Source organism: Gymnoscopelus braueri (genome assembly GCF_963280865.1).
Source record: "Gymnoscopelus braueri genome assembly, chromosome: 20".
NCBI lineage: Eukaryota > Metazoa > Chordata > Actinopteri > Myctophiformes > Myctophidae > Gymnoscopelus > Gymnoscopelus braueri.
In genome coordinates, this window is record NC_137622.1 from 42,391,597 (window position 1) to 42,463,685 (window position 72,089).

General features: G+C 41.5%; 4 protein-coding genes across 4 annotated transcripts; 2 read left to right on the forward strand and 2 right to left on the reverse strand.

The window, feature by feature from the left end:
• Positions 1-14,555: 14,555 nt before the first annotated feature.
• Positions 14,556-38,457, forward strand: LOC308075716 (solute carrier family 22 member 4-like; the record flags this gene model as incomplete). Its single annotated transcript, XM_080415663.1, has 11 exons — positions 14,556-14,848; positions 16,471-16,573; positions 17,573-17,577; positions 17,980-18,134; positions 19,749-19,920; positions 21,934-22,075; positions 31,601-31,704; positions 32,250-32,464; positions 35,642-35,824; positions 37,395-37,530; positions 38,289-38,457. The coding sequence occupies 11 exons, from the start codon at positions 14,556-14,558 to the stop codon at positions 38,455-38,457; spliced, it is 1,677 nt and encodes a 558-aa protein (XP_080271789.1).
• On the forward strand, positions 23,682-28,262 carry LOC308075870 (bifunctional glutamate/proline--tRNA ligase-like; the record flags this gene model as incomplete). The annotated part of the gene is made up of 1 exon (XM_080415851.1): positions 23,682-28,262. One exon carries the CDS (start codon positions 23,682-23,684, stop codon positions 28,260-28,262), a length of 4,581 nt encoding a protein of 1,526 aa, XP_080271977.1.
• Positions 38,458-53,110: 14,653 nt separating the features above from the next.
• On the reverse strand, positions 53,111-54,848 carry LOC308075885 (toll-like receptor 13). Its single transcript, XM_080415866.1, has 2 exons — positions 54,815-54,848; positions 53,111-53,781 (listed from the first exon to the last, which is right to left on the reverse strand). Exons 1-2 carry the CDS (start codon positions 54,820-54,822, stop codon positions 53,565-53,567), a joined length of 225 nt encoding a protein of 74 aa, XP_080271992.1. The 5' UTR covers positions 54,823-54,848; the 3' UTR covers positions 53,111-53,564.
• A 7,158-nt stretch (positions 54,849-62,006) lies between these two features.
• On the reverse strand, positions 62,007-65,009 carry LOC308075506 (toll-like receptor 13). Its single transcript, XM_080415415.1, has 3 exons — positions 64,221-65,009; positions 63,876-63,993; positions 62,007-62,377 (listed from the first exon to the last, which is right to left on the reverse strand). The coding sequence occupies exons 1-3, from the start codon at positions 64,609-64,611 to the stop codon at positions 62,158-62,160; spliced, it is 729 nt and encodes a 242-aa protein (XP_080271541.1). The 5' UTR covers positions 64,612-65,009; the 3' UTR covers positions 62,007-62,157.
• Between the last annotated feature and the right edge of the window lie 7,080 nt (positions 65,010-72,089).

The window sequence follows — 72,089 nt, forward strand, 5'->3', positions numbered from 1 at the left end:
GAAGGGAATCGATCAAGGCACCGCCAAAATACATAAATTGTCGACAAAATCAACTGTATATTTAGTCGACTAAAACTAGACAAAAAAACGAAACATTTCTGATGACTGAAACATGACAACGCTGTTGGACACCAAGGGGCCTTGGATGCTGTAAGCCATTGGTTCTCAAAGTGGGGTCCGGGGACCCCCAGGGGTACTTGAGGGGGTCCCCAGCAAAATGTGTTAATATAGCATCACAATAATTATGACCTCTTATACTTTGGCTATTCAAAAATAGCAGATATACAAGCTCATAGCGCGGCACCGAGTGCCGCGCTATGAGCTTGTAGATCTGCTATTTTTGAAAAATCTTGAAAATGTGTGCAAATCTTTGAATATAATATTTTTTAAAGCGAACATTTGTAACTCAAATCTTTGCTTCTGGGGGGTCCCTGGAACAACATATTTTTATATGGGGGTCCGCAGCCAAATACATATCATTTTGGGGGTCCTTGACATGACAAAGTTTGAGAACCACTGCTGTAAGCTCAGGATTTGCCAATGATGGAGACAGTAAATCAGTCATACACTGGTATGCAGGAACCTGCAGGTTGTACCTTGTTACTTTCAGGGAGAAAACCTTGTATCTCCATATTTCTTTATTTTTTGTTTTTCATTATTATTGTTATTATTATTAATCTTATTATTATTGTTGTAAATGAATGGCCTACTTCGTGTACAAGCTGTGTGTTGTACAAAAAAATAGCCTATCTTGTGATGTGACGTGTCCTGAGCTTTTAGATCGGCTATTTTCACTACTTTTGTGTTGATGCTTTGTAAGATGAAGTTCATATACTGTAACCCATTCAATCTGGGAAACGCATCCGTGTCATTTTAGATTTGAGCCATAACCATTATTTTATACTTGGGCTATTGAAAAATAGCAGATCTACAAGCTCATAGCGCTATGAGCTTGTAGATCCGGGGGTCCCTGGAATTAAATATTTTACAAAATGTTCGCTTTAAAAAAATATATGTTCAAAGATTTGCACACATTTTCACGATTTTTCAAAAGAAATTACAGATCTACTAGTTCATAGCGTGGCACTTGTATATCTGCTATTTTTCAATAGCCAAAGAAATCCAAAATGACATGGATGCGTTCCCGGTCTTAAAGGGTTAAGAAAACGTTGTTCAAAAGTTACGTTAAATAATGGAGATACAAGGTTTCTGCCCAAAGGACTCTAGTAGGACCGTAGGCTCTGCGGGCTAGTTTAAAACACATAGGAATCGTTCAATCAGTAAAAGTCAATGTTAATCATTTCTGGCCTGAAAACGTGTTGATTTTGACATTTCCTTGAAGGCTCTGTGGCAGAAAAGGGTAAAGGATGGTTCATGGTGTTTGACTGAAGCTTCTGAGGTAAGTGAACCTCCATTGACATGTTTATTGTCCTCTTTGGGGTCTTAAACCAGTGCTTCTCAAACATGTTCATGTGAAGGACCACCCGAATTAACCCATTAAGACCTGAGGCAGATTCTACAAAATGTGTTCTAAATCCTAACAGTTTTTTAGTTGCTATCAGTGGTGGAAGAAGTACTCAGATATTTTACTTAAATAAAAGTAGCAATACCACAATATAAAAATACTCTGTTACAAGTAAGGCCTGTGTTCAAAATGTTACTTGAGTAAAAGTATACTTAAAGTAGGCTACCACAAGTAATAGTACTAAAATGTTTGAAAATAGCCGATCTACAAGCCTATGTATAAAATAGGGCTGTGGTTAATGTATGTTTTATAATGTGATAATGTGTATCTACAAAGTAACTTGTAACTTTAAACTAAAGTTTTCAAATAATTGTAGTGGAGTAAAAGTGCAATATTTGCCTCTGAGATGTAGTGGAGTAGAAGAAAAAGTACTGAAAATTGGAAATACTCCAGCAAAGTAAAAATGACTAAGTACAGAACTTGAGTACATGTACTTAGTTACTTTACACCACTGCTTGCTAAATCAGGGGTGCTCAAACGTTTTCATGTCAAGGACCCTCAACATTATATGTATTTGGCCCGTCAGGAATTCTGAATATCTAAAGTGAGTTGTGTGTGACTGTATTTCATTTAGAGAACTCAAAATTGTGTATGTCCTTGTCGCTAACCGCAGTGACACAGTTAGTGTGTAGTTATGTTGGGAAATGTATTCTTAAATGACCCGTACCTTTGACCTGTAACCTATAGGGACCTAGAGCTACTACCATGTGTTGTTGTCAATACAAGAAGTAAGCTAAATATGGTTAAACACGGTTGGTGCACATTTTATGAACATGTAAGAATAACTTGTGGAGCGTCCAGGATGGCTTCCTTCAGAAAGAGGGCGTGGCAGATGGACAAGGGCTGTTACCCATTGCATTGCTACATTGAAATTGTAAGTAAGTGGTGTAAAGTAACTAAGTACATTTACTCAATACTTGAGGTATTTTTTTACTTTACTGGAGTATTTCCTAATTTTACTTCTACCCCACTACATCTCAGAGGTAAATATTGTACTTTTACTACACGCTAAAATCGCTAAAATCTAAAATGACACAGATGCTTCCCCAGTATTCATCTGTGGACCCCCCATCTGAAAAGATTTTGTGCCAGGGACCCCCATACAAGATTTGCATTGTTAAAATGTTTTTATAAAGTATTCCCAATTTTTCAAATTGATTTCAAGATTATTTTTTTAAATGGATCTACGCATTGTGAGCTACTGAGCTTTGTAACATTTTCAAATCACCTATTAAGTATATAGGTTATGATTTTGATGCTATATTAACCCTTGTGAAAATAGCAGCTCTACAAGAGCTTGTAGATCGGCTATTTTTCAAAATGTTTGCGTCTTTCTTATATTATTTGAGAATTTGGCCAATGTTTGACCAGTTTGTATAGTGTAGTTTGGTGATTAGTTTTGATGCAGTAATGGTATTTTTTCCATTCATAATTTATTTTAATTTTTAGGTATTAGAAAGGTCTTTAAAGTCTTTAAATTGACATCTGAGAACCCACTGCCCGAGTATTTGGAGAGTAATATTATATAACTAATACAATTTGGGGGTGGTTGTATTTGGTCTTCCTACTCTTCTAATGAGACATTTTGTGTGTGTGTGTGTGTGTGTGTGTGTGTGTGTGTGTGTGTGTGTGTGTGTGTGTGTGTGTGTGTGTGTGTGTGTGTGTGTGTGTGTGTGTGTGTGTGTGTGTGTGTGTGTGTGTGTGTGTGTGTGTGTGTGTGTGTGTGTGTGCGTGCGTGCGTGCGTGCGTGCGTGCGCTTGCGTGTGAGTGAATGTGTGCCCCGCAATGGGTGCACCCCCGCATTCCTAAACCCCCCCACTCCTACACCCCCCCATTCCGAAACCCCCCCCCCCCCCCACTCTGAATTTTTTTTTCGGAGTGGGGGGGTTTTGAAAACTTGGAGTAAACCCTGCCATTCCGAAAAATAGATATAAATCCTATCTATCTAACTTTTTTTTTTGTGGGGGGTGCATATGGGGAACCCCCCCGCAAAAAAAAAAAAAAAAAAAAAAGTTAAAAAGGTTTTTAATTTTTAATTTTTTTTAATTTTAATTTTTTATTAAAAAATCATTTGTGGACTGAAGTTGGTTTGCTTCCACAATCCATAATGATGCATTGGACAGACAGCTAAAACAACTCACTCACATGATTCACTTGAGCTGAGCCCTGATTCAATCAGATCTACATCCTCTTCTTGCATGAAATTCTTGGACGTCGGCCAGCCAGAGGCGGGCCCCGGACTGGGATGCGAGTCAAAAAATATTTAAAAATAATAATAATAATAATATTTTTTTATTATAATTTTTTTGTGGGGGCCCCCTGAGGTTGGGGGCCCGTTTCAATTGAAACGGGTGAAACATAGGAAAGGCCGCCACTCTATCTATCAGTCATGAATTAATTTTCTCCCCCATACTGACTCGCCGACGTAGTCGATCCTTCATGGCACCAACGTCAATTTCCGATCCATCGACCATATCTGCAGTCTTCTGGCGCGGCTGTTCTAAATCTATCTATCAAACTATCTATCTCCAGCAATGTACCGCTCAGCAACATGTTGTTCAACAAATAGCAGATCTACAAGCTCACAACAACTGTTATTGTGAGCTTGTAGATCTGCTATTTTCAAATAGCGTATGTATAAAATATGTCTGAATTGGTTAGTGATTCATATATATCTGCGATGTGTAGGATTATTATAATTATAATTATTATTATATTACAATTAAAGTAAGCGCATCGGTTAGTGTGATTGAGTGCGCTTCCACGGCCTGGGTCTGTCTGTCTGTCTGTCTGTCTGTCTGTCTGTCTGTCTGTCTGTCTGTCTGTCTATCTATCTATCTATCTATCTATCTATCTATCTGTCTATCTATGTATCTATCTATCTATCTATGTATCTTGTAGATCGATCTGTCTACAAGCTCGGTTATTGTGAGCTTGTAGATCTGCTATTTTCAAATAGCGTATGTATAAAATAGGTCTGAAGTGGTTAGTGTATGGTTCATAATATAATAATTTATATCAGACAGACAGACACACAGACAGACAGACAGACTGGTTCAGTCCATTAATGTTGTATTCAGAATTAAAAAAATATATATTATTATTATTATTATTACCCATATTATTATTATTACTACAACTACTATTACGCTATTGTTATTATTATTATGCTATTATTATTATTATTATTATTATTACTACTACTATTACGCTATTATTATTATTATTATTATTACATTAATGTTGATGTTCTGTCACAGCTCACTGTTGCGCGCACGTTGATTGACGGGTCAGTAATCACGTAGGCCTACTCAGAGACGCTCTGCTCAGGTTTTTCAGATGTTTTCTCGTTAATTAACATCTCACATGAATAGTATATGCATCAGTGGTGGAAAAATTACTCAAATGTTTTACTAAAGTAAAAGTACCAATACTGCAATGTAGAAATAGGCCTACTCTGTAACATGTAAAAGTCCAGAATTCAAATTTGAGTAAAAGTATCCTACAAAGCCCAAGTATTGGTATCAAAATGTACTTAAAATACCAAAAGTAAAAGTACTCGTTATGCAGAAGGTCCCATTTCACAAGTTTTCAAATGTATAAAAATCCTTTGAATAGCAGATCTACAAGCTCACACAATACAATTATTTATTTGATTTATTTGACGCAGAGAGATGGAGAGAGAGAGAGAGAGAGAGAGAGAGAGAGAGAGAGAGCGCGCGAGATTTGTGAAGCTGTTGCATTTGACCAATGAAATGAATGAACCTCTGGATACCTCCGTTTGAAGATCGCGCAAGAATGAACAGCTAAACTGTAGATAGATAGATAGATAGATAGATTTAAATTGTAGGCTGTGTGGAAATAACTGCAGTGTGTATTTATGTAGTAACGGTAACAGCCAGAATAGGTGGACACCAAAACATTCTGGGCACTAGGGCTAACTGGGCACCTTGGACGAGTGGGCATTAGGGACATGTGGACACTTGGAAGAGTGGGCACTTAGGGTGGGTAAGAGTGGGCGGTAGGGAAATCTTGGAACCATGAAGACTGGGCACCGGGAAAAATGGTGTTAATAATCAATGTTAATAAAGAATACAATCTCCCTGGTGCCAAGATGTCCCTAGTGCCCACATATGCTGAATCCAATTAATACATCAGCAGAGATGAGAATTACGTAATTACGTCCGTCCGACAGACAGACAGACAGACAGACAGGCAGGCAGGCAGGCAGGCAGGCAGGCAGGCAGGCAGGCAGGCAGGCAGGCAGGCAGGCAGGCAGGCAGGCAGACAGACAGACAGACAGACAGACAGACAGACAGACAGACAGACAGACCCAGGCCGTGGGAGCCACTTGAGGAAGAAGTTATATGGCTGCTTATATCTAACCTTTATATTATACCATCCCTTATAATACTTCTACAATACATTATGATATGTGTCAGCTTGTAAGAGCCTAACAGCTATTGTTTTGGTACAGCCTATCTTGTTATGGTTCAGTTTGTCCTTCAGGCTGCTACAGTATAACTATGATCTCTGCCTTGTGCTCGGGGCAGAACTACCGTACCACTGACATGAGTGTTAATGTACTTCTGACCATGATATCATGTACATAAAGCATAACCACCTCCACCTAGAATATTGTCTCGACTCCTATGTGCCTTAATGATTGCTGATTGATCAGAATTCCACGACAGTTCTTGGCGTCACGAACAGGATTCCTAACCCGTTTGGCAGATCCTCCAACAAACAGAGAAGGAGTCCGCAGTGCTGCAAATTAAGGTAAGGCTTGGCCTTCCCTCCTCTCTCTGTTTTGGTTGGAGTCTGTACACGGTATGGAATCATTTATTTAAATTACACTGTCATTATGGAGGAATTCTAAACTTTTCCAAATTTGTATTGATAGAGGAGTCAAACAATAGTCTAAGGAGTAATTGTGTGTTGCTAATTATTGTTTTAAATGTGTGTTGTTGTTTTATAAATGTTAATCGTTTCATGAGTAAGAGAGTATTGTAGTAAGAAGAACACGTTTTGATTTGTTTAAAGGAAGTGTGAAGCTAAAGCTATAAGAGTAAGAGGATATGTAGGAGCCAAGTGTGCACTAAAGTGGGTTATTGGTATGTGATTGATGAAGGCACCGCATTGGCACCTAGGTGGTGGGAGTGTCGCTGTGAGTGGCCTCAGTGTCTACAAAGTAGTGGCTCTCACCTAAGAAAGGAAAACCGGTGCGCTTCCTCTGGATGCCTTCTTAATTTAGGCAGTGGGTGCTCAGCTATGTAAATAAGTCAAAAGAAAACCACCTAAGTGGAAAAAAGCGGCACTCCAAAATAAAAATTGCAAGACAGTGGCTCTCACCTGCTCACTCTAAGGATGATTTGATCTTGGAGGTGGGGTGAGCTGGGAGAGATATATTTTTGTTGACCGCATTTCTTGTATTATTGTTAATTGCTCACTGTTTAAGTTATTTGGTGCACATATTTATTACATATTTATTTGTTGTAAATTGTAATAATTTGGTGACACAGCACAGTAAATACTTTTAAACTTGAGCATTTGTTTGGTACTGAGTTTTTACATTTTTAATGCGCGTCATACAGTTTTTAAATCTCCCAGGCTTAGCCTGCCGGCTGATTATTCATTGGGACTATTATCAGCCGCAACAGGATATCTATTATTAATATTCTTATCATTATTTCTAATCATTGTTAAATTGTTATAGTAATAATAAGCGAGGACCCGGGATCTTGAGAGTATACAAGGTTCACTAAATTCAGGATTGTATCCCTAAGGCTAAATGATACACTTTAGTACAGGTAACAAAAGTGTTAGGACCTGAAAAATATTTAGACTAAAAGTACCCAGTAAGCAGGACAATCAGTGAAGCCTGCGTAAATAGAAAAATTTGATTACATGCTTGTGAGAAATAGTTCTAGAGTCTACGTAATAATGTACAAGGAATAAATTAGAGCCTACGTACCCAAAATGTAAGTGTAGTAAATAGTGTGTTCTACAATACTCCACTGAATTTCATACTTTTAGCATCTTTCATGTTGAATTGATAAAATGCTGCCTTTAATTGTTGTTAAATGGATGTGCTTATAGCAGAGTGACAAATACAGAGAAGGAGAGACTAGAGCAGAGCAAGATATAGAGTGAGGAATACAGTTTATCAATTAACAGATAGTTGTAGAGAATATTCTTTCAGTAATTGTTGTCGTTGTTATTATTAATGTGGCTCCCAGGTTTAAGATATATTTAGTATATCTTTCAATAGGTATAGTATGTGGCTCCCAAGTTTAAGGTAGATTTAGTATATCTTTCAATAGGTAGAGTCTGTGTGGTTCCTTATTGAAGTGTGTACCTAAATATAGTGAGCAGGTGTAAGATCCTATGGACTTCTTGGGGGTATCCTTTGTGGATCCCTGAATCCTTTGTGGATCCCTATATTGAAGTATGTACCTAAATGTGGTAGAGTCTATGTGGTTCCTAATTGAAGTATGTACCTAAATAGGTGTGCAGGTTAGAGCTGTGAGTACTGAAATATAGGTGTGAGATTCTGTGTGAACTACCTGAAACAGGTTAGCTTTTATGTGACTGCCTGAAATTACTGAAATATAGGTGTGAGATTCTGTGTGAACTACCTGAAACAGGTTAGCTTTTATGTGACTGCCTGAAATTACTGAAATATAGGTGGGAGATTCTGTGTGAACTACCTGAAACAGGTTAGCTTTTATGTGACTGCCTGAAGTACTGAAATATAGGTGTGAGATTCTGTGTGAACTACCTGAAGTACTGAAATATAGGTGTGAGATTCTGTGTGAACTACCTGAAACAGGTTAGATGCTGTGTGACTACCTGAAAGATTCTGTGTGAATCATTATAGGAAATTCTGTGTGAATCTATGAGAGTGAGTATAGTGAAATGAGTAAATGAGTAAATCCCTGAGAGTGAATGTACATTTTGTGATGAATTGTGTGAATGCCCCACTACTGCAGAGTTTCTGTGTAGGTCCCAGTGAATGTGAGTGGCTCTGTTTGGATGAATATGTGTATGTGTGAAGTTGAAATAGATACAGTAATTTTGTTAATTTTTGTTCTCGATTATAAGACTCTGTGTGGTTTATACAATTCTCCATGTCGTGGTGCACCATGACATGTGAGGCAGTGATGTTTGAATGAAAGAGAGCGAGAGAGAGAGAGAGAAATTGATGATGAGAGAGATCAAGTGCTACATGGCAATATTTACATTCAAGCTAATGAAGCTATTTGAAATTAATTTAATTGAGAGACAGAGAGAGAGGGGTGATTAGTTTTACCATTGTAGTTCTGTTGAGACTACGACTTTTCAGTAATCATTACTGTTAAATAGACGTTTTGTTGTTGATTTTATGATTTTCAGAAATACTCAATGAAGAAGAGTTGTTAAATATTAAACAAGTGTGATCTTATCTTAAAGGTTTAATGACATTCACTTTTACACCACATTCAAAGTCTTTGTCCTGGTCCTTCAAAAGTGTACAAAAAGTTTTAAGTGAAAATTCCATTCCAGTGATCCATGGCAGGTGTTTTTCTCTCACATTTCTAAAGCCTTTTCAACTGCAATGAAAAAAGAAATCTTTGCCTGCGGGTGTCGCTGGTGAGGGATTTTGCCTGTCAATCATCGCCTCTGCTCCGCCCCCCCCAAAGGAAAGGATAGGGGAGGGGAGGGGCGAGGAGGAGAGTGGGCGGGATTAATCGACTGTGACCTCACTGTCGAAGGGCCAAGCTCAGATTACTTTTCAGCCTAATTATTCAGAAAACCCCAGACCACAGAAAATCCACTGAATGTTCTATGTTCAGGTTTTTTGGGTGTAATTGAGGTCATAAAACCCCAAATAAAACATTGAAAATAAAAAAAGTGAAAATGAATGTCATCGCACCTTTAAGCATTGTTTAAGTGAATAGTTATTATTGAATAAGTGTTTGAAGTAGGCTTAAGACTTATATTTGAAGTAAGATAAATTGTTAATCATTATAGTAATTGTCTGATAGTGATCTAATCTTAAGTATTGGTTGAAGTAAATAGTTATCATTGAATAAGTGTTTGAAATAATCTTGTAGTTTGAAGTAAGAGTTAATTGAATCTGTCGTATTAAACAATGAAATATTTAGTTTCAACATGGCCAACAAGGCTGGTTAGGACCCAAAACTTTCCCAGTGGTCAACTAGTGAGACAGAGGGATATGGAGCTTTTGTGCAGGAAGAGATAAGAGACCCTGTAGAAAACCTGTAGTTTTAAGTCAGGTAGACAATGCCAGAAAATACAAGATACACTATAATATATATTTTGATGCACCAAGCATGCCAAGTTTGAAGTAAATCAGTGACAGTGTGGGAAGTATTTTCCACTACATTATTTTTATATACATATAGAGACGAGCAATGACATAGTTAGTTGTTGATAAGTAAGCCTTGCCGAGCTATGAGGCCCATACGGTAGGAGCTTATCTCCTGTTTCCATAGTGTGAGCCAGTTTTGATGTACAAGTACACAGCCTGGACATGATGCTAGTATGTCACAGGGACTTACCCCAAAACCCTTGATGCTGAGTGCCAAGTAGGGAGGCATTGGGTCCCATTTCAGAGTTTATTTTTGTTGAAATATGAAGCTTTTCAAAAAAAAAAAAACTACTAAATTAGTGACCAATATTCTTAATAATTTTGTTGTGAGCTTGTAGATCAGCTAACTTCTCTATAAAATAAATAAATAAACACATAAATAAGTACTGTGACCAAAACAGGCGATATCCTTTATACTTGTATCGGCTTGAAGATCTGCTATTTTTGTTAAATTTTATGACCAGTCTGCAATATGTTGTAACTATGATTTGTATGCCCAAAATTACACACTAAGTTGAAAGTGACAAGTTATGCACAATAACTGCAACAAGCAATTATTAGTATGTCAAATATTCTGATTAATCCCAAGTATGGTTCAACTATATTGTGTAATTATATTTGAATATAGTGTGCACGAGTAACATTTTATTTTCTTAGATGTACCACAACAATTGATATCATTTAGAATGAGAAATACATATTATGTATAGTGCACAATAGTTAGATTTGTAACATATAGTATCCAAATAACTTTAAGTAACATTTCTACACAAATGAAAAATGTTCCACCCCACACATCCAACTACGTCACATACTTACATTATAAGTGTAATTATTTTACAGTCTATCATTACAATATATATATGTATTTAAAAAAAAAAAAAATCTCAGACTTTAAAATTTGTGTTTGTTTCACATTCGAGGACTGCAACAATGTGTGGCAGAGGGTCATTTCTATCTATGATGTGAAAGACCACGATAAAATGCATTTTGATCGACATGCTGAGGCAGAGGGGCACCAACATTGCAAACTGCAGTGTTCACGAGACTCAATTCTGATGACACCTATGGCGACCAGAGAGCAAGCCTTGGGGAGCGAAGCTTGATTTTTCACAAACTTTTATCTGTTACAGACACACTGGAACTACTATGCCATGGTGAAGGACACATTATCTAAGCAAGCAGTGGACTATATGAAGCAAGGTTGACTTACTGCTAATCGTTGTTGTTGGGTCTATCGCTCTGGGCAGGACACAACACAACATCATTTTTACAAATAACATACACTAGAGAGGAGACAAACATGATACTTATTAGATATTAGATTAATTTAAAACAAATGTCTTTCTGTTTTGACAAACAAACAATTAGTTGCACTAATATATTATAGAGTAAACCTGATTTTGACTCGCATAGATTAAAGCTTCAAAAGATCACATAATAATAATTTTTCACCATTAGTAAATAATATTACATCTGATGTATAGTGACATCATAGACTAAAATAATTATAATAGCTTAATCAGAGAAAACAACCAAATTGACGTGATAAACTGTTGTAATGTGTAGTGTTAAATAGAATGCCACAATCAAACTATATATATTTTCAAATTCATCACATTATGCAGGCCGAATGTCAAGTTAGTTAACTGAACGGAAACATGTTGTGTACTTTAATCAAGACAATTTTTAAATAAGTGCTGGTACTCCAATATAAGAATACATGATAATAAATTGGAGAGATATGTCAATGAATAACACCATTAATTTAAAATATTCCGATATATATATATATTTGTTTTAAGCCACTCAATCACACTAACCGATGCGCTTACTTTAATTAATATAATAATAATAATTATAATAATCCTACACTTCGCAGGTATAAATTATTATATTACGAACCATAACCACTTCAGACCTATTTTATACATACACTATTTGAAAATAGCAGATCTACAAGCTCACATTAACCGTTGTTGTGAGCTTGTAGATCTGCTATTTGTTGAACAAGGTGTTGCTGATCACCGCTTTGGGAGCTTACATTTGGGGCTGTTATTACTGGATAGTGGATTATTTATGGGGGGGGGGGGGGCAGCTGTAGGCAAGCGGTACATATATTGCTGGAGACAGACAGACAGACAGACAGACAGACAGATCGATCTACAAGATACATAGATAGATAGATACATACACAGATAGACAGATAGATAGATAGACAGACAGACAGACAGACAGACAGACCCAGGCCGTGCATGGAAGCGCACTCAATCACACTAACCGATGCGCTTACTTTAATTGTATAATAATCCTACACTTCGCAGATATAAATTATTATATTATGAATCACTAACCAATTCAGACATATTTTATACATACGCTATTTGAAAATAGCAGATCTACAAGCTCACAATAACAGTTGTTGTGAGCTTGTAGATCTGCTATTTGTTGAACAACATGTTGCTGAGCGGTACATTGCTGGAGATAGATAGTTTGATAGATAGATAGATAGATAGATATTTAGATAGATTTATAGATAGATAGACAGACAGACAGACAGACAGACACGCCTTTTTTTCGGTTTAAATTTTTTTTGTGAAACCGCTCCATTAGCGGCGCTAAGGTGGAGCTTGGAGCTTTGGGGTCCATAGCTAAAACCCCAAAAAATGTTAGCCTACAGTGGGTTGTATATATGTACAGTACACGTTGTGTATTATTATGTTACAGCATGCACTTGCGTGCGTAGTTACGCACGTGGAAACATCCGGCTTGATATCGATACAGAAAATAAATTATAATAAATTATAACTAATTCATGACTGATACCAAATGAAAATATAAACTTGACAGACCATATAAACATTAAAATTATAAGAATTCAAGTACAATTGCCAGAGATCTGGCCTAATGAAATCTCAACTGTTCTGTCTGAATGTGCAAAATATGCGATATACAATTATTATGAGTGACCCCTTGGGCCAGGGGGGGTCCCTTTGGGGGGGGGTCCCGGGGGGGGTCCCGCGGGTGGGGGGGGGGCAGATGAACAGCCGCGCCAGAAGACTGCATATATGGTCGATGGATCGGAAATTGACGTTGGTGCCATGAAGGATCGACTACGTCGGCGAGTCAGTATGGGGGAGAAAATTAATTCATGACTGATAGATAGAGTGGCGGCCTTTCCTATGTTTCACCCGTTTCAATTGAAACGGGCCCCCAACCTCAGGGGGCCCCCACAAAAAAAATATAATAAAAAATAAAAAAATATTATTATTATTATTATTTTTAAATATTTTTTGACTCGCATCCCAGTCCGGGGCCCGCCTCTGGCTGGCCGACGTCCAAGAATTTCATGCAAGAAGAGGATGTAGATCTGATTGAATCAGGGCTCAGCTCAAGTGAATCATGTGAGTGAGTTGTTATAGCTGTCTGTCCATGGTGGAAGTGCAGATAGCCTAATTAATTTAGTTCGAAAATGCATCATTATGGATTGTGGAAGCAAACCAACTTCAGTCCACAAATTATCTTTTAATAAAAAAAATAAAAAAAAATAAACTTTTTTTTTTTTTTTTGCGGGGGGGTGCCCCATATGCACCCCAACACAAAAAAAAAAAAGTTAGATAGATAGGATTTATATCTATTTTTCGGAATGGCAGGGTTTACTCCAAGTTTTCAAAACCCCCCCACTCCGAAAAAATAATTCGGAGTGGGGGGGTGTAGGAGTGGGGCGGGGGGGGGGTTCGGAATGGGGGGGTTTAGGAATGCGGGCGTGCACCCCTCGGCAATAGACTACGAGATACGAGATATGTAGCTCATTGCTATAGAGCAACGTTTGAGAGTATGCAAATGGGTCCATTTGGTACCATTTGTATACTCTCAGAGTTACAGACCTCTAAGGGTCCATTTAGAACCCCATCAAGGATCCCTGGACCCCACTTTGAGAACCATTGCTATAGAGTGTTTGTTCAGTACCTATAGGGGTCTCCCCCTCTCCAGCTCTTTATTAAACATGATCGTTTTAAACAGCTTGTCAATAACACTTTGAAATCTGTCTGTAAACTATCCGTTTTGTTAATTTAGTGTTATATATGTTTGCTGTAATCGGGGCGTCATTGGAAAGGGGAGTTCGCTCTCAATTGGCCTTCCCTGAATAAATAATAAACTAGTCCATACCCGGGGATGTTGTTAACACGTGCTTAGAGCTAACAGAGTACATCCCATAGCCTGGGGGACCGTAACCGCAGCAGACCCCGTGGCCGCGCATGCGCAGTAACGGTGAAAACTGCAAAAACTGCGGCCACAGAGTTTCCAAAAAAAGGCAAATAAACAGCTTGAATTTGGGAAAAGTGGAAAAACGGTAACAGGCTTCTGTTTGAAAGTATGGAATGCATAATATCAAGAAGAATGACAGACACGCTTGTCAGGTTCAGGCTCTGTATTGAACTAAATGAATGAATGAATAGAACAAGCCCCACACATCCAGGCTAATATGCTCTCAGTGATACAAGCTGATAACTAATCACATCTATATGCTAAACCCAGTAACAGCTTCCTCACGGTCTGCATAATGCTAATGGTCAATGCCCGTGTACCAGTTGAGGAGAACCAATGCGTGACAGAGAGTGTGACTGACTTTCCTTCATTACTTGTAGGATTATAATGATGGACTACGAGGATGCCGTGTCCTTCCTGGGCCACTGGGGGGCGTTTGAGAAGACGGTGTTCGTCCTGCTCAGCCTGTGTGTCATCAGTAACGGCTACCTGGGGATAGCCATGGTGTTCCTGGCGGACATCCCTCCTCACCGCTGTCGCCTCCCTGCCCTGGACTCCCCCTCCTCCAACGCCTCCTCCTCCTCCTCCTCCTCCTCCTCTCCCTCCTTCAGCCTGGACCTCAACCACTCCATCCCCCTGGAGGAGGTGAAAGGGGAGCTCATCCTCAGCCGCTGCTCCAGGTAAAAAGTCATACGTTTCAGTTCATGGTAGGTTAAGGTTTCTGAGGTGTCCACAACCCTTCTTCTGAGACACTGTGGCCCCTTTTCCACCAAAATAACTGGTTCTAGAACTGGTTCTGTTCTAGATTCTTGGAACCTTGGTGCTTTCATGGAACCGGCCGCAAACCGGCTTGCGTTTCCACCAGTTTTAAGCACCAGTTTTGGCGACCTAGCTGAATGGTTAGAGAGCCCCCACCTGTGGAGCAGGAGTCCCCAATTGCCCCAGATTCGATTCCAGGCCAGGCCAACAAGTGTTCATTTCACAGGGGGAAATTCAATTGGCCACGGCAGATACAGTTTCACTTTTCTTTTCTGTTTTAACACATCAACTGCCAGGTATTAATTGATTAATTCATCTGCCACCGCCAGCGTTTTTACCTTTATGTTGATGACCCACGGAACCCACGATGTGGACACGGATGTAAATAAAAGCATTCTGGGGGGAGGAGGAGGGTCTCTTCTATCTACCGGATAAAACAAATTGTAACCGCGATCTTCCGTTCTTTCGTTATCGGCAGTTGAATATAGTTTGTTTTCACCAAAAACGCAGTCTGGGAAAAGAAACCGTAGTTACATACGTAACTATCGTTTTATAAATCTGATAACATTGCAGAGGACCGGGTGAATCTTTTAAAAATGACGTCATTTCCGGGTGTATCCTCCTCTGGAAGTCAAAGCAGCATTCATAGGTTGGCGAATAGCGCCCTCTAGCGTAACCACTGAAAACACCATGATGATGTAATATTACGTCAATGGCAGTCAATATGTTAAGGCCATTGCCATTGTTTATATCGCATCTTCGTCTTCCAACCTGTAGAATAGGGACACACCCACTTTTGTTCCCAGTTCCGAACCAGCTTTTAGGGTTCTGAACCGCTCTGAACTGGTTCAACATTAGGCGGGAAAAAAGAACCGAACCGGTTCAACCCCGGTGGAGAAGGGGCCAGAGTGAGTAGACAAAAATGGTGCAGTAATTAGTGAGGAGTGAGGACCAACAGGCTCTATGCACAGCAGCCATAATTGGAAAGAAATTGGGCCTCTTCCTTACTTCCTTCACAGGTGTTACCAGTGATTCTAATGAAGGTTCTGTTTCATTTAGTGTAGCACAGTGGTTTTATAACGTGTTTAATACATGTAATAATATATATATAATAATAAATAAATTATGTTTGTTTTTTATTACTTTATATGTTTGGTTGTTAAGTGAGGTGAGATTAACATATAAACAATATTATGCTGTTGTTACAAATTTTTTAATGTGTTTTTAAATGTGGAAATTAAAAAAATTCAAGGACCCCCATAACTCTGAGAGTGTACAAATGGACCCGTAAGGTTCCATTTCTACACACTCAGATTTACACACCCGTAAGGGGGCATTTGGAACCCCCTCAAGGAACCTCGAGAAACCATTACTTTTGAGTTCGTTCCCGTTCACCAAAAAGACCCAATCACTTCCAATAAATGAATTCAAATTATTTTTTTTGTGTAAATTAAGGCCCTACTTCATCACAACGCGTTGCATCGCGACACTTTGTGTTTTTTAAATAATAAAAAAGTAACGGTTTCTTGTGTTTATGTTCCAGGTACAAACAAATAGCAGGTGGTTTCTATAGCAACCAGACAGAGGGCTGTGTTGACGGCTGGGTGTTTGGATCAGAGAGATACTCCTCCACCATCGTCACTGAGGTCAGAGGTCAAGCAGTGGTGGACACTAACTTACTGAGTACTGTACTTAAAGCAGTGGTTCAAGTCAAGGACCCCCAAATTGGTCTTTATTTGGCCGCAGACCCCCATCTGAAAATGTTTTGTGCCAGAGACCAAAACAAAAATCAAAATGATTCAACGTTTATTTATTTTTCAAACATTTTCAAAAATAACTCATTACAAGCTTTTAGATCTGCTGTTTTTGAATAGCCAACATATAAATGGATAAAGTGGTTAAAATAATTGTGACGGTATGTTACTACTTTTGATGGGGACCCCCTGGAACCCCCCCCCGCCCCCCCCAAGGACCCCTGGGACCCCACTTTGAGAGCCACTGACTTTAAGGAGTAGTTCACCCAAAAAAAGGACTTATTTTCTATCACTTACACACCCCATGAAGCCTTGATTTAGTTTTTGGCGCATTCCAACTTGAGTATTTGTATTTTTGGAAACTTATGACTTTCACTCTTCTAGGATGGGGAAAATTATATTATGAATTAATCTCTGAAGCCCTATTTCTACAAGCTTGTAGATCTGCTAGTTTCACTACTGTTGATATTAAAATGTTTTGAGAAAATCTTAGATTTTTTTGGGGGGGGGGATGTCTACATTTCAATATAGTCATTCACTGATTAGCTTTGATGTAACGTGTGTGTGTGTGTGTGTGTGTGTGTGTGTGTGTGTGTGTGTGTGTGTGTGTGTGTGTGTGTGTGTGTGTGTGTGTGTGTGTGTGTGTGTGTGTGTGTGTGTGTGTGTGTGTGTGTGTGTGTGTGTGTGTGTGTGTGTGTGTGTGTGTGTGTAGTGGTCTCTGGTGTGTGCCGACGGCTGGAAGGCACCGTTCACGATGACCGTCTTCTTCCTGGGAATTCTGGGTGGATCGTGTGTTTCTGGATACATCTCTGACCGGTAACCTGTCTGTCTGTCTATTGTAGTTACAGGGACATACAGTGTGATGTGTCTCTTTTTGTGAGTGTACTGTAGGTATGGTAGGTAGGCGTGTCATCTTCTGTATGTCCATATTAGGTATGGTAGGTGTGTCATCTTCTGTGTCTCCATATATAGGTATGGTAGGAGTGTAATCATCTGTGTGTCCATATATAGGTATGGTAGGCATGTCATCTTCTTTGTGTCCAAATATAGGTATGGTAGGCGTGTCATCTTCTTTGTGTCCATATATAGGTATGGTAGGCATGTCATCTTCTTTGTGTCCAAATATAGGTATGGTAGGCGTGTCATCTTTGTGTCCATATATAGTTTGTGTCCATATATAGGTATGGTAGGCGTGTCATCATCTGTGTGTCCATATATAGGTATGGTAGGAGTGTCATCATCTGTGTGTCCATATATAGGTATGGTAGGCGTGTCATCATCTGTGTGTCCATATATAGGTATGGAAGGCGTGTCATATTCTTCGTCTCCATGGCGATCCAGACAGTGTTCAGTGTGCTCCAGACGTTCTCCAGCAGCTGGGAGATGTTCTGTGTGCTGTACTTCATCGTCGCCATGGGAGGCATCGCCAAGTACTGCTGTGGCTTCATACTGGGTAATATACTGCAAGTGTTCATTTTGATTTAGCTTAGTCATGGTCTTTTGAATAAAATGTCATTTAGTTTTAGTCATATTTTTGAACAAAAATGTATTTTGGCGGTGCCGTCGTAATGCCTGATTTTACACTTGGTTGCATGTATATATTTACAAGTATATGTATATCTACATTTCAAAAGATTTTTATACAATTTATACATTTGAAAACATGTGAATGGGTCATTCTGCACAATGAGTACTTTCTACTTTTGGTACTTAAAGTACATTTTGATACCAATGCCTCTTACTTGTAACAGAGTATTTCTACATTGCAGTATTGATACTTTTACTAAAGGTAGGGTATGTGTTATTTATTCTTTTTTTGGTTAAAAAGGTTAAAGTACTATATTCTGATAGTAATCATTGCTACAGCGTTTGTTGGGTCACAGGGGTCTCTCCAGCTCTTTAGTAAACAGAATATAAATACATTTTCAGGTAGGTGACAACATTTAAGCCAATCAGGAGAGAACACTGAAAATGCATTTTCTGATTAACTCATTCCCTGCCTAGGACGTAAAGCGTCCTTGGGTTTATGAAAGGCGCTATATAAATTCAAGCTATTATTATTATTAGGACGTAAAAAACATAATTATTTCCAATTACCAATTCTGCCTAGGACGTAAAAAACGTAATTTTGAAAAATATTTTTTTAAAACAAGATCTCACGTTCCTTCATCTCTCGCAGTGACACATTTCATTGTAGCACACCCGGATACAGAAATACGTCAAATCGAAGATTTTCGGTTCCGTCCGCTTCCTGTTTAGGTCCCCCTCTAAAACGGTATTTTCTCTGCTTTGCGTTTCTCCGCCGTGGAATGCTGTTTAGCGACGCTGTTTTGAAACTGCTACTACTGCAAAATGGAATGTCGCCGATTGAAAAAAAATACCCTTGCACGGCGTGCGAGAACCTATTTGACCAGGAGCACGTGCAGGCACATGCATAGATTTAAAACTACTTTAAATTCACACTTCAACAAAGTTTACAAAGGCTCCCGACTCATGCCAGGTACATTAACATAGGAATTAGCCTAGATGCATATCAATTGTCCATTGTGTTACCTATAGTGTAGGTGTTAAGCGACGTGCGCGTCACATCATTAAAATGCAGTGCAAGCACATCCCAAATGAGCATAGCAACACTGGCAAGGTGAAAAAAGTAAGTGAGTTTTCCGTCCACATGGTGATACATGGTGTTTTTACACTGGGCTGGAGGAGAGAGACTCCGGAATGTTTGTTGTCTGAGCGGCGTGCACGACTCGCCTGTGTGTTTAGAAACGATTGCACTTGCGATCATAATGAAAAAAAAGTGTGAATTTTTTAAAGTTATAAAAAACACTAAATCGCTGGCAGTGGGCAAACAGCCAGAAATAAGTCTGGCAGGGAATGAGTTAATAAAGAGCTGGAGAGACATGGGAGACTCCTTTTACTGAACAAACACTCTATAGCAATGAGTACTATCAGAATATAGAGCTATTTAACACTTATTTTAACCAAAGTAAATCACTTACCCTACCTAAGTAAAAACATTTAGTACTTTTTCGACCACTGAATAAAAGTGCCAAGTCTTGCCTAGGTTTTGAGCTGCTGTCAAGCAAAGCGAGGATCTTATTCGGGGCGATTGGAATGCCTTACTGCTACGCTCTGGGCTACACCATCCTGCCTCTGTTTGCCTTTTACATCAGGAGCTGGAGATGGCTGCTGCTGGCTCTGTCCCTGCCTGGCCTGCTCTACATACCTCTGTGGTGGTAAGCATGACAATCAATTGATTTGTTTTTAAACATTTGAATCTGTGTCAAAAGATATTTGAAAACCAAAAAAAAAAAAGGGTATTTATTCATTTTAAACTATTTAATATATATATATATATATATATATATATATATATATATATATATATATATATATATATATATATATATATATATATATATATATATATATATATATATATATATATATATATTGATCAATATATCGATCGATATAGATAGATAGATAGATCGACTGACTATGGACTCAATACAGTATGTGGGGTTAGGTCTCAGGCACAGGTCACCCTTGAGTCCAGGGATAATAAGACATTTATATGTGTTCATTACAACAGTTTTCTCAGTTTGACTGTTTACTATTTACCCAAACTGTTACGGTCTCCACACAGTACTACAATAAACCAATGGCTCGAAGTGGAGACCCCAACATAAAATGGACACCAAACAATTTGCAAAGATTTAAATGTTCTTTATTACTTCCCACAGTGGAAATAAGGAAACAAACAATATGAGAAATACTTTACCAAACTGAATGAATGAACCAAAAGGAGGCCTGGAGATGCCGGCAAACTAAATAGAATGGAGGGGGGACCAGGCCACCCCCTATAGGGACGCCGAAGCTGCTCCCCCCTCCCTACCTAACAAAATAGCACTACTAAACTAAAAAGTAAACGAAAACAGGGAACTGCCGGCCATCTCCAGGCCAAACTAAAGTTAACAAACTAACTTAAAGAAAAGGCTTTTAGCCAGAACAAAGTAGGGGTGTAGGAACTGAGTTGTTGCTGGGTCTGTGTCTCCAGAGGGACTGAAGCTGGCTGGCTTTATAGTGCCTTGATTGGGGCGGCGGCAGCAATTACAGATCAACTGCAGGTGTGCCAGCCTGAGTGAGAGGAAGAGAGTAAGGGTTAGTGATTGAGTCAATGATAGTGAATGATGCATGTCATGGCCACACGCAACACAAACTAATACGCATTTGGCTGCAGACTCACATACAAGATTTGTGTTGTTAAAATGGTTCAAACATATTAAACATTGTTCACATTTTGTAGATTTTTTTAATCGTCAAAAAATCTTCAAAATGTCTCAACGAGTTGTGAGCTTGTAGATCGGCTATGTTCAAATAGCTGATATATAGGGTTAAAATGGGGAAATGATTTTGATGCTATAATAAAAAAGATCTAAATTGCTGGGGACCCCCTGGAACCCCCTCAAGGACCAGTAAGGTACAGCAGCAGCGGCAACACAATTTGTTTTTGGCATAGAGCACAGAAGTCCTGACGTCACTGCCAGTAGAAGGCGCTTTCCATAGGTTCGTGGCTTTACTTTTTGTGTTGATATCCTCATTGGGGAATCTTAGATCGCTTCATATAAGAACTGTGTTCCAAAAATAAAAACACCACCCTGGCGTTTTTACTCATATGGATATGAAGCATCGACTGAAGGTGTAAATGTACACATTTACCCAAAGAGTAACACAATATAGACACTAGAAACGAGTCAAACAACCCAAAGACTACATTTCCCATGAACGCGGCTGCTGTGGAGACAGTGATTTCAGATCCGGAAGTAGTAGTTCTTAAGACTTTTAAGGCAGAATTAATTCCATTTTCGCCAGAAACAGGCTGTATCAAATATGAATGAATATCATAAACGATGCAGAGCCACCCCCCCTGACAAAAACGCCAGGGTGGTGTTTGTTTGGAACACAGTTCTTATATGACGGGATCTAAGATTCCCAAATGGGGATTTCAACACAAAAAATAAAGCCACGAACCCATGAAACAGCGCCCTCAAGTGGCAGTGACGTCAGACTTCGGTGCTCTATCGCGACCAAATTGGGAGAAAAAGGGGTAAAAATAATTGGTTCTTGTAAATTTAAGAAAAGGAAAATAGAAAAAGAAAGTGAAACTGTGTTTGGCAAAGTCTGCTTGTGATATAAACCCTGGCCACTCTGAAGCATGTTCAAACAGTGTCCTGTCCAATGGCTAGGTACATCCCAGAGTCTCCTCGCTGGCTATTGGCTCAGGGCCGCATCAGGGAGGCGGAGCTTATTCTCAGGGCTGCAGCCAAGAAGAATGGAGTCATGGCACCCGAGGTCATCTTCAAAGTGGAACAAGTCAGTCTAATCCAGGTACACACACACATGCGCGTCCGCCCGTCTGCCCGTACGCATGTACGTGTATACGTACATACAGTACAGTACGTACGTCCACCGGCCCCACATACGGTCTAACCAATCAACTTCAGACTTGCCATGTGTATCGTCAAGGACCCGAGGTAGTGATGTTCCAAGTGGGAAGTCGGTCGGATCGGCAGTCTAGTCTGGAGTCTAGACTCCATACTTTTTGCTGACACAGAACTCCATATATGGGCATAAAAGGGACACAGACCGAGCTAAATGCTTTTCATGATGCAGTGACCTGTGACTGTGATCTGGCTTCAGTGTCCGAGTGTCCACGCTGTACAAATCTGATTTAGGAGAGGCAGAGTGGCGTCGTGTTCTCAACTGACGCACCTTGTTGCAACTTTTTGAAACGCGTGGAAAAACTAAACGGTCACTAAGAGTTTGGGACCATGTCTGCCTGTAAGCTGGTGAGTAGCCTCGATCTCCAGGCTTTTATTTTTTAGTTTTGCTAAAAAATAAAAGCCTGGACCAGCGAGTCGGTGTTACGGGTATAGGAAGTGTTTCATTTCCCCAACCAACCAGAGTGCAGTGGGCGTCGCTCCAAATGTTGTGTTGACGGGGCGGGGGCTGACGGACAGATCGGTGAACCAATGGGATCACACGCATTCTCTCTCCGGAGATGTTAAACCCGCCCCTCTATGCCAGATATGAGCCACGCTAGGGCTGGTGAGTGACTGGAAGGCAGCAAGGGTTGATGAAATCTATATTATTATCCTCCAAGTTCAGTATCAAGAGGTTAGACAGTAGACTGATAACGTGGATTCACTCACTCGAGTGAGTGAATCCACGTGCTAATGCCAGGCTAGTTAGACAGTCCCTGAGACGTCTTGGCCGGGTTTCCCAAAACAATTTCAGGTCGTGTGTAGCTTACGCAGTTGCGCTAGCCTCCTAAGTAGCTGCGTAGCAGCAAACCTGTTTCCCGAAAGCATTCTGAGCTACTCAGTACCTTCATTTGTAGCAGCTGGTTGTGCGTTACGTGCTACCTAACTGGCTTCAGGAAACACCACTTGAGCTGGTTCTCAGGAGCACAGCGTTACGTGTCTTCTCAACTGGCTTCGGGAAACACTACTTAAGGCCTCCTGGAAGAAGTAACTTAGAAGCAAACCCGTTACCCGAAAGCCTTCTTAGCCTATGTAGTACTGTCTTAAGCAGCAAAGAATAGTGCAGACTTGTCCCTTTTATGCCCGTATATGGATAGTTCCTTTTATGCCCATATATGGAGATCTCTGTATCTGTCAGTCATTGTCCCTTTTATGCCCATATATGGAGATCCCGCTGATTTGTTTGCTGATGCCATGACGACACATTGAGGTTAGACAGCACATTCCATATTTGGGCGTATCTGCATTGGGAACTCCTTATATGGTTATGGCTGAGTGGTTTGCCCACCGGCCTGTCCTCCCTTAAGTATACATCTGACTTCAGTGTCTCCAGTTTGTAGATATCAGCTATAGGAGAGGTAGAGTGGTGTTGTGTTCTCAACTGACAAGCTTTTTGAAACACGTGGAAAAACAGAACGGTGACTAAGTGTTTCCGACTGGGTTCATCCAGCATGGCCTTGAAACTGACCGTCAATACCAGCAAGCTGCCCTTGGGGGCGCTGTTGGCAGCGGAGCACGTTAAAGGGAGCGTGAAGCTCTTGGTGGAGGAGGCCAAAGACACCGGGCTCCGCGTCTCAGATGCTGTGCAGTTCAGAGATGTTAACTCCATCGCACGCTACCTGGCTCGCCTGGCCCCCGCCCTGGGCCTTTACGGATCCAACAAACCGGAACAGATTGAGGTGGACCACTGGCTGGAGTTCAGCGCCCGGCGTCTCTGCGGCCAGGCGGGGCTGACAGGAGTCTTGAGGGAACTGGACGAGACCCTGTCCACCAGAACGTTCCTTGTGGGACATAATATGGTCACTCTGGCTGACCTCTGTGTCTGGGCTGCACTCAAAGGTCACGTTGAGTGGCCCCCTGCCCAGGATGGATCCTTCCTCCATGTCCACCGATGGTTCAACTTCCTGGGCTCTCAGGTGCCGTTCACCGCTGTGAGCAACAAGTGGACCGAGGGCGACGCCCCCCCATGCAAGTCCATCTCTGAGGAGAGGGAGAAAAGCCAGGATGTGGGCAAATTCACGGAGCTGCCAGGAGCTGAGATGGGCAAAGTAGTGGTCCGCTTCCCCCCAGAGGCCAGCGGGTACCTGCACATTGGCCATGCTAAGGCCGCCCTGCTCAACCAGCACTACCAGGTGACATTTAAAGGCAAGCTCATCATGCGCTTCGATGACACCAATCCTGAGAAGGAGAAGGAGGACTTTGAGAAGGTGATCCTGGAGGACGTGGCCATGCTGAACATCCATCCGGACCAGTTCACCTACACCAGTGACCACTTCCCCAGCGTCCAGTGTCTGGCTGAGCAGCTACTGAGAGAGGGCAGCGGCTACGTGGATGACACGCCACCCGAGCAGATGAAGCAGGAGAGAGAGCAGCGCGTCGAGTCCAGCTGCCGAAACAACTCAGTGGAGCAGAACTTTAAGAGGTGGGAGGAGATGAAGGCCGGTACAGAGTACGGTCAGACTTGCTGTATGAGAGCCAAGATTGACATGGCGTCCAACAACGGCTGCATGAGAGACCCCACCCTCTACCGCTGCAAGACTACCCCCCACCCCCGCACAGGCAGCACCTACAAGGTGTACCCGACGTACGACTTTGCCTGTCCCATCGTGGACAGCGTAGAGGGGGTGACCCACGGCCTGAGGACCACCGAGTACCATGACCGCGATGAGCAGTACTACTGGCTGATTGACGCACTGCGACTCAGGAAGCCCTACATCTGGGGGTATTGCAGACTCAACCTCAATAACACTGTGCTGTCCAAGAGGAAGCTCTCCTGGTTTGTGGAACAGGGCTATGTCGACGGTTGGGACGACCCTCGTTTACCCACAGTCAGAGGAGTGCTGAGGAGAGGAATGACTGTGGAGGGCCTCAAACGGTTTATCGCTGCTCAGGGAGGATCCAGGTCAGTGGTGAACATGGAGTGGGACAAGATTTGGGCCTTCAACAAGAAGGTGATAGACCCGATGGCTCCCAGATACATGGCGTTGTCCAGCTCATATGTGGTCCCAGTCTCCATCGCTGAAGCCCCCGAGGAAATGAAGGAGACTCCCAAACACCCCAAGAATGCAGAGGTGGGGATGAAGGGGGTGTGGTACGGACCCCGGGTGCTAGTGGGAGGGGCGGACGCAGAGACCCTCACCGAGGGCGAGGTGGTGACCTTCATCGACTGGGGGAACCTCATCATCACCAAAATCAACAAGGACTCCAGTGGTGTGGTGCTGTCCATGGAGGCTCGTCTGAACCTGGACAACAAGGATTTCAAGAAGACCACTATTGTAACCTGGCTGGCGGACACAGACAAAGCACCACTGCTCCCTACTATATGTGTCCGCCACCAACACCTCATCTCCAAGCCTGTCCTAGGGAAAGAGGACGACTTCAAAGAGTATGTCAACAAAGAAAGCAAGTCCGAGGAGAGGATGCTGGGAGATCCTTGTCTGAAGGGCCTGAAGAAAGGTGATATCATCCAGCTCTGGAGGCGTGGCTTCTACATATGTGACCAGCCCTATGAGCCAATCAGCCCCAACAGCTGTAAGGAGAGTCCGTGTGTGCTGTTTTATATCCCAGATGGACACAGCAAAGAAATGCCCACAGCCGGCTCCAAGCACAAGAGCAAGACCCAAGCAGCGAACACTACCGCTGCCCCTGTCAAGTCTGCCATCACCACCACCACCACCACCATCACCACCACCACCAGGTCCTCAGCAGGCTTTTATGAGCAGGTAGCTGAACAGGGAGCGGTCGTGCGGAAGTTGAAGTCAGAGACAGCCCCAAAGGAGCAGGTTGATGCAGCAGTGAAGCAGCTGCTAGCCCTGAAGGCACAGTACAAGCTGGCCACTGGCCAGGAATATAAGCCTGGAGCTGTGCTTTCTCCTTCCCCAGCCACAACCCCAGCCACAGCCTCTGATGCTGCAGGCTCTTGTATCTACGAAAAGGTAGCCCAGCAAGGAGAGGCGGTCCGACAACTGAAGGCTGACAAAGCCCTCAAGAATCAGGTGGATGCAGCAGTGAAGCAGTTGTTGGCTCTGAAAGCTCAGTACAAGCAGGAGACCGGAAAGGACTACAAACCTGGACTACAAGCCCCAGCAACAGCACCACTGCCCCAGGGTCCTGTCCAGTCAAGCCCTGTTCCTACCGATTCAGGCTCTGCCCAGGAGCTGTATTCTCAGGTGGCTGAACAGGGGGAGATAGTGAGGAAACTCAAATCTGACAAGGCCCCCAAGGATCGGGTGGACACGGCTGTGAAGTCACTGCTGTCCTTGAAGAGCCAGTACAAGATCCTAACTGGGGAGGACTGCAAGCCTGTTGTGGCTGCTGCAGGTGCCATTGAGAACAAGAACCGCAAGGAGAGAGACAATAAGTCTGAGAAGCAGGGAAAAGGAGCAGGAGGGAAGAAGGGGAAGGGAGAGAAAGGCGGCCAAGGCAAGGACTCTTCAGTAGGCGCTGGAGCAGAAGGAGAAGGCCAGGGGCCCAAAAAGCAGTCACGGTTGGGACTGGAAACCAAAAAGTTGAACCTGGCAGAGTGGTATTCCCAGGTGCTAACCAAGGCGGAGATGATAGAGTATTATGACGTCAGTGGCTGTTACATTCTTCGTCCGTGGTCCTTTGCCATCTGGGAGGCCATCAAAGACTTCTTGGACGGGGAGATTAAGAAGCTGGGAGTGAAGAACTGCTACTTCCCCATGTTCGTGTCCCAGGCTGCCCTGGAGAAGGAAAAGTCCCACATCGAGGACTTTGCCCCAGAGGTGGCGTGGGTGACACGCTCAGGGACGACAGAGCTGGCAGAACCCATTGCTGTCAGACCCACCAGCGAGACGGCGATGTACCCAGCCTTTGCCAAATGGATCCAGTCTCACAGAGTCCTGCCCATGAAACTGAACCAGTGGTGTAACGTTGTGAGGTGGGAGTTTAAACATGCCCAGCCATTCCTGAGGACCAGAGAGTTCTTGTGGCAGGAAGGACACACAGCCTTCGCCACCAAGAAGGAGGCAGAAGACGAGGTGAAGGAGATCCTGAACCTGTATGCCGAGGTGTACGAGAAGCTACTGGCCATCCCTGTGGTGAAAGGCAGGAAGACGGAGAAGGAGAAGTTTGCCGGAGGGGATTACACCACCACAGTGGAAGCCTTCATCTCTGCCAGTGGCAGAGCCATTCAGGGAGCCACGTCTCACCATCTGGGTCAGAATTTCGCCAAGATGTTTGACATTGTCTTTGAGGATCCCAAGGATCCCAAGAAGAGGCAGTTTGCTTACCAGAACTCGTGGGGCCTCACAACCAGGACCATCGGGGTTCTGACCATGGTCCATGGCGACGACGAGGGCCTTGTGCTGCCGCCCCGCGTCGCCTGTCTACAGGTGATCATCATCCCCTGTGGTATCACAGCCGGCCTGCCGGAGGCGGAGAAAAATGATATCCTGGCCATGTGTTCTAAGTACCTCTGCAGGCTGCAGAAGGCTAAGGTCTGGGAAGCAAACATCAGGGTGGACGTCGACCTCAGAGACAACTACAGCCCTGGATGGAAGTTCAGCCACTGGGAGGTCAAGGGAGTTCCAATCCGTCTGGAGGTCGGCCCTACAGACCTGAAGCAGCATCAGTGTGTGGCAGTGAGGAGGGACAAAAAAAAAGAAGAGCGCCTCAGGCGCATCACTGTGAAAGAGGCTGACGTGGAGAAGAAACTCCCACTCATACTGGAGGAGATCCAGGACAACCTGTACAGGAAGGCTGAAGATGACCTGAACAAACACATGGTGGTCGCCGACTCCATGGAGGCGTTCCAGGACGAACTGGACCGGGGTAAGATTGTCCAGATTCCGTTCTGCGGAGGCATCGAGTGCGAGGAGTGGATCAGGAAAACCACGGCCAAGAAGGAGCAGGACCTGGAGCCCGGGGCCCCCTCCATGGGAGCCAAGGGTTTGTGTATCCCCTTCAGTGATACACACAACTTCAGGGCCCTGAAAGCCGGACAGATGTGTGTTGTGAGGAGTTGCAAGGAAGCTGCTCAGTCCTACACCCTGTTTGGACGCAGCTACTAAACACACAGGGCCCTATTTTGAGCGTCTTAAAGGGGTAGTTCACCCCCCAAATAACTTTTTTTCTATTGATTACTCACCCCATGGAGCCTTGAATTCATGGATATTTTTTTGTTTTTGTCGCATTCCTTCCTTTATTATTTGATTATAATAAATTTAGCCCCATTGATTCCGGTAGGAGACACAAATGCATTTGTGTCTCCTACCGGAATCAATGGGGACACATTTATTATAATCAAATTATTGGCTTAGGAATGTGACAAAAACAAAAAAATATCTATGAATTCAAGGCTCCAGATGGTCAGTAATCAATAGAAAAAAAGTTATTTTGGGGGTGAACTACCCCTTTAAGTACCAGGTCTTATGACTTAACTTAAGACCTGGAGGCGTGGCCAATGCTGTTTGGCCACTCAAAATAGCTAAATAGCATTGGCCACACCCCCAGGTCTTAAGTTAAGTCATAAGACCTGGTACTTAAGACGCGCAAAATAGGCCCCACAGACAGAGATGGTGTTCACATTGATTGTTCCCAGCTGGCCTCGTTGCCAAAGGGCAAGCATCAAGTATCATACGTCACAAATGTGTTTGGGGAGGAATCAATTGGCATAACGACTAAATTGTGGAGAAAAAGGGGTTAAAAGTAAAAAACAAAACAAAAACTGGAGATTTCTCGTGACTCATGAGAACAGGTCTGCGACCTAAAATGGGTCGTGACAAAAAACGATCTTGATAGTGGATCGCAATAAATTGAGATTGATAACGATGATAAACTTTGGACATTACACAGTACTCGATATGGATAGATCAAAAACTACACGTTGAACTGTCATTGTACACAACCATGTCCTACTGCGATGCACTGTGTTTACATTGAGCTACCAGCGGTGAGGAGAGGTGATGTGAAAGTGATTGAAAACAGAAGAGTGGAACAGAGGGGCACAAAGCCAAAGCTAGAAGTCTCCTGGCTTCACGATTCAATTCGATTATGATTCTCATGTGAACAGTTTGATCAGATTCTGCTATGTGTCCTGATGAGTCTCAATTTTCTACATTCTTCTACTGCTCATTGTTTTATCTGTGCGTATAATCATTCTCCTTTAAACATAAATGTCTTAACATTAAATTACATTTTGTAATCCAAAATAAACAAGTGGTATAGGCCTAGCTAGCCTGTATTTGTACGAGGTATTGCTTTTATGTTTCTTTTACAATGTTGTATTTTATGAGGTCTTTATGATGTTATTTTGAATGGAAAGCACTTTGGGTCAACTTCTGACGTTTTTAAATGTGCTATACAAATGAAGGTGACTTGACTTGACTGTGTGTGTGTGTGTGTGTGTGTGTGTGTGTGTGTGTGTGTGTGTGTGTGTGTGTGTGTGTGTGTGTGTGTGTGTGTGTGTGTGTGTGTGTGTGTGTGTGTGTGTGTGTGTGTGTGTGTGTGTGTGTTTTTTGTTTTGTACTGTGGTGTGTTTTCTGTCGCTGAGTGGCACTCTTTAAATGTGTTCAACTTTAACACATGTAATAGATAAGAACCTGTTCATTTCATTGGCCTGCTCCTGGGACCTTGTTGAACTGTAACCAGTGAACCACACACACACACACACACACACACACACACACACACACACACACACACACACACACACACACACACACACACACACACACACACACACACACACACACACACACACACACACACACACACACACACACACACACACACACACACCTCTAGGGTTATGTCATCATCTCGCTGACCCCATAGAGTTAAACATAATAGAGAGGGCACCGGAAATCCCCGCCCATCCACTTGTATGGATTTGCTCACTCAGCGCACACTCCCTTTTCACCCCTTCTTCCGGGTTGGGAAATGTGAGGGGCGGGGCCTATTTGCGGCCTATGTGACCCATTGGTCGAAAACCGCTTTCGCTCGTTCATGCATCTGGCCCCGGCCGTAATAAGCTGCAGTACCTATGAACGGCCAGCATGTCCAATGCGCCTCACTGCTCCCTCTGGGTTCTGGGGGCTTGGCTGACCCACATTCCCTGGGTCCATATCCCATAGCCTGGAGGGACAGCTGTCCCGTGATTATTAACAACTTCAACCAGTGGTCTAAAAATGGTGAACTCCTGTCCAACCACAACTATCTCTGGACTCTGGGCCAATTACAGCAAATGATACTTTTCATCATCTTTCATTATTTGTATTATCTGCATTATTTTTATCCATGATGCACGCAGAGAAATAGACGTTGTAAGGACCTTTGTTCTGATCCTCACAACAGAGAAATAGACGTTGTAAGGACCTTTGTTCTGATCCTCACAACAGAGAAATAGATGTTTTAAGGACGTTTGTTCTGATCCTCACAACAGAGAAATAGATGTTTTAAGGACGTTTTTCTGATCCTCACAACAGAGAAAAAGACGTTGTAAGGACCTTTTGTTCTGATCCTCACAACAGAGAAATAGACGTTGTAAGGACCTTTGTTCTGATCCTCACAACAGAGAAATAGATGTTTTAAGGACGTTTGTTCTGATCCTCACAACGGAGAAATAGATGTTTTAAGGACGTTTGTTCTGATCCTCACAACAGAGAAATAGACGTTGTAAGGACGTTTGTTCTGATCCTCACAACAGAGAAATAGATGTTTTAAGGACGTTTGTTCTGATCCTCACAACAGAGAAATAGATGTTTTAAGGACGTTTGTTCTGATCCTCACAACAGAGAAATAGACGTTGTAAGGACTTTTGTTCTGATCCTCACAACAGAGAAATAGATGTTTTAAGGACGTTTGTTCTGATCCTCACAACAGAGAAATAGACGTTGTAAGGACTTTTGTTCTGATCCTCACAACAGAGAAATAGATGTTTTAAGGACGTTTGTTCTGATCCTCACAACAGAGAAATAGACGTTGTAAGGACTTTTGTTCTGATCCTCACAACAGAGAAATAGATGTTTTAAGGACGTTTGTTCTGATCCTCACAACAGAGAAATAGATGTTTTAAGGACCTTTGTTCTGATCCTCACAACAGAAATGGTTAAAAAAGATTTTTACAGTTAAGCTTACAATTAGGAATTGATTTATATACTTGGTTGCACCAAAAAAATTGACGATCGACAAGCTCACAATGTGTCCCGCTACCATGCAGTGTGAGCTTGTAGATTGGACATGTTTGTCTTTAGGGTTAGGGATATTAAAAAAAAGCATTCATAAAATTTGGCCGCTACAATGTTGAGGACGGCTATATTGATACAAACGTGTGTGTGTGTGTGTGTGTGTGTGTGTGTGTGTGTGTGTGTGTGTGTGTGTGTGTGCGTGTGCGTGTGTGTGTGTGCAGGAGGCAGAGCCTGGTCCTGCAGATAGCCAGCATCGTTACTCCTGGCTAGACTTGGTCAGAACCACCAACATCAGAAACATGATGAGCATCAACATCATCATGTGGTACACACCCCACTACACTACACACACATCATCAAGTGGTACACACTGCACAAGTAAAAGTATCAATACCACAACGTAGACATACTAAATACCAGTATTTACCTGACTAAAACGTACAACATTATTGCCATTAAGTACTCATTATGCAGAATGTCCCATTTCACAAGTTTTCAAAGTGTAAAAAAAAAAAATAGGCCAGCTTGTAGATCTGCTATTTTCAAATAGCTGAAGTATAGGGCTGTAGTGGTTAATGTATGTTTTGCAATCAAACATCTACAAAGTAACTAGAAACTAAAGTTTTCAAATAATTGTAGTGGAGTAAAAGTACAATATTTGCCTCTGAGATGTAGTGGAGTAGAAGTAAAAGTATAACAAATTGGAATTACTCCAGTAAAGTAAAAGTACCTCAAAATTGTACTTAAGTACATGTATTTAGTTACTTTACACCATTGGTGATTTCCATGACATACTATGGGATGTCTCTAGCTTCCTTTAGGATAGTGATCTCCATGACATACTATGGGATGTCTCTATCTTCCTTGTAGGATAGTGATCTCCATGACATACTATGGGATGTCTCTAAACACCCCCAACATGGATGGAGACCCCTACATCAACTGTCTGGTCTCCGGGGCCACAGAGTTCGTCAGTTACGGCGTCATGTGGTTTGTGATCCTCTACGCCCCGCGCCGCTCCCTGCTGCCCTTCAGTCTGCTGCTCAGTGGACTGCTGCTGCTGCTGCTCAAGCTCATCCCTGATGGTACACACACACACACACACACACACGCACACACGCACACGCACACGCACACACACACCAGTGGTGTAAAAAGTACTCAAATGTTTTACTTAACTCTCTCAGTGCCAAGAGTATTTTCATAAAGTACTCCCCCAGTGCCAGCAATTTGCGTTTTTTTTTATTTTGTAATTTTTTAATTTTTCATTCAAATAAATGATCTGATTGGGTTTTTAAACCCATAATACAGTTCTACCAGTAGAGAGCAACAAATCGACACATTGATGATCTCGCTGGCTCACTCGCCCCCTCCCAAACAGGCCCACGTCACATCCGGTCATAACCGGATGTTGACATTTTTGACAATCGTTGATCGGGCTAAATTACGATGCGATACACGACTACGATGACTGATCGTCACCCAGACCAAAGAGAGTAGACGTGGACCTCTCCGTTTGTTTTTTATACCGTGTGAAAAACCGTGACTTTCCCTATTCTGGCCGAAAATGACCGCGGGAAAAAATGAGAACCGGAATCTGCGTCATGAAACCGGAACCCAATGAGTCTGAAGGAGTCAGGAAGCGAAAGTGATCATGAAAAATAAACAGAATAGCGCGACCACAGTCAAAAGTAAAAACTCGGGATTTCTCGTGCTGGCACTGAGGGTACTCGGGAAAAACTCGGGATATCTCGGGGCGTGGCACTTTTTTTGTAAGCCCACACCGCCAATGACGTCTTTTGACGTCTCTTAAACATTTTTAATTAATTTTCCCCCCGTTTTTCACAAAGAACCAGGAGATAACACGTTCCAAAGATGTTTTACTATGTATTTTTGAGCGAAACGTGCTATTTTCAACTGTTAAGTTAAAGTAATACTAGGTAACTTTAAAACAAAAACTAAAGTTAAATTGTATATCTTTTGTGAGTGGCAAATGTTTCACAACACCCACTCCATGAATTTCACCCCCGAAAGCCTTTTATTTATATATTTTCTATTGAACGGTGTCGGGGGAGAGACTCACACGAAAATGACGTCATCCGGCCGGAAAATGCACCGGTTTCCTGTTTGGCCAGGAACTACCGCACCGGTTTCCTGTTTGGCCAGGAACTACCGCGCTAATAACAAAAAGGAACCTCACGCTGATTTTAAGAGAATGTAGGATTGTAAGATCGAAAAACAACAGAAAAAGAAAACACAGCTCATGGTAACTAATGCTCCACTCGCTAAGAGAAACGATCCGCAGATAGTATAAAACAATTATGACAAGTATGAAACGCTTCCGGCTTCCGGTGAAAACAAATGGAATTCTGGGTAATCGAGGACTACGGAAAATTGTATGCAGTGACGGTAGTGACCAGCAGAGGTTGCTAAAAATCGTTAATTGTGAACCTGCATTGTACAACTTTAAGTAAAAGTATCAATACTGCAATGTAGAAATACTCTGTTTCATCCGGCCGGATGACGTCATTTTCGCTGGAGAGTCTCCCCCGACACCTTGTCTTGGTTTTACTCTTACCTAACAGGCAGAAGCTATTTTGTCAGTCTAGCTAACTTTGACTCAGACAAACACAACATCTGTTCTGGTATTCCACAGGGCTCAATTCTGGGTCCCTTATTGTTCTCCCTGTATATACTACCGCTGTGAGAACTCATCGCCGATCACGGAGTGAACTTCCATTTCTATGCTGATGATACCCAGCTGTATCTCTCAGTAGCTCCAGACGACCCCTGCGCTCTAGACCCATTGTTGACCTGTCTGTCCAGTATAAAATGCTGGATGAGTGAGAACTTTCTTAAGCTAAATGAGGATAAAACAGAAGTTCTCATAATTGGCTCCAGTGAGCAGAGAGAATCAATAACAAGTAGACTTGGTAACCTGGCTGTAGAAAGTAACACCACAGTAAAGAACCTGGGGGTTATTATCGATTCTGAATTGAATTTTAATACACACATTAATCATGTCACCAAGATTGCTTTCTTTCATCTTAGAAATATTGCGCGAATTAGAGACTATCTGTCGTTAGACGATGCAAAAACGTTGATCCACGCTTTTGTTTTCTCTCGGCTTGATTACTGCAACGCACTCTACTCTGGCCTGCCAAAGAAAACAACTGACAGATTACAACTTGTTCAAAATGCGGCAGCCAGAATTTTAACTAAAACTAGGATGAGAGAACATATCACTCCAGTTCTAGCTTCACTACACTGGCTTCCGGTTGTTTTTAGGATTGATTTAAAAATTATTTTAATAGTTTATAAAGCTCTAAATGGTCTGGCACCTTCCTACCTCTCTGACTGCCTAGAGAGATATGTTCCAAACCGGGCCCTCAGGTCTTCAAGTGCTGACCTGCTCGAGGTGCCTACAATGACATAAAAATACGGTGAAGCAGCATTCTGCTTTTACGGACCGACAGTGTGGAATAAACTCCCATTACACTTAAGACAGGCAGCCTCTGTTGATAGCTTTAAAGCACAGCTCAAGACCTATTACTTCACTCTTGCTTTTAGCTGATTCTTTGGTTGATTTTTAATTCCTCACTGTATTGCCTATTTTAATGTTGTTTTATGCCTTTGCTTTTATCTCATTTTATTTTATTTTTGTTTGCTTTATTGTTAAATTGGTTCTAACTGTAATTGTATTCTTGCTCTGTAAAGCACTTTGAGCTGCATTTCATGTCATGAAAGGTGCTATACAAATAAAGTTTATTATTATTATTATTAAAGAAGTCCAGAATTGAAAATTTGCGTGAATCACTGACTTCTTTCAAAACTGTCCTGAAAAAGCATCTGTCAGAAAACTACAAGTGAAGATATATACAGTAGATCCCCTTGACACAGCCGCCGTTATTCCTTTTCCCTTATCTCCTCTAAACTATACTTTATTGGCCAAAAATAATAGTCTGCGGTTGTCGGAAAAAGAGTGCCGGTAGTGGGATTCGATCACAGGAATTGGGATCAGCAGTCCAATGCTTAGCGAGGCACGCCACCAGTTACAAAAGTAGGGTTTTGGGCTTGATTAGAATGTGACAACGCCCCAACCGTCCCCTCTGGGGGCGGAGTCCTTGTTTTCTCGTTTTTGCATTCAGACAATCGCAGGACGGCAGGGCGATGCTTGGTGCGAATTTAGCTGTAGAACAATATCACTCATTGAAGACCCCTGGTCTAGATGTTTTTTTCTCCTCATGTGTCCTGTCTTCCAGATGTGTCTGTGGTCACCGTGGTGCTGGTGATGTTGGGGAAGATGTTGGTGACAGGAGCGTTCTGCTTCCTGTACCTCTACTCCCTGGAGCTGTTCCCCACTGTGGTCAGAAACATGGCTCTGGGAGCTCTGTCCATGGCCTCCCGCATCGGCAGCACCGTGGCACCATACATCGCTTATATCGGTGAGCGTTGGTGTACTGTGTGTGTGCGCGCCAAATGTCTTTTGTGTGTTTAGATCTGAGGCCAGATGGATAGGAACTCCACAGATAAAAGGTTTTCCTTGGAAGGAAAAAAAAACGAGACACTATGGAGACTGGACAATTTGAACTACAGTATAGAGTGTCTATTATAAACTTAAAAGGTCAGCAATTTCTATTTTAAAGATAAATGTTTTGGGCTTTTGTGCCTTTATTGTACAGAACAGTTTTAGAGTGACAGGAGACGGGGAGAGCGAGACAGGGAGAGGTCATGGGCTCGGGAACCGAACCCGTGACTCGCTGTCAGAGAGCCTATACTGTACATGGTATGCGCCTTAACCACTAGGCCATCAGCGCCCCCAGAAGGCCGGATTACCACTGTTCCTGTATGTCACTTTATTTTCTTCCATATTCATTTATTTGGGGGTATATTTTTCTTATACACACTGTTCATGGTTTCAGTGGGATAGGAACTCTTGACTCTTGAGGATGCTGATGCTTTTTGGCCGTTGTAAACAAAATAACAGCAGCCGGACCACAAGGAGGCGCCACACTCCCTTGACTCGTAACTCAGACAGTAGCGATCCAGATAAATATCAAACTTAACAGGACAGCCCTGAACGTCTGTGAGCAGATCGGAGGTTTAAAGGGATAGTTCACCCTTCGATTAGTCACCCCATGGAGACCTGAATTCATGGATATTTTTTAGTTTTTGTTACATTCCTAAGCCAATCATTTGATGACCAACTGACCGGTAGGCAGCGGTGCCGGTAGGAGATACAAAGGAGACTCTTTGTGTCTCCTACCGGAACCGCTGCCGGTCATCAAATTATTGGTTTAGGAATGAGACAAAAACTAAAAAATATCCATGATTTCAGGTCTCCATGGGGTGAGTAATCGATGGAAAAAAGTCATTTTGGGGGTGAACTATCCCTTTAAGGGCTTTGAACCGCTCACACTAGAGACTAGAGGATCATCAGGCCCGACACTCGCTCCCGATCCTAGACTGTGTTGAGGATGCACCATCACCTTTATTAGCTTTAGCTTTATTAGCTTACCTTTAAAGAATCCAAATGATTATCTTGTAGTGTGGGCCCACCTTTAGTCTGTGTAATGAGTATCTTGTAGCGTGGGCCCACCTTTAGTCTGTGTAATGAGTATCTTGTAGTGTGGGCCCACCTTTAGTCTGTGTAATGAGTATCTTGTAGTGTGGGCCCACCTTTAGTCTGTGTAATGAGTATCTTGTAGTGTGGGCCCACCTTTAGTCTGTGTAATGAGTATCTTGTAGTGTGGGCCCACCTTTAGTCTGTGTAATGAGTATCTTGTAGTGTGGGCCCACCTTTAGTCTGTGTAATGAGTATCTTGTAGTGTGGGCCCACGTTTAGTCTGTGTAATGAGTATCTTGTTGTGTGGGCCCACCTTTACTCTGTGTAATGATTATCTTGTAGTGTGGGCCCACCTTTAGTCTGTGTAATGATTATCTTGTAGGGTGGGCCCACTGTGACAAACACTACTGATGATGGAGATCATTAATTCCTTTCCTCTGGTTCTATAGGAACGTATAACAAGTTCCTCCCCTACATCCTGATGGGCGGAGCCTCTGTCCTGGCCGGCCTCCTCAGCCTGTTGCTGCCCGAAACCAAAGACCAGGAGCTGCCAGACCTCATCTCCCACACCAAGCCACTGGTTGGGTAGGTTCTTCACACACACACACACACACACACACACACACACACACACACACACACACACACACACACACACACACACACACACACACACACACACACACACACACGCGGGTTGACCCGCAGGGCGGGTGGACAGGTTATCGATTACGACGCAGTTATCGTGGGGCGGGCAAGGCGGGTCAACCCACGGAAGAAAAAAACCCCACCAAAACACACTTTCTCTCTCGCGTGCGCTCTCTCTCCCTCCCTCTCCCCCCCCTCTCTCTCTCTCTCTCCCTCCCTCTCTCCCCCGTTCTCTCCCCCTCTCTCTCTCTCTCTCTCCCCCCCTCTCTCCCCCCTCTCTCTCTCTCTCTCCCTCCCTCTCTCCCCCCCTCTCTCTCTCTCTCTCTCCCTCCCTCTCTCCCCCCCTCTCTCTCTCTCTCTCCCTCCCTCTCTCCCCCCCTCTCTCTCTCTCTCTCCCCCCCTCTCTCCCCCCTCTCTCTCTCTCTCTCCCTCCCTCTCTCCCCCCTTCTCTACCCCTCTCTCTCTCTCTCCCTCTCTCTCCCCCCCTCTCTCCCCCCTTCTCTCTGGAAAGCAATTGAATGGACTTGCTTGTGTTTTTTTGCCGGATTGCGGGACGGGCTGGGTCGTTGATTTATATTTATTTTTGCGGGACGGGTTGGGGCGAAAAAACTTTACCCGCGCATCACTAGTACGTATTTTTTGCTAAGAAACGCGATCAATCAGTTGTTGATTCATGGTTCTTTTGTGTCTGTCAGGCTGTCCAAACTATTTCAGAGACACAGTGGCCCGGCTGAGCTCCAGAAGGACCAGTCTACCTTAACGGCACAGAACAACTCCTGTGGAGCTTCCCAGACCCAGACCCATATCCTCTCTCCAGGAGAACGTCCCTACCAGACCCAGACCCATATCCTCTCTCCAGGATAAAGCTAGGGAAACAACTACAGCCCAAAGTGTCTATAGGGCAGGACTTTTATATCGTTGCTGTCGGGAAGAAACCTCTTACCTCCATATTTTAACTTTTGGGTTTTTTTCGTATCTGAATGCCCTACTTCTGGGGTCTTCAACGTTTTTCATTCTAAGGACCTTAGCTAAGAGAGAGATGAACCTTTTCATAGCTTCATAGACTTGTTTCACAGACACTATCATCAGTGTTGTGTAAATTCATGTTTTTCTTTGTTTATTTGGTTTATTTAGACACTTGATTATATTTTGGATTCATGTTGATATGTATTTTCTAGACATTTAACCACTTATAAACCCTCAATACCTAGTAAACTTGACATTTGGCTCTGTAGTTTTTTTTTTTGCCTTTACTCAAACTTCTTCACCAAAAATAGCAGATCTACAAGCTGACAAGGTGTTGCAGCGCGACGTCCTGTCAGCTTGTAGATCGGCTATTTTTGGTGAATGTTCCCCCCAGAATAGGGATGCTGGGGTTCAAGTGGTTAGTGTAAAAAAAAAAAGAAAAGAGAGAGAAACTGTTCTATCTCACATAGATTTGGCGGGCCGGGTCCGCCAAATCTATGTGAGATTGTCTCTCCGCCGGACCCCCTGTAGTAACTCCGAGGACCCCCTAGGGGGCCAGGACCCCCCCGTTGAAGACCCCTGCCCAACTTGATCCCACTACAGCGTCACAGAAAATCATCAAAAGTAGCAGATCCACAAGCTCGAAACACGTTGTGAGCTTGTAGATCTGCTACTTTTGATGATTTTGAATTTGAATCCTGAACAGTAACAGTTTTGGACATATGAGGTTTACACCCGACAGAGACCATATACTTTCCAACGTCTTGGTCAACTTGGCCACGACCGGTGATGGACAAAGTACTCAACCCCAGTACTTGAGTCAAAGTACAGATACTCCTGGTCAAATATTACTCCACTACAAGTGAAAGCTGCTCTGTCAAATTACAATTTGTACTTGAGTACTTGCTTTAAAAAAGTACAAAGTACCAACGATATCAATAATAGTGAAAATAGCAGATCTACAAGGTTTACATCGGCTATAAATAAATAAATAAATAAATAAATCCAATAATACAAATTCAATCAATAATGTATTTTATCAATGAATCATACAATGAGCAAATCAATACAAATCATGTATCACAGTACTCAAATCCTTGTCTAATATGTATTAGAAGATCGATTAAAAACTAAGAGTTAATTTATTTCAGAAAGTACAATTACAATTACCAAACAAACACAATGTGTTTAATAGTAAAGTAGCAGTATAATGGTAATAATGACCAAACAAATACAATGTGTTTAATAGTAAAGGAGCATTATAATGGAATAATACAACAAATAATGAGAATAATTAATGCTTCCATTGTGATGATATTGAATGTTTGGTGCTATTTTTTATATGTTGATTAATTGAATACCTAGGACCCCAATGGATACAAGCCCGCAAGGACTTTTGTTTGTGTTATCCTTTTAGACAAAGTGTTTGACTGTACTCGTGCTGTTTTACATTTCTGTCCAATAAAATATTCATTCAATCAATCATTCAAATCCAATGAGCAAATAAAACCAGTCATTAGATTATAGAATCATAGCCTATATTATCAAAGATGATTAATATGTTAATGAGCAATGTTAGATAATGAAGCTGTCTAGAGCTATAAGTAGACTGGCCCGTCTCCTCATCCACAGCGGACTTCGGTCAAAAGGTTCACAGAAGCAAGGGTGGCAGTTCTCAGGTTCTTTATAAAGTTTGCAGGCACAGGTACAGGTCAGCAGTTAGTTTATGTAAATATAATAAAACAATATATACAATACAGTTGTTCACTATAAGGAACTGCATACAGGCACAGAATATAGGCTAGCATTAGCTTTAACATCAACCATGTGCTAAACAAACAAATCAATTATCAAATTAAGGGTAGCTGGTAGAATGAAATAAACATCCACAGGTGTGAAAGAAATAGTCAATGGTGCTTAACAAAAGGTGGCATACATGTAAACTCAAACAAACTTGCACGCGCATTCACTCATCTGACCGTCTGATGCAAAAAGGGTAAATAAATGGGTGCAGCACATATTTATAGACCCCTAAACACTGCCTAACTGAAATAACCTAATATGTATATTGCATCACACAACACCACCTACTGGTGGAAGGGGGAATTCTGCACAAGCGATGAAGAAAGCCATAAATGTAAATGTGAAGTTAGGGAGAATAGAACCTCAGGGAGAAGTGACTGTGTGGTTGTATTCAGGAAAACAATGTTAGAACAATTCACTTTAAAACAATCAAAACATGTAAACTCAATACTGTATGTGTTATATAATCTATACCTCCTTCACCTTTCCTACTGACTCACCTGCCAGTGAGGAGTCCCCAACGGGAGGAGGTAAAGTCTCCGTTCTACTCCTCCCGCCCAACACTCCCTGCTGACAGGCTCCGCCCACAGCCCGTAGGAATACGTGCAGTGACAAATATCACTGTGATGGGCAGCTACTTTACCACTGGGCCACCCGAGTGCCTTATGTACATATCAACATGAAATGGATGATTCATTCAAACCCAGGTCAGTGTGAGGTGTGTCCAGAGCTCTGCGTAGGTTCTGCCAGAACAGTCCAGGGTGCTGTCCAGCCTGGGACCAGCTCAGGTAGGTGTGTCTCTTCACCAGCCTCCTCATGTGATAGTAGGGAGACAACTGGTGGGCTGGAATGTCCTCCAGAAACACCAGGATCAATACGTCCTTCTGTTCATCAAACAGACGGTAGCTGCACACAGGAGACCAGAGGACATTTACACTCAGTCAAGTTGTATGGACAGTTTTATTTATAGTGACCAAGAGCCACAGGGCAGAGAGTTTATCTTCAACAGCTCTGAGTTTTAGCCAACATGGTTCCCCATGCAGCAGTGCTTCTCAAAGCCTATAGACGAATCCACAGACGCGCTGCCTGTAGGCGGTGTCAGCGCTCCGCACCGCGACACCGCAGCAATAATGGCAGCTACAGGCAGCGCGTCTGTGGATTTATCTATACTGTAGGGTTAAGTGATTTTCATGCTGCTGTTAATTAACACATTTAGGGCGGGAATCCCTATTTGTAACTATAGCTTTCAAGACTGGACTCCTTTTGGGGTTCTTGTTGCTACATATAGCAACATATATATTTTTTTCTTTTTGAATAAATATTTGATGTTTTTCAGAAAACTTAGGTCAGGATTTAGAAGGCGTTTTTAGAATCGGCCTCAGGTCTAAATGGGTTAACACATTTAGCTTGGGACCCCCTGGAACCCCCTCACTAATTGTCTTTAAATGCATCAATTAAAATATGAATTGGGCTATAATGCTGCCACTGTAGGTCCGATAACATCTGCAACACTGCCCCCACCTGGCCATCTGGATCTCTCTAGAGCACCATTCACTCTCCAGGTAATGATGGCTGATCACACAGATGGTCTTTCTGCTGCCATAGATGGCATCTGTAATGTTCTCTATGATGGGTTTACCTGGAAATAAAACATACAAACATGATTCACACCAGATTCAAAACTATTTCACTTCTTGAGAGACAGACAGACAGACATATACATGTAGCATCACATACTGTAACTAGAAATATTGTTCCTGAAGAAACAATGTGGGCTCGCTTTAAAGCCAAAAAACTGTAGTTATATAAAGTACAAATTCAGTTTGACTTGGTATCTCTGTCTTTTTGTTGTGTGTGGGTGCAGACTTGCCTCCGGTTGATCAGCTTGGGAGCACCTGTTATCATTCTCCTAATTGTCATCAGTTAAACACCTGCTTGAATAGCTGATGGTAGTAAGGGGATGGAGGGGTATAGGGGGCATGAGTGATGGGTGCGGGGTGCTTCCCCCTGGCTCCAGTGAGCTTGTAGATTAGCTATTTACTATGGTTTAAAGTTTTGTGTGTGTGTGGAAGGAGTTGTGTGAGGTTATGTTGACCAATACACACACTTAGTGTTAAATTGGAGCTTGAAATTTACAAAATTATTGCCATCAATATTTTACATGTAGGAAACCATGCAAGGCTCATCGGGAACAATTAGGGGTTCAGCATCTTGCTCAAGGACACTTCGACACTAATTCTGGGGGAGCCCGGGATCGAACTGTGAACCTCGCAGTTGCCATCCGGCCGCTCTACCCCTGTTCCACTGCCGCCACCTCTAGTCACACTGTCCAAAGACTGTCAAGGTTTTTCCAAAATAGCAGAACTACAAGCTCATCAACACATTGTAGATCGGCTTTTCTTTTGTATAGTTTGTATGACAGAGGGGGGTATGTCATGTGGCGGTGGAGTATGGGGTGTATGTGTGTCTGTGTGTGGGGGGGGGGGAGTTTTGGAGCTTGCAGTGTACAAACGTTTTAGCATCAAAATATACTTTGAGTACCAAAATAAAAGTACTCAAATGTTCAGAAAATAGCCGATCTACAAGCTCATAACGCGTCACATTGTAGATCGGCTGTATGTGGTTACTGTAGGTTTTGTATTAATAATAAAATCTGCAAAGTAACAAGTAACTAAAGCTGTCAAATGCTGTAATTGTAGTGGAGTAGAAGTAACAAAAATGGAAAGGAAAGTTAAAGGACCTCAAAATGAAACTGTGCATTGTAAGCACTTGCATAGTACCGTAATTTTCGCACTATAAGCCGCACCTGAATATAAGCCGCAGCAGCTAAATTGAATGATTTGTACATATATAAGCCGCACTGGACTATAAGCCGCGGGTGTAAAATCCATAGATTTAGGAGGTCCCCTAGTGGCCCTTAGCTGTAAAAATCCATAGATAAGCCGCACCGTTATATAAGCCGCAGGGTCAAAAAATGGGGAAAAAGCCGCGGCTTACAGTCCGAAATTTACGGTACTTGAGTAAATATACTTGCAGCACCACTGCCTGACAGCCAATGACAGACAGATTAGGTAGCACCAGCTGCACTGATTGCTAGAGTGTGTAGGTGCATGGGTTTATATTAATGGTCTTAACTAAAAATGTATACATCACACAGCTTAGATCTTTGGATTAAATCTGAGAGCAGACCCGTGCGCACTTGGTTATGTAAAATGAATATCTGTAGTGTAAAAAAAATGTGGCCACAGTGACTTTACGAAAACACGGGGCATTTCTCACACGGGGCATTTCTCCTCTGTCCTTCTCTCTCTAGGGGTTTTCAGTTGAAATAACATTGACTTTCCCATTGACCTTTTGGGGTGTTTAAAGTTAATTATTTCAAAAACTACAAATTATTTCAAAAAGAAAAGTACAAGCATAGGTGTCCACAGTAAGCTGTTTTTTTTTTTTTACAGTTTTAATGGAGTTTCTAAGTGAAAGTATGTAGGAGTAGTTAGGTGCCATACTTTTGGGAGAGAAAGAAATAATGTAGAACACCAATAGTGTGCTCGCTGCTGCTGCAGCGAGCACACAATAATGTAGAACATCAATAGTGTGCTCGCTGCTGCTGCAACGAGCCCACAATAATATTGCCTGCCTACCTGCTTACAAATGTTGGTGAAAGAAAGACAGACATAGTTAGATGAATACAGTGTAACTTAGAGACAGAGAGAGGTTTGTACCTGGTAGGAAGTCTCGGTGGTGCAGACAGAGTCTCCAGCCCTGCTCTCCCTCCAGCACTGGAAGCATTTCTCTGCAAACCCAGAGCTCATCGTGAACGTTGTAGGAGATGAAGGCATCGTAGCGCTGAGGAGACCCCCTCTTTCTTTCCTTGGCATCATGAAGGAAGGCCAGGAAGAGGTAGTAGGTATAGAGAAGATGTGACCTCAGGAAGTGGTAGGTGAAGGATGTTAGCAGAGTTAGCACAATCACACAAGTGGAGGAAACATAGCAGATGAAGCTAGTGTCCACCCAACAGCAATGATAGTCAAAGTCCAGAAACCTGGTTCCCTTTTTATCCAGAGGATAGGCACAAGTGTAGCGGTGAGCGTCAACTACCAGTGTTTGGTTGTTGTTCTGCATCCACTGCTGAAAGTCAGCATTAGAACAATCACAAGCTAAAGGGTTGTCATTAATTTTAATATACCTGAGAGCAGGGAGAAAACTGAACACAGGGACATTGATCACCGTCAACTCATTCTGGCTCAGGTCCAGCCAGGAGAGTCTAGTCAGATTGGCTTGTGCCAGGAAATCCAGGGACGTCAAATTACAGTTTATTAAGAACATAGTCTTTAGCTGTGGTACATATTTAAATGAGTTTGGGTCTGGTTGTTTACCATGGACAACATACAAACGTTCCAAATGTTTCATATCTGAGAGCATGTCCCATACAATATATGTAAACTGGTTTTGTGGACTGAATTCTATTGTTAAGCTCTTCAGGCTCTGCAGTAAGGTGGTATTATAGTTTTGCCATTGTAACTCATGTGGAGGTGAAGATGTCATTTTGAAGGGGTTTTTCAAATTTAGGCTAAGTGTTTCAAGTTCATCCAATCCTTCAAAAAAGTTGTTGTTCCATGAATCGGAGACATAGGTACTGCATTCCATGTCTAACCACTTTAGGGATTTCAGACTCATGAAATCCCCTTCTGGGTGCCATGAGATGTCATTCATTCTTAAATCCAAAATTTCGAGTTTGTGTAGGCCGGTCTTGAATGTGAAGCCAAACCAGCTAATTAAATTGTGAGTCACAGTTAGAACCTTTAACTCATTAAGATGTTGAAAAACACACGGTTTGAGTTCCAATATGTCGTTGTTATCTAGATAAAGGTGTGTGAGTCTGGTTACATTTAAGAAGTCGGAGCAGCTTAAATCCTTAATATGATTGTTACTCAGGTTGAGGATTTGAAGCATGGAGAGATTCTTAACATCGTCTGGTACTTTGGAAAGGTAGTTGTAAGCTAGCTTCAGGTGACTCAGTTGTTTAATTTGTTTTATTGAATGCTTATACAGTTCAGTCAGGTCATTATATGATAGATCCAGGTTGGTTAGCTGAGTACAAGGTGACAGTGTTTTACTAAAGCTGTCATTAATTTTACCCTGCACACTGAGTGTCCTCAGTGTGGGTATTTTGCAGACAATATTTAAGAGATCTCTGTCTATCCACACACCCTTCATTCTTAGATGTAGGTTCTTCAGTGAATCAAGGCTCTGTAGAGCCTTTCTGATGGTGTTATAAGACCTAATATTACCAATCAAATACACCTTAGTTACATTCCTTAGAAAATACTTGTCTGGTATGTCCCACTCCCATCCATCATCATTACAACATCCTGACAGGTCGATTGTCTTAAGATGTGGAAATACAGCTGTTGTGATGCTAAACTTTTTTATTGACCTTGACATCACTGTCAACTCCCTGAGCTCAGAGGACATGTTTAATGGCAGATCTTTAGACTGAAAAGACTCTAACTCATCAATTGCAACTTTCAGCACATGTAAGCTTGGTAGTTGTAAGATGGGGATGATATCTGTCATTTGAGTGCACTTCAGACTTAGTTCCTGTAAGCTGGTGAGTGACTGGAAGGCAGCAGGGTTGATGGATTGGATATTGTTATCATCCAAATGAAGTTTCAAGAGGTTAGACAGTCCCTGAAACATATTGTCTGTCAGTGTTGTTAGTTGGTTATGGTGCATATTGAGCTCTTTAAGTTGCATCAAAGGGACAAAAGCCCCGTCATCCACATGAGTTATTAAATTATAACCCAGGTACAAATATGTAAGATTTGACAGATGGTAAAAATCTGTCCTGTGTATCTTTTGGATCTTATTCTTCCTTAGCGTTAATGATATAACGTCTCTGGGAATGTCGTCTGGTACTCTACCGAGATTACGATCATCACATTCCACTGAAACACCAGCAGAGAAATTGTGAGAGTAATGAATAGTGCAGTCTTTCAGGAAGTAAGCCAGTATAGGACTAAGATGAAGCGTGAACAACAGAAATAAGAAGGAGAAACAATGGCAGCTTCCTGTCTGTAGCATCATGGCTGTCTTCAGGGTCAACTGTCAGCATTGATGATCTAAAGAGGTAAACATTAAAACAGTTACAGTACACAATAAACATGTAAGCTTTTATTTCATCTTTAACTCTATAGATCACTCTGTATTCCGCAATCAAAGAAACTATAACAATAACTTATTAATTAATAATATGTGAAAAATATTATCCAGTCCGATTGAAACTTTAAAATTAAGCTGTACACTGAAAGACTCTTAAAAGGTTATGTATGCGACTGTAGGAGACCAAACTTCTGGGAAATTGCAAAGTGTGGTTGCGCCGACGCGAGTCGCGGCCGCCGGGACACGAGGAATACGCCAGGAGGAATACCGTCGGAGGCCGCGCGACGTGCGATTCGAATTCGGTGCCCATCGGATCCTGCATTCGTGATACGTGCCGTTTTGGTTTTACGAAATAGGCCCCTCCCACTAAAAATAGGCCCCACCCACAAATGTAACGGGACAATTATATTGTCACGTCACTCCTGAGATCACTTGCATTTCATTTTGAGAGGATTCATCCCTCCAAAAATCTTGTTTTTGCATCAATGTGTTTTATGTTTTGCTTATTTGTGGCACCCCCTATGGATCAAAGTGGAAATGCTTTTGGGGATTCGATTCAAATTTGGGATTGACCGGAGGTTTCGTTTGTGATTTTTGGCATTATTTGTAAAATAGGCCCCTCCTACCAACTTTGGAAGCCTATTACGGACGAACGGTATATGGACTATCAAAATTTCGCTTGGATATGTTTATCGCATGGATCCAGAGATTACGTGTACCGATAAGAGAATTAAGGTGCAAAAAAGTGTGTTTTGAAGAAATTTCTAAATGGCGGAAAATCTATCCAGACGCAAACGGGCGTGGCCTATATGGGGAGTTGCGTCATGACCCAAGGAATCCAGGGGAAAATATTTGTTTATTCTGCGACCTACGGTTCAAGAGTTATAGGCCAAAAGGTAAAGTGGGCTGTTATAGCGCCACCATGAGGCTGACTGGTGTAATTATTTTTAACTGGTCTATGAACCACCCCTCCAAGTGTTGTAGTTGTAGCCCTTACGGTTTCCGAGAAAAACATACTTACATTAAAGTCAATGGGAACATTTAATGCACTAATAAATCAATATCAATTATGATATTTGATATTTGTCAATTTGACATATGGCAGGAGTGTGGGGGGAAAAACTGTGGGAGGAGAAGCGCATCAAAATAAAGTTTATCTAGAAAGAAGTACTATAGTCTGGTTGCCCTGTTAGGGCAACCACACTAATAAGTTGCTGAGAGGCAATGAGATGGGCCATTGAATATTAACAAAAGGAAGATTCGCTGGATAGAACAATGTGTTTTAAGGGGTTTTCTTAAAGCAACATAAATAACTTAGTTAAAGGGTGCTCAAAGTTATAGCAACATAATCACAGCGTTCAAAAAAATACGGCCTCCCACACACCCCCTCTCTCTCTGTTCTCAGCAGGTGAACGGGTGATGCCTTTGAGGTAACCATGTGTTCGCCCCTATTCCCGTCACTCAATCATCCACGTACCCCAATGATAATAATAACAATCAACATAACCAAACATAGTCATCATAAAAACAACTAGAAAAAGTGCTCATCGGAGCACAGGTCTCCGCCAGGTCAGGTAGGTTATTGTGGCCTCCTGGCGGCGCTATAATAGGCCTATGTGAAAAGGGTGCCATTTCTTCCTCGGCCTAGTGGGGATGTGCGTGCAAATTTTCACGGAAATCACAAGCTGCGTTCATGATTGAGACATTTTGTTCAGAACGGACCAATCCTGCAAACTGTGGAAGCCAACCTTAGCCAATCAGGATGGAATAGGAAATATCGGACAGATATGTCTTGATCACATGACTATAGAGATACTGTGTACCGATTTGTGTGATGTTTGGATCAAATCTGTAGGACTAATATAAAAAAATGGGTTTTGCACGAATCGGCCTCCTGGTGGCGCTATAACAGGCCCATGTGAAAAAGTTGGGGCAGAGGTTCTGAATTGGCATCCAGGGAGTGTGTGTGCACAGTTTCGCAGCGACCGGGCCAACGGTGCCGGAGATTAGCTGTACACAGACAGAATGACGGACACGGACGGACGGACAGACAGACAGGGGGTAAAACCTACTCTCGCCATGGCTTTCGGCCTGGCGGAGACAATAAACCCATTGATTGCAACAAACCAATTCATGGCTCCTACAGGTTATCAAAAACTGTATCAACTTTACCGTTTAGCTTGTTTATATTCAAGTTAACGTTTCATCCTTATCAATATATACTGTATATCCTAATACCAAATCAATTATATACATAATTTCATACTCTTTATACTCTTCATACTTTATTCCTAATCCCTGTGTCTTACTACCTGTTTACTCTTTTTATTGTCTCCGCCAGGCCGAAAGGCATGGCGAGAGAGTATGTTTTACCCCCTGTCCGTCCGTCCGTCCGTCCGTGTGTCATTCTGTCATTTTGTGTACAGCTAATCTCCGGCACCGTTGGCTTGATCGCAGCCAAACTGTGCACACACACTCCCTGGATGCCAGAGCAGAACCTCTGCCCCACATTTTTCACATAGGCCTGTTATAGTGCCACCAGGAGGCCGCTTTGTGCAAAACATCTTTTTTTAATGTACTCCTACAGATTTTGCCCAAAAATCATGCAAATCGGTACACAGTATCTCTATAGTCATTAAACAAAACCAGTCTTTCAGATTTTTCATATTCCATCTTGATTGGCTAAAAATGGCTTCCAAAGTTTGTAGGAGTGCTCCGTTTTTAACAAAAGGCCTCAAATCATGAACACAGCATGCAATTTCCATGATATTTTGCAAGCACATTCCCATTAGGCCGAAGAAGAAATGCCACTTGAACATTTTCAAATCAGCCTCATGGTGGCGCTATAACAGGCCCATTTGTGTTTTTACCTATAACTGCACCGATCTGTGTAAAACTTTGTATGCACACTCCCAAGAGGTCAAGGAAAAACCTTTGCCCTGCATTTTTCACTTCTGCCTTTTATAGCGCCACCAGGAGGCCGACTTATGTAAAACATATTTCTTTATATTACTCATTCCGATTATATCCAAATTTCACGCAAATCGGTACACATTATCTCTATAGTCATGTGATCAAGCCGGATCTGTTTCATTTTTCATATTCCATCCTGATTGGCTAAGATTCACATCTAAAGTTTGCAGTAGTGGCTTGTTTTGAACAAAATGCCGCAAAGCATGAACGCAGCGTCTGATTGCGGTCAAACTTTGCACGCACATTCACACTATGTTGAGGAACAAATGCCACCCTTTTAACATTGGCCAGTTAAAGCGCCACCAGCAGGTCTAATTTAGCAAAACACATTTTTTGAACAAAATGCCTCAAATCATGAATGCAGTGTCCTATTGCCATGCAAGGCCTAAAAAGAAATGGCACCCTTTTCACATTGGCCTATTATAGCTCCACCAGGAGGCCACAATAACCTACCTGACCTGGCGGAGACCTGTGCTCCGAAGAGCACTTTTTCTAGTTATTATTATTATTATTATTATTATTATTATTATTATTATTATTATTATTATTATTATTATTATTATTTTCACATTTTACAATTAGTAATTTAGCAGATGCTCTTATCCAGAGAGACTTACTGTACAAGTGAGAGATGGAATAAGGAGAGAAAGCATGAACACAAAAAAAGGTCAATAGTCACATAAGTATAGAGTGCAGAAAGAACAGTGTATGGTGCCTCAAAGAAACTAGGAATTCATTATTTTTTAACAACTAATAATACTATATATAAAACAGAAAAGTCACAAGTCGTTTCCAGGAAGAATGAATTGAAACATTGAATCCTACCTGAAGTCCTAAAACTTAGTGACAATCATCCTTCCAGTGCGTTAATCAGAGGAGAATGAAGGATCATTTGAGAGTTCATCTGTCATGGAAGTCCATTTAATCACAGCTCAGCTGGCATCTCAGATGACTAGTGGAGAGAAGTACAAAACAAAGCACCGTCCCAATGCAGAAGTTCTTCACTTCAATGGGAATAGGACATAATTACTGTGTACAGTATAAACAACAGTGAAAGCAACGTGTGATGGGTTTAAGAGGAAGGACAAGGCACAACAGCTCAGTTACTGTCGCTAGGAAGTAAACTATTAATTACTGTGTACCAGTGTTGGAAAAAGTACTTTTGCTTAAGTAAAAGTATCAATACTGCAATGTAGAAATACTCCAGAATGCAAAATTTACTTTGAGTAAAAGTACAAAATTATTGGTATCAAAATGTATTTAAGGTACCAAAAGTAGAAAGTACTCATTAAGCAGAATGTCCCATTTCACAAGTTTTCAAATGTATAAAAATCTTTTGAAAATAGCAGATCTACAAGCTCACAATGCGTCGCATCGCGACGCATTGTGTACAGTAAGTACAGTACTTGAGTACATGTAGGCCTACTTAGTTACTTTCCACCACTGCTGTGTACCGTATGAAAGGAAGAAGCTGGTTATTGGTCGTGTGGACATTTATTACAGAAGAGTTTATAATGACAGGTATAGACAGGAAGGCCCTGCAGTGGCAGTCATGAAAGAAGTACTCATATCTTTTACTTAACTAGCTGTCATAGCAACATGTACAATTTATTATTATAGCTGTGTTTCTTATAATTTTTTCAGCTCAGGACCACTAGTGTATTTCTAACAATCCTCAAGGATGACCCCCCCCCCCATCCCTACAACAATATCTATATAATTAGTATAGTAATTATCAGGAATAGTGTTTTAAAGTATAGATATTTAACATTAATGATCTGAAAGACTGATTTATACTTAATTGCGCACGGTGTCGTGCACAAAAGAAATAGAAGCACAACACTTTGTGAGCTTAGTTCTGCCATGACTGAAACAGATCACTATAAATATGGAACAGGGAATATTGAAAACAAAGAATTATACTAGTAGATGTAGATGTGGATGTATCCAGATTGAACAGCTGCATGACACATTTATCAGCTAAAATGTATGGATCTTTTATAGAGCAGCTTCCACAGACGAGCACAGAGGTCTGTGTGCTTCTCCTCCCCCACCTGTCAGCTCTGCTGTCTGGGTACGACTGCTGCCTTGAGTCCCCTGGAGCTCTCGCTGCTGGACCACAACTCACTTATTAAATGTGATATATTCATAGACCTGCCTTTAAGAACATACATCACAGTGAATATGTAATATATGGTAATAGTAGGTTTAATATAGTGTTTTGTTATGATGTAAGTATATTAGGTAATACAAGGTTTAACATAGTGTTTTGTTAGTCCGAAGAGAAGGAGGGATGATGGTGGTATCAGGTGTAGGTTCATTATGATGTAATGATATTAGGTAATAAAAGGTTTAATATAGTGTTTTGTTAGTCTGAAGAGAAGGAGGGATGATGGTGGTATCAGGTGTAGGTTCCTCGGTGGCTGATAGCAGAGCATAGTGAGACCATCAGCTCAGCATTTAATGTGTTCAGTCATGATTGGACAGCTGATAAAAAGTGGTCCACTTTATCTTCAAAAAATAATAAATAAAACTGAACCATTTTTGTCCTTTGTGTGTCTCTCAAAGATGCACCAGAGCTACACATCCTGTAGACACCAACATTCAGGTGTTGGCAACACATTTAGAGTCTCTGTAGTCTGTTAAATCAGTGATATGGAGTATAGACAACCTATGGTCTGTTAAATCAGTGATATAGAGTATAGACAACCTATGGTCTGTTAAATCAGTGATATAGAGTATGGACAACCACTAACTACAGCTGCATGTGGCTTTTCATGTTGTTTGCATCGACATGCAAACCATACTATATACTGCAGCTCTGCAGCCAGTAGATATTATAATTTATCTACTGGACAAATGTACTTTTTTAATTGAGACCTTCACACAGTTCTGTTTTACTTCCTGGGTTCAGATGAATTGAAGGTTTGAAGTGGTTAGTTCTACCTGTATGAACCCAGAGTATGATGTGTTTTTACTGTCACACTGATGTTCTGCTACAGTATCTGTAACTAACTCTCCACCCAAAATTCTGACAAAAGTTAATAACCTAAATAATAAATGAAACTTGTTGACCACATGAACACAAATAGCTACAGTACAATGCAGTCTTACCATCGGATGAAGATGCAACGTGGATCATAATACTGTATGTATACTTTAATAACAGTCAATTAATTAAATGATTCAAATTCAGTCAATAATGTATTATATCTTTACATCATAAAATGAGCAAATCAATATAAATCATGTGTCACAGTACTCAAATGCTTGTCAAACATGTATTAGAAGTTATCAATAAAAATACAAAAATCCATCTTAGCAAAGACACTAATTACCAAAGAAATATGTTCAAAACAATTTGTATATAAAGGAGCAACATGATCAGTAAAACGTATGTAAATGAGTATAATGCAAATAATAAATGCTTTAAATGAGCAAATAATACCATTAATTAAGCTAGATTATATATCATGTATGCATATCAAAGCTGATTAATATGGTAATGAGTAATGAAGAAAGACATGTAAATGTAAAGTTAGAGAATAGAGCCTCAGTGAGAGGTTGTATTCAGGAGAAAAACCTTTGAACAATCAACTTCTTCTGGTAAATCAACGCTGTCATGATCTCACCAGCCTCTATTACCTCTATTGTATTATTTGTGAATCCTTCTTTTAAATGTACATGATCGCTGCTAAATAAACAATACATGACATGAAAGGGGATTACATTAAATTAAATTACAAAGTACGACAACATTATAAAATCCAACAGAAGGTAAAATATTAAGTGAAATAAAAACATAATTTCCAATCAGAATCATTACAAATTGGGTTAATTAAAGACACAAATTAATTAAAAAAAAATAGGCCTACTTAAAGAGGTGAGTCTTAAGAGGTGCTTTAAAAGTTCATATTGAATAAAAAATACACGCAGGTAACAGCTAACGCTGGCACTGTATGTTCATTTTAACAGCAAACAATAAAACCCTTTACAAACAATTAAATTCCCCACCAGATTGCCCTTTCATTCACATTCACCGTAACATAATTACATGAAATATCAGATTATTCATTCAAACCCAGGTCAGTGTGAGGTGTGTCCAGAGCTCTGCGTAGGTTCTGCCAGAACAGTCCAGGGTGCTGTCCAGCCTGGGACCAGCTCAGGTAGGTGTGTCTCTTCACCAGCCTCCTCATGTGATAGTAGGGAGACAACTGGTGGGCTGGAATGTCCTCCAGAAACACCAGGATCAATACGTCCTTCTGTTCATCAAACAGACGGTAGCTGCACACAGGAGACCAGAGGACATTTACACTCAGTCAAGTAACACTTTAATTACATTAAGACAAACTACTAGTTGCATTTACAAATATTTACTTTATTTTGTGTAAATAATGCTTTATTTGCGGTAAATAAAGTTTAAAGTGTGACACTGCCACAGAAATGTCTGAAAGGATGTATGTCCTGCCCACGTGTTGGTATTGAATGACTCAATATATTGATTAAAAAGATGGTTGAATATTTAACACCTAGATGTAATGTTTTGTTTTGATGAAAACATCCATTCATTCTCTGTTATCAGGGTTTACCCTGGACATGAGAAGTGAGGCCCGTCAAGGAGCACAGTGCTTCAGACCCTCTTATAGCTGTTCTAACATCACAGTAAACCACAGCCTTTCAGACCCTCTTATAGCTGTTCTAACATCGGTGTGCTCCTTCCATTCCGACATCTCACTACTCCGACTAGTGGCTTCCGCGTGCGGTTAGGGTTAGGGTTAGGGTTAGGTATAGGGTTAGTAACCGTCGGAAAGGCGACATGTCGGAAAGCCGACATGTAACCCTAACATCACAGTAAACCACAGCCTTTCAAACCCTCTTATAGCTGTTCTAACATCACAGTAAACTACAGCCTTGTATGGCTCATTGCTTTGCTAAAATGATTACCAAATATAGCAACATGAAAATCACAGACATATCCCAATTAAAGGATTTAATTGTTTAAACGTTTTTTTCTATCATTTAATTATCCACCAGTTTCTGGGGGTGGAAGGTGGAGGGAGAGGTTAGAGGGGTGGGATGAAGCTGTCGATTGGTTGCTGCTATTCATAATAATAAATTACTATTGTAATATTATTATTATTATTATGATTGATTACTGGTTATTATATTCTATGCCATAAAAACAAAAATAAAAAAATGAATGTCAATTCAGCATAGTACACACATTGTGTTGCCTTTTTCATGTGTGTAAATGTGGCTCTCATATTCTTTTGTTCATGGATTTTACAGTGAAACGTCAGAGAAATGGCGCCCTCACCTGGCCATCTGGATCTCTCTAGAGCACCATTCACTCTCCAGGTAATGATGGCTGATCACACAGATGGTCTTTCTGCTGCCATAGATGGCATCTGTAATGTTCTCTATGATGGGTTTACCTGGAAATAAAACACAGACATTATTCACGCCAGATTCAAAACAATTTCACTTCTTGAGAGACAGATATAGTATCACATACATAATAATGATGCCAAGACATTTTCAGACAGAGAGAGGTCCCTACCTGCTTACAACTGTCAGTGACACAAAGAGACAGACATATTTATATAAATACAGCATTACTTAGATACAGAGAGGTTTGTACCTGGTAGGAAGTCTCGGTGGTGCAGACAGAGTCTCCAGCCCTGCTCTCCCTCCAGCACTGGAAGCATTTCTCTGCAAACCCAGAGCTCATCGTGAACGTTGTAGGAGATGAAGGCATCGTAGCGCTGAGGAGACCCCCTCTTTCTTTCCATGGCATCATAAAGGAAGGCCAGGAAGAGGTAGTAGGTATAGAGAAGATGCAACCTCAGGAAGTGGTAGGTGAAGGATGTGAGCAGAGTTAGCACAATCACACAAGTGGAGGAAAGGAAGCAGATGAAGCTAGTGTCCACCCAACAGGAATGATAGTCAAAGTCCAGAAACCTGGTTCCCTTTTTATCCAGAGGAAAGCCACAAGTGTAGTTATGAGCAAATACTACCTGCGTCTGATTGTTGTTCAGCATCCACTGCTGAAAGTCAGAATTAGAGCAATCACAAGCTAAAGGGTTATCAGCCATGTTAACATATTTGAGAGCAGGGAGAAAACTGAACACAGAGACATTGATCACCACCAACTCATTCTGGTTCAGGACCAACCAAGAGAGTCTAGTCAGGTTGGCCTGTGCCAGGAAATCCAGAGACTTCAATTTATTGTTGGAGAGATCGAGAGACTCTAAGTTTTGTATTGGGTGAAATATCTCTGGGTACAGGTATGGCAAATTACCGTTCCTTAAGGTAAGAGTCTTCAGCTGTGGTACATGCTTAAATATGTCTCGGTCCGGTAGTTCATTATAGATATTCTCGGCTACAAAGTGTTCCAAATGTTTCATCATTGAGAACATGTCTGGTATTAATAATCCAAATCTAGATACAAATTGATAGGATTGTGGGCTGAATTGTATTCTAAAGGTCTTCAGGCTCTTCGGTAACTCACAGGGAAATATATCTCTAAATCCGTCAGGGTTAAGATTAAAAAATAGGCTAAGTGTTTCAAGTTCTACTAGTCCTTCCAAAAAGTTGTTGTCCCAGTCAGAGTACAGCACTCTCAGGCCTAATACCATTTCTAAGTGCCTGAGTGATTTCAGACTTCTAAAATCTCCTGGGCTGAGCATTGAGACAACATTATTATTTAAATCCAATAATTCTAGTTTCTGTAGACCAGTCTTGAATGTGTCGCCAAATGTCCAAATGGCATTAGCGTTCACAGTTAGAACCTTTAACTCATTAAGAAGTAGAAACACACACTGTTTGAGTTCATGTATGTTGTTGTTATCTAGATAAAGGTCTGTGAGTCTGGTTAAATTGAAAAAGTCGGAGCAGCTTAAATCAAGAATATTATTGTCACGCAGGTTTAGGATTTGAAGCATAGAGAGATTCTTAACATCGTCTGGCACTTTGGAAAGGTAGTTGTTGCCAAGGTTCAAATGACTCAGTTGATTCATTTGTTTTATTGTATCCTTAGACAATTCATCCAGGCGACAGTGTGATAGATCCAGGTTGGTAAGCTGAGTACAAACTGACAGTGTTTTACTAAGGCTGTTTTTGTAACCCTTCACACTGAGTGTCCTCAGGGTGGGTATTTTGCAGATAATATTTAAGAGATCTCTGTCTATCCACTTGTAATCGTACCTCAGCTCTACATTTTCTAGTGAATCAAGGCTCTGTAGAGCCTTTCTGATGGAGTTAGAACCAGTCAAATACACTGTAGTTATATTCCTTAAAACATACTTGTCTGGTATGTCCCACTCCCATCCATTATCATTACAACATTCTGACAGGTCGATTGTCTTAAGATGTGGAAATCCAGCTGTTGTGATGCTGAACTTTTTTATCGACTCTGAACTAATTCTCAACTCCCTGAGCTCAGAGGACATGTTTAATGGCAGATCTTTTGACTGAAAAGACTCTAACTCATTAATTGTGATGTTCAGCACCTGTAAGTGTGGTAGTTGTGAGACGGTGATGATATTTGTCATTTGATTGGACTTCAAACGTATTCCCTGTAAGCTGGTGAGTGACTGGAAGGCAGCAGGGTTGAAGAATTGGATATTGTTATCTTCCAAATTCAGTATCAAGAGATTAGACAGTCCCTGAAACATATTGTCTGTCAGTGTTGTTAGTTTGTTATGGTTCATATTGAGCACTTTAAGTTGCACCAAAGGGACGAAAGCCCCATCATCTACATGAGTTATTGAATTAAAACTCAAATCCAAATCTGTGAGATTTGACAGATGGTAAAAATCGGTCCTGTATATCTGTTGGATCTTATTGTTCCCTAGTGTTAATGATATAACATCTCTGGGAATGTCCTCTGGTACGCTATCAAGACCACGAAAAAAACAATCCACTGAAACACCAGCAGTGACATTGTCAGAGTAAAGAATAGTGCAGCCTTTCAGCAAGTAAGCCAGTATAGGATTAAGATAAAGCGTGAACAACAGAAATAAGAAGGAGAAACAATGCCAGCTTCCTGTCTGTAGCATCATGGCTGTCTTCAGGGACAACTGTCAGATACTTTTGGTGGAGTAATTCTGCTGTGGACACTGGTTGGTGACAACACTGTTCAGCATTGATGATCTAAAGAGGATACAACAGTAAAACAGTTACAGTTACATTATACATGGAACATTTTATTTGATCTTTAACTCTGTCTACATAGATTATCAGTCTACAGTATATTCCACATGTCTCATGTTCCCTTTAAAGAACAATAGCATCATGTGAGGACAGACTTGTCCCATGTCATTGTCATTTGGGACTCACTTACAATAACTTGAAAAGATGTAAAAATGTTGAACATTCAAATTGAACTTTCAAAGGGACCTGTACCCATATGAACTCTCAAAAGGTCGTGGAAAACTCTGTCAACTTCTCCATTCAGCCTCTTTCACTTCACTGTCAGTCATCAAGTTAATGTTTCATTCTTATCAAATAATATCTTATAGCACAATAACAAATCAAATATATAGCTGCAAGCAGCGATAAGCGGGGCCAGGGAATGCAGAGAGAAAAAAGAAAGAAGCAATGATAAGTAATATGCACAATAAGCCATAGAAACATAGAAGACTGAACTTGAGAGAAAGACCATGCAATTAACATTTGTGGTCAAGACAAATAAATCTAAGAACAAGTGACCAAGACATGACTGCATATTGAAAAAATAAAAAGAAGGAAAAGTGACAAAAGGGAACATTCCTAGTCCTATAGCTGTATCTCCTTTTCTGAACTGTGTTTCATAAATGCTGTACTGCCATGACAGCTGAATTTACTGCATGAATAAAGGTCTGTCTGTCTGTCTGTCTGTCTGTCTGTCTGTCTGTCTGTCTGTCTGTCTGTCTGTCTGTCTGTCTGTCTGTCTGTCTTCACATCATGGTGTGGCAATTGTTGAGGAAAGTGAAAGAGGAAAGAACCCACGTGTGTGTGTGTGTGTGTGTGTGTGTGTGTGTGTGTGTGTGTGTGTGTGTGTGTGTGTGTGTGTGTGTGTGTGTGTGTGTGTGTGTGTGTGTGTGTGTGTGTGTGTGTGTGTGTGTGTGTGTGTGTGTGTGTGTGTGTGTGTGTGTGTGTGTGTGTGTGTGCGTGGAGGGCGGTTCGTGTGCGACTGTTCTCGCCATACCAACCAACCAACAATGCATTTATGAGAATACACTCAAGATTGTTAATCTAACTTTTTATTATATTTGTTTTGTTTATTTGCACAATAAAAACAGTACAGGGTAACAATTATTAAAAGGACAGAAATAAATGCAAGTGGAGAGGCTTGATTCATCATCAGGCTGGCTCTCAGTCTATGTTTAAAGTTACTGAGTGAAGATGAGGAGTTGGCAATAAGTATGAGTGTAATGTATTACAGAGTAAAGAACATCTGTGTTTAATGGAGAACTGGCTATATGGAGATTGTCGGATTGTCTAGTATTATATGAACTTGCAAATTGGTCATAAAATATACTTTGAATGGTGTGGGAAGCATATTTGAAAGGTTAGTGCATTTATAGATGAAAGAACAGGACTGGACTGTGTTAATGTCACAGATAGACAATACATTTAGTTTGTTAAACACAAACTTAATCTATGCATGTTTTCAGGGGGTGGTCATTACTTGATTTATTTACGCTTTGCTGTGTGTGTGTGTGTGTGTGTGTGTGTGTGTGCGTGTGCGTGTGTGTGCGTGTGTGCGTGCGTGCATGCGTGCGTGCGTGCGTGTGTGTGTGTGTGTGTGTCCACCTCAGCCCGTAGCACTAGACCTAGCCTTGATGACCTTGCAGGATTATGCAAAGGCTAAAATGTAACTTAGATAGCATGTTATGTAGACATAGTGAGTATAGTTTCAATGTAGGCTAATGAGAGGTTCTTGGTTTACGCATGTATTCGTTATTATTAGATTATTGGTTTACATATTACTTGATATACATTATGTGTATTCTTGTGTCCTTGCTTACTGTAAATCGCTCTGCATTAAGAGCGTCTGATAAATGCCTGAACTGTAAACTATCTGCAGTGAAATAAATGATGGTATTTACAATCTGATCCATGATCAGCTGCACCAATCAAAGTTACTGGATTGGTTTAAAGATGGGAACTGAACAGAGTTTAAAACCTCAACAAATGACACTGGTGTCTACATGACAAGAAAGAGAGGAGAAAGTGGTTGAATGGCTTGTACTAGAGTAATACTATAGTCATTTTTGATTACGTTGTTGTTTTCAAATTGTATTGTAGAGTGTTTTTCCACAGTGTTTCAATGAACGGCAGTGAATTACGTCATCTAAGATAAGATCTTTATCGATCTTGCGGCGGAAATTCAGGTGCCAACGACCTGGATACACTGTGTGTGTGTGTGTGTGTGTGTGTGTGTGTGTGTGTGTGTGTGTGTGTGTGTGTGTGTGTGTGTGTGTGTGTGTGTGTGTGTGTGTGTGTGTGTGTGTGTGTGTGTGTGTGTGTGTGTGTGTGTGTGTGTGTGTGTGTGTGTGTGTGTGTGTGTGTACAGTATAGTATACACACACACAAAGAATGTCAAGAGCTAGAAGTTAAAACTTTGACTGGTTAAGCCCTTTAACATAGCAAGGGCATTATCCCTATTATATCAGATATAACACAGAAAAGTCACAATGAATAGTACTTTCCAGGATGAAGGAATAGTAATATTGAATCCTACCTGAACTCCTAAACGTCGGTGACAACCATCCTTCCAGTGTTTTACTCAGACAGGAATGAAGTCCATGTGACCACAGCTCAGCTGACATCTCAGAAATAACATGAGGTGACAAACAGTGAAAGAGGAAGCACCCTAAAAATGCAGAAATACTTTCAAAGAGCAAAGGTGAGCCGAGTGCTTCTCAGAGTTCACAGGGTGACGAAAATGCAGAAATACTTCACTTTAGTGGAACTAGGATAGAAACTATCAGTGAACAACAAGATTACAAGGTCAGACTCCACCTTAAGCCCGTAGCGCTTGACCTAGTGTTTGTCAGCTCAGCTGACACCTCAGATATAACATGGGGTGACAAACAGTGACAGAGGAAGCACCCTAAAAATGCAGAAATACATCTTGGCGAGCCGAGTGCTTCTGAGAGTTCACAGGGTGACGAAAATGCAGAAATAGTATGAAGCGATATTTCACTTACAGTCTCAATATTATGGTCATATATGGTCGTATATTCCTCTCACCCCATATTAGCCTTGAAATAATTCACTCGGCAACATTCTGTGTTTGAAATGTTGGTTGTTTAGCTTTCATTAATTTTAATGAGGTTATGAAAATAACATAATAATGTACAGTACCTATTACCAGTGGTGGAAAAAGTACTCAATTGCTTTACTTAACCCTTCCATTGTGTTAGGGTCATTTTTGACCTGTTTTCAAGTTTAAATAGGTAAAAAGTACCCTTTACATTTCTTTACTGGAACAAGGCTTCATGATATCCTCAGAAACAGCTATTTTAACGCAACCAAATTAATTACCACCATTTTAGTTAATTCTGTCTAAAAAAAAAAATCTGTGGTGTTAAGGGTCAAATATTTTACCTACTATGGTGTATGGGTCAATCTTGACCCTTAACACCACAGATGTCACTATTTTTTATAATATTCACAATGTTTAAAGTTAAAGAACAAAAACAAGTATTTTATTTGGATGTGTTATAATGTTAGTCTATTATAGATATATAACATAATTATCCATTGTCTTCATATAGGATCAAAAATAAATAAAAATACAATTGAAAACGAGCTATATTGAAAGATGAAACCCTAACCCTAACCCCAAATAATATTTTAAAAAGTGTTTACATGGATATGAATGCATAACAAGTCAGCTATGAGGTGGGGAAAAGTACATGAAAATGACAATTATTTGAGTATATCTGCCGATGCTGTGTCAATGCAAATGTGTGGATTCTTGGAATAAATCCGCAAGACCATGAATCCACGCATTTGCATTGACAAAGCATTGGCAGATTTCGCCCCAGAGGTAAAATAAAAGTGCGGTGGGAGCGCGCCCTTACAAGTAAATGTTCTGAATTAAAAATTGACTTGAGTAAAAGTACGAAAGAATTGGCATCAAAATGTACTTATACATGTGTGAGTATCAAAAGTAAAAGTGCTCGTTAGGCAGAATGTCCCGTTTCACAAGTTTTTAAATGTATAAAATTCCTAAAAATCCTTTGAAAATAGCAGATATACAAGCTCACAATGTGTCGCATAGCGACGTATTGTGAGTATTTCAATGTATTTCTGATATTTTGAAATAGCCGAAATGTATATAAGGCTGAAGTGGTTAATGTATGTTTTGTAATAATAATCTAAATCTTCAAAGTAACTAGTATCTAAAGTTTTCAAATAATTGTAGTGGAGTAAAAGCACAATATTTTCCTCTGAAATGTAGTGGAGTAGAGGTAAAAGTATTGGAAATTGGTAATACTCAAGTAAAGTAAAAATATGTCAAAATTGTACTTAAGTACAGTACTCTGAGTACATGTACTTAGTTACTTTACACCACTGCCTAATGCACAAATTAAACAGACAGTAATGCATTTGTTTTGACAGGTTGTGGGTCCATGTCCCTCCAGAACAGGCATGCTGGTGGTCTCAGGGGGTGCAGGAGGACAGGTCAGTGTGAGGTGTGTCCAGAGCTCTGCGTAGGTTCTGCCAGAACAGTCCAGGGTGCTGTCCAGCCTGGGACCAGCTCAGGTAGGTGTGTCTCTTCACCAGCCTCCTCATGTGATAGTAGGGAGACAACTGGTGGGCTGGAATGTCCTCCAGAAACACCAGGATCAATACGTCCTTCTGTTCATCAAACAGACGGTAGCTGCACACAGGAGACCAGAGGACATTTACTCAGTCAAGTTGTATGGACAGTTTTATTTATAGTGACCAAGAGCCACAGGGCAGAGAGTTTATCTTCAACAGCTCTGAGTTTTAACCAACATGGTTCCCCATGCAGCAGTGCTTCTCAAAGCCTATACTGTAGGGTTAACTGATTTTCATGCTACTGTATATTAAAGGAGAATTCCGGACAAATTAAGTGTTATCTTTCATGTCTCGTTACTCACCTAGCGACGTAAAAAGTGGCGTTATTTTTTTCCATATATCCCCCTGTCGTCATTTTTTAAACACCCTCCGTTGTTATAATGGGAGCGCATGGGTTAGTGAAGTTCGTCTATTATAACCGATGCAATGTTATTTTTTTCTCTACTACGATTCATTGTAGAGTCTCATGATAGTCAAACATGCGCTGAAAATTCCTGCGAGCCTGCCGTTAATGGCGAACAATTTAACACTGGATGCTTGTTTCTTTCCAGAACCTGGCAACTCGTGTTCGCCATTAACGGCAGGCTCGCAGGAATTTTCAGCGCATGTTTGACTATCATGAGACTCTACAATGAATCGTAGTAGAGAAAAAAATAACATTGCATCGGTTATAATAGACGAACTTCACTAACCCATGCGCTCCCATTATAACAACGGAGGGTGTTTAAAAAATGACGACAGGGGAATATATGGAAAAAAAGAACGCCACTTTTTACGTCGCTAGGTGAGTAACGAGACATGAAAGATAACACTTAATTTGTCCGGAATTCTCCTTTAACACATTTAGCTGGGGACCCCCTGGAACCCCCTCAAGGACCCCTGGGGGTCCCCGGTCCCCACTTTGAGAACCACTGCTTTACACCATCAGCTGACATGATTTAACAGCAGTGGTTTATAATCCCACCCAGTGAAATGATGGAGGAATGTATCTGACATATGATGCATATTTATGCATTATATTCATATTAACATGACTTATGATGCATATGTATGCATTATATTCATATTCACATGACATATTTGCATATTTATGCATTATTTTCATATTAACATGACATATGATGCATATTTATAAATTATATTCATATCAACATGACATATGATGCATGTTTATGCATTATATTCATGTTAACATGACATATGATGCATATGTATGCATTACGTTCATATTAACATGCCAGTTACAATTCTAACTTTTAGATTAATGAGTTAAAATACTTTTATTTCAACATTCTGAATCTGTGTTTAACAAACATGTGACTAAAATCTAATTACATCTCATTCTCCTGTAAAGTGGCCGGAATTGTGATGTTTTTGCCCTGGGTCACATGTCACAGATGTGCAAATGTACAATGACCAATACCTAAAGAAAAACAGGGGGACTAAAGGGTATAAATAAATAAAAGGGACTAATTGTCTTTAAATATATCAATTAAATTATGAATGGGGCTATAATGCTGCCACTGTAGCTGTAACATCTGCAATACTGCCCCCACCTGGCCATCTGGATCTCTCTAGAGCACCATTCACTCTCCAGGTAATGACGGCTGATCACACAGATGGTCTTTCTGCTGCCATAGATGGCATCTGTAATGTTCTCTATGATGGGTTTACCTGGAAACAAAACAATACAAACATTATTCAAACCCGATTCAAAACTATTTCACTTCTTGAGAGACAGACAGACATATAGTATCACATACTGTAATAATAATACCATTAAAGACAACACCGGTTTTCAGGCAGAGAGAGGTCTCTACCTGCTTACAACTGTTGGTGAAAGAAAGACAGACAGATTTAGATAAATACAGTATTACTTAGAGACAGAGAGAGGTTTGTACCTGGTAGGAAGTCTCGGTGGTGCAGACAGAGACTCCAGCCCTGCTCTCCCTCCAGCACTGGAAGCATTTCTCTGCACACCCAGAGCTCATCGTGAACGTTGTAGGAGATGAAGGCATCGTAGCGCTGAGGAGACCCCCTCTTTCTTTCCTTGGCATCATGAAGGAAGGCCAGGAAGAGGTAGTAGCCATAGAGAAGATGCAACCTCAGGAAGTGGTAGGTGAAGGATGTGAGCAGAGTTAGCACAATCACACAAGTGGAGGAAAGGAAGCAGATGAAGCTAGCGTCCACCCAACAGGAATGATAGTCAAAGTCCAGAAACCTTTTTTCCTGAGGATAGGCACAAGTATAGCGGTGAGCGTCAACTACCTGCGTTTGGTTGTTGTTCTGCATCCACTGCTGAAAGTCAGCATTAGAGCAATCACATGTGAAAGGGTTGTCAGCCACGTTAATATACCTGAGAGCAGGGAGAAAACTGAACACGGAGACATTGATCACCGTCAACTCGTTCTGTTTCAGGTCCAGCCGAGAGAGTCGAGTCAGGTTGACTTGTTCCAGGAAGTCAAGGGACTTAAGTTTATTGTTGGAGAGATCGAGAGCTTCTAGGCGTGGTGTGTTTTTGAATATGATGTTTGATATGTTAGGAGTAAATAATTGCTGATTGCATTGTATTTTAAGGCTCTTCAGGTTCTTCAGTGACGGTAAATAAAATAACGATATAATTCTGTCAACTAAATGAACACTTAGACTAAGAGTTTCAAGTTTATCCAGTCCTTCTAAAGCAGTGCTGTCCCACTCGTACATTGCCTCTGATTCAAGGACTAAGTGTTTGAGCGATTTCAGATTCGTGAAAACCCCCTTCCCGAGGAATGAGATTTGATTCCAACTGAAATCCAAGAATTCTAGTTTCTGTAGACCAATCTTGAATGCATCGCCAAACATCCATATGCGATTGTCACTCATAGTTAGAACCTTTAATTCATTAAGATGTTGAAAAACACACTGTTTGAGTTCAATGATGTGGTTGTTATCTAGATTAAGGTGTGTGAGTCTGGTTACATTTAAGAAGTCTGAGCAGCTTAAATTATAAATGTTATTGTGATGCAGGCTTAGGTTTTGAAGCATGGGGAGATAATTAACAACGTCTGGCACTTTGGGAAGGTGGTTACCGGCGAGGTTCAAATAACTCAGTTGCTTCATGTGTTTTATTGAATCCTTAGATAGTTCAGTCAGCTCATTAAATGCTAGGTCCAGGTAGGTTAGCCGAGTACAAGGTGACAGTGTTTCACTTATGTTGGCAATGTTGTTAAAGCGTATGTAAAGTTTCCTCATTGTGGGTATTTGACAGGCATTATGTAAGAGACCTCTGTTTATCCACTTCTCCATATAACGCAGGTGTAGATTTTCTAGTGAATCAAGGCTCTGTAGAGACTTTCTGATGGAGTTAAAAGACATATAAGGACCATAAAAATACACCTTAGTTATATTCCTGAGAAAATACTTGTCTGGTATGTCCCACTCCCATCCAGATGTGTTACAACAGTGTGACAGGTCAATTAACTCAAGATGTGGAAACACAGCTGTTGTGATGCTAAACTTTTTTATCGAACCGGAACTAATTCTCAACTCCCTGAGCTCAGAGGACACGTTTAATAGCAGATCTTTTGACTGAAAAGACTCTAATTCGTAAATTGAGATGTTCAGCCTCTGTAAGCGTGGTAGTTGTAAGACGGTGATGATATCTGTCATTTGATGTATCTGGTTGGACGTCAGACTTAGTTCCTGTAAGCTGGTGAGTGACTGGAAGGCAGCAGGGTTGATGGATGTGATATTGTTTGCATCCAAGCTCAGTATCAAGAGGTTAGACAGTCCCTGAAACATATTGTCAGTCAGTGTTGTCAGTTGGTTTTGGTTCATATGGAGCTCTTTAAGTTGCACCAAAGGGACAAAAGCCCCGTCATCTACATGAGTTATTAAATTATTACTCAGGTCCAAATACGTGAGATTTGACAGATGGTAAAAATCTGACCTGTTTATCTTTTGGATATTATTGCCCGCTAGTCTTAATGATATAACCTCTCTGGGAATGTCATCTGGTATGTCAACAAGATCACAAGAATTACAATTCACTGAAACACCAGCAGAGACATTGTCAGAGTAAAGAATAGTGCAGTCTTTCAGGAAGTAAGCCAGTATAGGATTAAGATGAAGCGTGAACAACAGAAATAAGAAGGAGAAACAATGGCAGCTTCCTGTCTGTAGCATCATGGCTGTCTTCAGGGTCAACTGTCAGGTACTTTTGGTGCAGTAATTCTGCTGTGGACACTGGTTGGTGACAACACTGTTCAGCATTGATGATCTAAAGAGGATACAACAGTAAAACAGTTACAGTATACAGTAACCTTTTGTTTGATCTTTAACTCTAAAGATTTAAAGGTTTAAACCATCCTTTTGGGACTCACCTGAGACTGAAATGTCAAAGAAACTTGAACAATCACTTAGAAAATATGTAAAAGTGTTGGACATTCAAATTGAAAGTTTCAAATGAAGTTGTATACTGATTCTCAAAAGGTTGTGAAGAACTGTATCAACTTCCCGATTTACTCTCTTTCACTTCACAGTCATCAAGTTAAAGGAGAATTTCGCCCGACGTTTTTCTTACCTTATGATATTATGATATCCTAGGATGAGTGGTACAGTAGAAACATTTCATAACTCCAACCCGGGTCCGCCACAGTTAAAAACCCACACCTATGGGACTTGCTCTAAATCACGTAATTAATAGCTTTTTTTTCCGGGTGAGATGTGATGTTCATAGTGACACAACACTACACAATGTGTCGACACTTCCGGTGGGGCACGGGAAGTGTGAGACCTTATGGTACACCCAAAAGAAAAGAAAAAAGCCATTAAAATACGCCATTTAGAGCAAATTCTCCTTTAATGTTTCATTCTTATCAAGAGATCCTTCTATAAATACATGAACTTTCTGTGTGTGTAACTGTCCTTCGTGCATCTCAAGAACCCTAATCCTCCGGTAAAATATACTGCCCACCCCATTCTATACTCATCAAATAATGCAGTTCTACATGCCTACCGTCCTACCTATCTATCTACCATCCGTCCTACTTACAGTACGTGTATCTACCTATGTACTGTTTTCTGCTTGTACTCAAACTCATTGTATTGTTAACCAAATGAACCCCGCTGTCCATATTCTGGGGTGAACAATCTGCAACAAATAGCAGATCTACCAGCCCAAGTGTTATGAGTGTTATGCACATCTGCATGAACGGGATGCTGGTTTCAAATCTGGCGACGTGGAAACGCGCAACACGACGCGCGCGGCCCTAAACAGCGCCATCAGGAAGGCGAAAAAGGCCTACACAAAAAAGATGCAAGACAAACTCAGCAATGGCGACATCAGGAGCACATGGCAGGCGGTACACACCTTGACAGACTGCAAAACAAGAACCAGAAGCGAGGTGAACCCGCCTGCCTCCCTCCCCAACGAACTGAACACTTTCTACGGCCGGTTTGAGATCAGCCCCAACCGCGGCAGCCAAGCGGGGCCATCAGCAGCACCAGCAGAGGAGAACCCTCTAACCATCTCGGAGAGAGAAGTGCGTACAGCCTTCGCACGGGTCAACATCCACAAGGCAGCCGGACCTGATGGGATTCCAGGCCGGGTCCTTAAGGCATGTGCAGACCAGCTGGCGGGTGTCTTCGCTGACATCTTTAACCTCTCCCTCTCCCAGGCTGTGGTCCCTGCAGGGTTCAAAATGTCAACCATTGTGCCCATTCCCAAAAAGGCCAAAGTGACATGCCTGAACGACTGGAGACCTGTCGCTCTCACCCCGATCGTCAGCAAGTGCTTCGAGAAACTGGTGAGGGAATACATCAGCTCCACGCTACCTGCCTCGCTGGATCCGTGGCAGTATGCATACCGCAAAAACAGATCCACCGACGACGCTATTGCCATGGCTCTCCACACCGTCCTCTCGCACATGGACAACAAGCTGCTGAAGGACAAATATGTACGTATGCTGTTCGTGGACTACAGCTCAGCATTCAACACCATTGTCCCAGCAATACTTGACAAAAAGCTCAGAGACCTAGGGTTACACCCAAGCATGTGCGACTGGATACAGGACTTCCTGTCCAACCGACATCAGGTGGTGAGAATGGGCAGCATCACATCCGACCCCCTGACCCTCAACACCGGAGCACCCCAGGGATGCGTGCTGAGCCCTCTCCTCTACTCCCTGTACACGTATGACTGCACAGCCACACATGTCTCCAACACCATCATAAAGTACGCGGACGACACGACAGTGATAGGCCGAATCGTCAACAACGACGAGTCTGACTATAGAGAGGAGATCAACTCACTGGCACGCTGGTGCCGGGAGAACAACCTCTCTCTTAACGTCGACAAGACCAAAGAACTGATCGTGGACTTCAGGAGGCCGCGGAGAGACCATGCGCCCATCCTCATCGACGGTGCTGCAGTGGAAAGGGTCAGCGAGTTCAAGTTCCTCGGAGTACACATCGAGGAGGACCTCAAATGGGAGACGCACACCACACACGTGAGGAAAAAGGCTCAGCAGCGACTGTACTGGCTCCGCCGCCTGAAGAAGCTCGGAGTAGGACGTCGCATCCTCAGGCTGTATTACAACAGTTCTGTTGAAGGCATCCTAACAGGCTGTGTCACGGCCTGGTACGGGAACTGCACTGCCCGAGAAAAGATCAGCCTACAGCGAGTAGTGCGATCGGCAGAGCGGATAATGGGAATCGAGCTCCCAGCGCTCCAGGAACTGTACAAAAAGCGGTGCGTGGTCAAAGCCAAGCGCATCATCAAGGACAAGCACCACCCAAGTCACAGACTGTTCAAACCCCTACAACGACCGCGACCGGGCAAGGGGCTCTACCGCAGTATCAAGAGTTCCACCACCAGGTTCTGGTGTAGTTTTAATCCGGCTGCTGTCAGGATGCTGAATGAGGCATAAGCCTTGTTCAGCAGCCTGACAGCAGGCGGTGCAAAACCTTTCTGGCTCTTCCTGAACACACCTGTGGATTATACCAGGGACAATGACTTGGACTTAGCTCCCCCTCGGACACACCTGTGGACTACACCAGGTACAAATGACTTTTTTGCTGCACTCCCTCATGGAGCTACTTGCGGATTATACTAGGGTCAGTCCACCCTAGGTGGACACGCACTGACCTTTTGCACCTTAATCCCATGTATAACGCACTGACTTTTTTTGTCTTTTTATTGTGCTCTTTTTTTCTCTAAGCACCTTAACGTCCATATGTATATCATGCACAGTATAAGTATAACATGCACAGTATACATACATTGCTGCTATGCTCAGGCACCTTAGTTTTTTATTATCTCAGGTACTTTGTAAATATGTAGATAACTTGTCTGGCCTTCTGTTGCTCTCTTGTTTTGATCTCCTTCCCACTTGCCCCCCACCCCCTCTTCTTCTCCCCCCCCCTCTTCTTTCTATGGAAATTAACGTTGCGATGGGAACGATGTACAAAAACGAATTTCACCCACTTCTTTACCTTGTAAACCTGTGATGTGACAATAAAACTGATTCTGATTCTGATCTGATTCTGATGAACTTGCAGAGAGATTTGGTGTAGATGGAAATACTTGTGGACATAGTATGGAGCCTTGGTGGACCTCGTTAGTTAAGTATAGGGTTAAAAGGGTTTAAGTTTCACTTTCAAACATGTTTGGGGGTCATTTTAACGTCTACTCAGACTTTTGTGAGCACCCCAGGCAGTTTTTAAGTTGCTTGATTCAGTATTTTATTTAGATACAGTATTTGATATTAATTGTATCTGACACGCCGCCTTCTTATACGAACCCATGTAACTTCAAACTCCATTTTAACCATGTTAGATGTTTTGAAAACACCCGTCCTTGGTTATAGTGACTGATATCGTCCTTCTCATACATAAGACTGCTGTGTTAAATATATATGTTATATATTTTTTTTTATTTTCCCCAAACAAAAACGTAGACGTCGAAATGACCCCCAAACATGTTTGAACGTGAGTAAACATCCCTTCAAGTGGTTAAAAGACAAGAGTTTGAAATACAGCACTTGTATGGATTTTTCCAGGGATATTGATATCAATTTGCACATTTAAATGGCTTTTATTAGAGTAATACAGTAATTTCTGATCAACAGCTTAGTGACTTTCAAAATGGTTTCACATACCTACCAACTTGAAACCTTTTTCCCCCACACTGTTTCAATATACTGTATATTAATGGCATTGAAAATCTACTAAAATATAAAGTGCATACACTTATATGTACACAGCATCTTTCTAAGACAGAGATCTCTGCTAATGACATAATAATATTTTAAAAATATATACATATTTTTTTTTTAAACTATTTAGTCCTTTAACATAGAAAGGACTTCATCCCTTTCTTTGTACATTGTGTTTGCATACCAGTTTATCTTGGAGATGTTTCTTTATCTTTAGACACACATGATGTAATAGTTACTGGGGTTGCATCATTAAACTACGTTAGACAATGTTTATGTTGCTTTATTATTACATAATTATTCTCAGAGACAATATTATCCTCTCTGTAGTTTACATTTCAGTGAGTTTAATTCTCCAGTCCTCCTGTGTGATGCTTTCATTGTCTGTCATTGGTTTATTTAAGATATAATACAGAAAAGTCACAAGAAACAGCAGTTTACAGGATGGTTTTCAGAGCAGCTTGTAAATGCTTCTGTACCAAAGGAATGTAAATATGTAAACGTACCTGAACTCCTAAACATCAGTGACAATCATCCTTTCAGTGTGTTACTGCCAGAGGAATGAAGCGTCATATGAGAGAGTTCCTCCTTTCAGTGTGTTACTGCCAGAGGAATGAAGCATCATATGAGAGAGTTCCTCCTTTCATTGTGTTACTGCCAGAGGAATGAAGCATCATATGAGAGAGTTCCTCCTTTCAGTGTGTTACTGCCAGAGGAATGAAGCATCATATGAGATGATGAAATCATATTTGTGTCAATAGTAGAGATAAGAGAAAGAGGAAGTACAGTACCCTAAATAATAATACTCTATAATAATGTTGTGATTAATGTGTGTAATAGAGTGTCATGGGGAGGGGGGGGGGGTCATAAATGAATGGCATATGTTATGCTTTGTCCTGCAAACAGTTTCACAAGGCAGGGCAAGTTTATTATCTTGTGTCCTTGCCTACTGTAAATCACTCTGGATTAAGAGCGTCTGCTAAATGCCTAAACTGTATTAGTATAGCACATTTCAACAACGAAGGCAATTCTATGTGCTTTACACAAAACATCAAGCAAAGAAAACACATTATTAGGATTATTGTTTAGGATACAATAAAAACAGAGGAAGAAAACATTACAAATAAAATGACAGTGCAGAAGAGAAAGGGAAAAAAAGTAACCCAATGAAAGGCAGCAGCAAACAGAAAGGTCTTTAGTTGTGATTTAAAATAACTAAGAGTAGCAGCAGACCTGCAGTTTACTGGGAGTTTGTTCCAGATATGTGGAGCATAAAAACTAAATGCTGATGCTTTAGATCCTTTCCCATATGACCTGAGAGATCTGGATGGTTCATTTTGGCCCCTAAACCATTCAAAGCTTTAGAAACAAACAGTAGTATTTTGAAATCAATTATTTGACCCACAGGGAGCCATGTGTAAGGATTTAAGAACTGGAGTGATATGCAAGGTCCTAGAAGATATGTAGGTCCTAGAAGATATGCAAGGAAGGTCCTAGAAGATGTGTTCTCTCCCCAGGGAGGGATCTGCTACATCATGCAGCAGTGTGTGTGAGGTGTCCTAGGCTGCTTTGGTC

What these genes read in the sequence shown, in the direction of transcription:
- LOC308075506 (XM_080415415.1), bottom strand. Translation starts at nt 64,611, where the DNA reads ATGCAGAACAACAACCAAACGCAGGTAGTTGACGCTCACCGCTATACT. An exon ending in CCACCGAGACTTCCTACCAG is followed by an intron (nt 63,994 to 64,220) that starts GTACAAACCTCT and finishes TTTTGTTTCCAG; the next exon opens with GTAAACCCATCATAGAGAAC. An exon ending in AGAGAGATCCAGATGGCCAG is followed by an intron (nt 62,378 to 63,875) that starts GTGGGGGCAGTA and finishes TCCTGTGTGCAG; the next exon opens with CTACCGTCTGTTTGATGAAC.